This window comes from Carettochelys insculpta, chromosome 1, assembly GCF_033958435.1.
Source record: "Carettochelys insculpta isolate YL-2023 chromosome 1, ASM3395843v1, whole genome shotgun sequence".
Taxonomy (NCBI): Eukaryota; Metazoa; Chordata; order Testudines; family Carettochelyidae; genus Carettochelys; species Carettochelys insculpta.
In genome coordinates, this window is record NC_134137.1 from 34,990,011 (window position 1) to 35,062,099 (window position 72,089).

Below are 72,089 nucleotides of genomic sequence, written 5' to 3' on the forward strand. Positions count from 1 at the left end.
TGTACAGTAACCCCTAGAATGGTACTGCAGATTACTGCCCCCTCTTGCACATCTAGAGTAATAATTCTGATTCAGTTAAGGAGAATGTCTCCAGATGATCCCCTGAGAAAATGCTACTACACATCAACACTTACATGGTCTATGCGTCAAATGCACAATCCAGCCCTTGATATTGCAAAAACACTTGAATTCTGACTTTGAAATAGTCAGATTGACTGCACAAAATTCTGTATTCCCATGATGTATGTGGTTTTGGAAATGGGTCTTCCTGCACATACGTTCTGCCATGTGACCTCCATGTGTAAAGAACAGGGAAGAACATTGCACATTTAAATTATCAAGGAATCAGTTCAGGCATGGTAAAATCGAGAGTTGGTTTTAAAACATGAAGGATAAAGTACGGAGTAATAGCTTATTCTAATGGCTGAATAGATTTGCTTTGAAATGATCTGCTCTTTTTTATAAATTTGTTTGCATAAGATGCAATATTTTGAATGGCAGCATTCATATGCATATGTAATGGACATTTTCAGTGCTGTGCATTATATGGTTTCTATTCTCAAACAGTTTCAAATAATGGTTGACTCTGGTATACTGGAAGTGTGCCAAGCAGATGAATACTCCTTTTATTTACCATTTGTACATATATTTTTGCATCTGCCATAATTAACCTGTCAATTTACCTTTGCTTGCTAAACAAACAGATGCTTGATGGTGTGAGTGAAGCACACTAATGAAAGCAAGAAATTTAGAGAGGAAGGATGTGATTTTGCTCACTGAACGTTTTGCCACTGAATTCAAAGGGAGCAGGCCTGAGACCTTATAGTGGTGTCCTTTCATATTTGTAGCCTAATTCTCATTAATGAAATTAAAGCAGTGTAATTTTAGTCCATTTGTCTTGTGTCATTTCTTGGCTGGACTATTCAGCCATGTAGCAGAAGGAAAAAAAAATATCCCAAAGGATCATACACTTAGTGCTAGGTCAATATGCATCTCTGATGTTACCCAAATATCACACTATTAGCCAATCCTTAGCAAACGAATTAAAGATATTTTTGAGAAGAGTGTTCTAAATGGTACATAGATCATATACAAATGATTGCAGAGTCCAAATGTCAGGTTTGTTGCAGTGATGGAATATACTAACGGTTTGCAAAAGTCTCTCTGGTAACTTCAAGAGATTGGACGGTCCTCAGTCCATAGTTCAAAAGAGTTGTAAAACCACAGTCCAGAGAAATAGAGCATAAATGAGACAAAGTGGAGACATCTTAGATGCCCTTTATCCTCTGACATATGCATGAAAAGTTACTGTCCCAAACAGAGCCCACAGCCCAGGTTTTTTGGAAAGGTATTGGCCCAAAATGGAAATCAAGGTCAAATGGGTATCGAAAGTTACTGGTAAAAAATGGAGTCTTAAGTCACATCATCCTCACTTTCTGTACATGGTTTTCTGAATCACTAGAGAAGTTGCCTGTGCCTTGCTGTCTGTCATTGACAGCAAGAGTCTACAGAATGGGATGAGTTTTTTCAATGTCCTGTTATGAGAGTGAAGTACCCTTAATGAGCCATCAACTCATAGATAGCTAGCCATAATGTAAATGTATCTGGGGATACAACATATGTTTCAGATATATAGCCAATATTAATAACTTTGGATATAAAGATAATACATTTAATATAAACAGGATAATCCCAATTAGCCATTCATAACTTTTCTATTGAAACTTTATTTTACAAACTTTATAGAAGATCTATGGTAATTGTGTAACAGTGCTGTCAACAGTGATATACATGATCACTTTTCTTTGTTACTGTTTCACACATACATCCACACAAAGCACTTAGAGAACCTAGTGTAACCATAGGCTTACCTTCGTCTCACACAATATTTGATTATTTACAGTTTACTAACAGAGATGGTGGAAAGATTTAGGGAGGCTCCTTCAGAGGGCAATCAAAAGGCTTGGCAGCTCCATCAGAATAAGTGCTTTACCATTCCTTGGATGTGCTCTTTGCACTGTGGGTGAAGCTAATTTTCTCAACAACTCCAGCAGCATGTGTGATGACATTGTTAATGGTGGACCATCAACCATTGATGAATCAGAAGTGCAAAATGGAAATCTTGATACCTGGATTTATTATGTATCCTTGGCCATTGTTCTCTCTTTAATACCTTTGCCTTAGTTTGCCCATCTGTAAAATGGAGGGTTTTTTTAAAAAAATGTGGTTTGGAATCCTCTTAAAAATATGAAACACGTGCCAAATACGGTTATATATACCCATGGAATCTTATATCTTTTGAATAAGAAGTGTCTCATTGTTTTACACTGGTATTAAAGAAGACTTCTTCCTGGCCTTCTTCTTGTCTTCCTGGTGACTTACAGAAATAGCGCATGCAGAGAGTACATTATTTAGACTCTGTAAAATAAATAGGACCCCACCCAAATTTTCTCCTTGATCCAAATTAATTTTGGTTTTGGGAGAGCAATTCATTTTGGCTTCTTTGTTTAACAATATTTGAATTCATTTTTTCATGAAGTGCCAGGTACTTTTCATATTTTGTAATCTTGCAAATTTAGTTCTAAAACCTGTTTCTGATTTTGAGAGTAATGATATCCTAGGGCTGTTCTTTTTTTTCTTCTTTTTCTTGTATGGTGTCAGGCTAATTATTGCTGTCAAAATATGATATGTTCATTCCGATTCCTTTGGCTGAAACAAGAAAATTCTTCTCCTATGGGATTCATAAACTTCTCATTCTGTAGCTTTAAGGAAATGAGTCTGTCATGGGAATGGCTGGAAATATTAACTTACATCTATGAAAACAAAAAGCAGTCAAGTAGCACTTTAAAGATGGGCAAAGTAGTTTATTAGGTGAGCTTTCGTGGGACAGACTCACTTCTTCAGACCACAGCCAGACTGACTCATGGTCATCTAATACTTGATAATAAGATTAAGAAAATAATCCAGACCAACAAGTGCAATATGGGCTCCCAATAAAATGTATGTTCTCTCTTGACAGAGTGTTCCAGTGCCCATGTTAGCTACTTCTAAGTGTTTGGTTCACACATGCTGGTACAGGAAGGCATAATCTGCACCTCTCTAGTCCAGCAGAATTCACTGTGGAATAAGGGATTCACCCAGACTGAGGCACATAGGTAGTGTACCAGAGCCAGCATTAGAAGATCCACTTCATGCATGACCCCATGCTGTTCTGAGTGAAGTGGAGGAGACTTGTAGACGACCTATGCTCCTTGCAGAGTACAAGAGTTAAATAGTAGTGATACCCAGTAAGTCAAACGTTGAGTTCTAGTTTTGTCTAGTTTATTTAATGTTTTGGGCTTTGAAGATTTTTTAATTGGAGTATAAATGTTTATAATTAGCAAATAAGTGCTCTTCAGCATCTCTAGGAAAGCCCCATCTAACTTCATTACATGTCTCCATAATTGCAATACTGACTCAGTTTTATTTTTAAACAGTATGTGTACTCTCTTTATATTTTTGAATGACATAACATACTGAAATCAATTTTCTGCTCTCAACTTCTTTGTGTATTCTACTGTACCAGTGTAAATACAGTTCAAAGTAGGTATATGACACTCAGACCACAATGAGAAGTCGACACCAACCTTTCACAAATGGTACACAAAATGTAAATAGTGGAGATAAGATGCGCCAAAATAAGGCATACTGATTCTGGTCTGAGTTCTCAAGATTTCTCAGCAAAAGTGTTTCATTTTATGTGTAGGCTGAGTCACACAATTAAAGGATACTATTTTCAGAAGCACCTTTGGAGTCTAGCTCTATGGAAAATACGTGTTTTCCATAGAAAAATGTTCACTTGGTGGGAGAAAAAAATAACTCCCCAATTATTTGAGCTGAAAACTAAATTGCAATTTGGAAATGCCCCAGCAGTGTTCATAGATGTTATAGTTCAGTCTCCTTTATAGGACAGGCTCTATGCCCCAGTCACTCCACCCATCATGGAAGATGTTTAAAGGAAATACATTATAAGATTAAGGCTGATCTAATATACACTGTGAAGGCTATGTTGAAACAGATTTCATAGTGAGGACAGCTCCATTTAGGATGTAAACTGCAGTAGCTTTTCTGAAGGCACAAATAGAACTATTCTTATTTGTGCCAGCCAGGAATCTTGCTTAGTTCCAGCTGCACAGAACATGACATAGTATTTTGTGGGATCACAATAAAACCAAACAATATTAAAGTTTAAACAAAAGCGGGTTAAGGCCATGAAAATAAAGTATTCTACCCTACATGTGACCATTTACTTTGTTCTCAGATGAGCATCTATTTGATGATTCAAAGTCTTCTAGCCTGGTTTATACAATTCATTATGGGCAAAATTCTACTATCTATTTTGCAGTGAGTGAAGTTACCACAAAAGTAGTTCCATGGAAATCAGTTCGACTTCTCCGAGTAAAATGCTGCTTTTGATGACAACACCCAGAAAAACTGGCTCTGGATTTTAGAGTGTTTCAGGAAGCTTCACAATTTATCGCGTGGCACTACTCTCTCACATGGCTCACTAACGATCAGGAACTGCAAAATACCCTGTTAGCTTCTTGAGGACTCATGATCTTCTATGTGGGTAAATTACAACTTGGAATGATTGAGAGAGATTCTCTGTGCGTGAATTTTATTAATCCATCAAAGCCTGGACCACAAATAACTTTTTCCATTGGGAGAGTGAGAGAGGGATTTTCACATGGGCTACAATGTTTCCATTGTGAGAATTGTATTTTACCAGATCTGAAGAAGTGGGTCCACACCACAAAATCTCACCACCTAAAAATGTTTATGTTAGCCTTTAAAGTGCTACAGGACTGCTTTTTTGTGTTGTGAAGATACACAGCTACCTCTCTCTGGCTGTGTCTACACTACAAAAATAACACCAAAGTTGCTTACTTCGAAGTAGAACTTCGAAGTAAGCACCTTCAAAGTTGAGCGTCTACACACACCCTACTTTGAAGTTAAACTTTGACATACAACACTATTCCATTTCTGGGAAAGGAGTAAGGAGTAAGTTTGGCTCCATACTTTGAAGTTAACTTCAAAGTAAGGGAAAATGTGTGTAGACTCTCTGCTGGCTACTTCAATGTAGCGCTTAACTTTGAAGTAATCTTCAGCGTTATTTCCTAGTATAGACACACCCTCTGTCTATTGTACCATAGTGTAACACGTCCCGTGACGCCCAGCCCCTTGGTCTAGGGCGGGCGGCAACAAAAGAGGGGGGTTAGGGCACCAGCCCGCACTCAGTTCGGGCAGTCAGCGGCTCACCGCTACCCCCGTACAGGCCCCAGCCCTCGGTCCAGGGCGGGGCAGCAGTTTACAAGAGTTACATAGTTCTGGGCCCAGCCCTCAGTCCAGGGCGGGGCAGCAGTTCACAAGAGTTAAATAGTTCTGGGCCCAGCCCTCAGTCCAGGGCGGGGCAGCAGTTCACAAGAGTTAAATAGTTCTGGGCCCAGCCCTCAGTCCAGGGCGGGGCAGCAGTTCACAAGAGTTAAATAGTTCTGGGCCCAGCCCTCAGTCCAGGGCGGGGAAGCAGTTCACAAGGGTAACCACCGGCCCAGCCCTCAGTTTGGGGCGGGGCAGCAACACAAGGGAAAACACCAGCCCAGCCCTCAGTTTGGGGCGGGGCAGCAACACAAGGGTCTACAGACAGGCTCAGCGGGGGCTGGCCCTGTCAGGGAGGGGGGTAGGGGGTCGCAGGCCTTCCCACTCCACTGCGACCCGGCCCAGGGCCCTGGGGGTCGCTCACGTGCAACCCCGGCAGTGGGGATCCAGACCGCAACACACTGCCATTGGTTCGTGAGCGACGTTCCCCGGGCCACTTCCTACCTCACCCTCTGTTGGCGGCAGGTCCCAGTCCATCTGGTCGAGGGGTCCTCCTAGGTCGGTCTCCTCTGGGTCATCCACCTGTGGGGGCTCCGGCCAGTCGTCCATGACCACGTCGTTAGGGTAGTCAGGCGGTGGCAATACAGGAGACGCAAGGCGGTCCTGGGTCTGAGTGTTGTAGGGATCCGCCGGGGCTCTGGGGCAGCCTGCTCCCGGGGCCTTTTCCACGGCAGGGGGTCTCCGCCGGCGGGAAGGTCCTGGTAGGTCCGGGAAGTCCGGGTAGTCTCCTTGGGGCATACGGACCCGGGGTTGCGTGGAGCCTCTGGGGGCCTGCTCCTCTGGCCTGGCCGGGCGGCCGCAGGCCCTCTCCCTTTGGCCCCGGGGAGCTCGTGCAGGCACGTCCTCCCTGCCCAGAGGCCCAGCACTGAATGGCTCCCAAGTCCCGCCTTTGGCTCTTCTAGCCCTTGGCCCCGCCCTCTGAGGGGCGGGCCTCTGGTCTTCTGACTCCGGCCCCGCCCACCAGGGCCTCTGCATAGCTTCCCCGGCCTCCGGGTCTGCAGGAGGCCATACTGACCCACTACACATAGTATATAGTACCCTAAATTGCGGGTGAAAATAGCAAACCATTTCTGAGATTTTGACTCTATTCCTCCTGTTGCCAAAATCACTGACATCAGTTGTTGTTTTGCCTGTGTAAGCATTCCTAGATCTAGTTCCTTGGTCTATGGCTTTTTTTTTTTTTTTTGGATAGTGATTGTGGCTGCCTGTATAGGGCTCTCATGCTTCCATCATACTCTGAGGACACCTTGTACTTCAGAGAAGTTATCCTTTGTATGTTCTATTAAGGTATTAGCATAATTTAAGCTATTGTCTTATTCTCCATAGAAATATGAATGATAAAAATACTGAACCAAAAAAACTACCATGCGATTGTTCTGCAAATTCCAGTCTATTGCTGTATTGGCTTAAAGTCTTTTGGTTTTATCAACATAATTATTGATTATTTATATCTCAGTAGTGCCTAGAAGACCCAGGTAAGGGCAAGGATTTCCTGTGCTAGACACTGTACAAACAGAAAAAAAGACACTCAACTGTCCTAAGAAGTTTCTAATTCAATGCAAGAGATGATTAGGTACAGCAGACAGAGGAGTACAAACAAACAATGAGACAGTACTGGTCAGCATGATAAGCAGTAGTCTCACCTCACCAGCTGCCTTATTGATGTCAAGGAGTTTGTAGGCATCACAATATTAAACGTTAATAAATAATTGTAAATGTACACATAGTATTAAAATCATGGGTTGTTTAGAAGAAACCCATAACTTAGAAATGAAGTGGAATATAAAATAGTAGTAGGTAGATGGCCAGGTTTTACTATTTATAACACAACATGCCCTTTGCAGACTTTCTGGCTCATCTCATTTTTATCATAGTTAGAGTTCATTCAGATTTAAGATATTCTCCCTCAGGTATTAAAAAAAAAGTTGAACTTGTCTAAAATTTCAAGGCCAAAAAATTTACTACAACATGAGAATGTTTAACTATATAGGCTCTTACAGTACATGCTATTCCAGGTACCTGAATATTCTATAATAAATAAAGTAGCTGTCTAAGTGTAATGCTATATCAAGAACTTAAAAAATAGATGAATAAAGATATTCTACAGGAGATGGGAAAGCTGGCAATAAAAACACTGACATTGTACTCCCGATGTAGTAACAAAGACTTACAGATAGGAAAATGACACTCTCAGCAACGAGCACTGGAGGCAATCTCTAACCAACTATTAAAATGCTCGATATGGTAGACATAATCTCTTGTGCTAATCTATAGAGGAGCTACATCTCCTGAAGTTCAATGATTTAACTTTATGAGATTTGACTGTAAAAAAAAGTCTGGGGAACTGAAGCATTCAAACATTACTACTTGTAAAACTGTGGGTAGCACTCTACATCCCAACCAGAAACTGTTAGAAATGTGCAAATAACTAGCTGAGTTCCTAAATGTAAATATATTACCAGGATTACAGGGAGGTGTTCACTCTCATCTGATAGTGGGGAACTACATTGTGCACACCACTAGTGTACACCTATGTCTGTACTAGACACAGCAGTCAACCACTGATATGCAATGTTAGCTGCGCCAATTGCGGAGCTAAGATTAACTAATCAGGGGGCGACTGCTATGGCTGTCCTTACAGAAGAAGGTCAACAGAAGCATTTCTCCCATCAACCTTCCTTAATCCTCACAGCTCATGAGGCATTCTGGGGTCAACACTGACCCCAGAAAGTGCCATTTTGAATATGCACAAAACCAAACCATGGAAGATCGTGTCTGAGTGTGTCGATCCTCTGCAGTAGTGTGGAAACAGGCTATGTGACAGCAGTTGTAATATTGCTATCTGGTCCTTCATCACCTCAGCCCTACCTCTTTGTTTTATTCACCTGTTTTGCCCTGACCTAAACTCAAAAGTCTGTAAAATGTAAGTTTTCAAAAGAAACTTAAATTTTTGGTACCTAACTTGAGACACATCCAAGAAGCATGATATCAGAAAGGGCTGATCACCCGCTCTTTGAAAATCAGACCCCTTTAAAACATCTCCAAGTTGGGCAATCAAAAATTGCAAAAATCAATTACCCAGTCTCTTTCAAAAATTCAGGGTTAGTATCTGAGTTGGGGCAGTCTTTTACTACTGGCTTTTACTGTACCTAGAGTAACCCACACACCTAGGTGTGGTTTCCTGACCCATGTAGTGGCACCTTGACCACATCACAGAGAAGGAATAACTGTCCATTACAGTCTAGGTCAACAGCTCCCTGGCTGTTAGCTCAAACTGTAGGGGTGTTTGTACTAAGCTCCAGAGGTCCCAGCTTTGAGCCTGTCTTGGGGCCATTACACTAGCACAATGGACCCTTGATCACAAACTGGAGTCTTTAATAATACACATAGCATACAGCATTGTACTATCTTGCACTGCCAAACAGTAAATAAACCAACCCCAGGTTTGTAATCACTACAGTGTTAGCCTGAGTTAATACCTCTTGACTGTAAGTGAAGCCATATTTTAGTTTCCTGAGAGAGTTTATAGAACTACTTTTGGCCCACATGAGGACAAAAAGCCAAAACCACTCTTTTTTGTGGAACTTTAGACATTCCAGAAATCCACAACACCTTAGTTGTGTTGAATGTAAGACTGACTTCATTTGCATCTATAAAGACTATACCTCCTTGCTCTGTGCCCTGGTGATCACTTTCCAGGACTCTGAAAAAATATTGGTCATGCTTGATTTGAGCTGACATGTGCATCATCCATTCAGTAGACAACCCCTTCCGACAGACTTCAAAAGTTGTGATATTTTCTTCCAGAAGTGGTAAAGAGCAGAGGATATATCAAATGGCAGAATATTAAATTCAAACCTTCAACAAGGTGTAATGAATTTCATTAGCAGTACAGCTTCTTCAACAGGTGGTACTTGCTAAAATTGGATCATGCATCTAATTTTGCAAAAAAGAATGTTTCCCTAAGTTTTCCAAGAGGGTGTTCAACAGAGAGGAGTACATGTTAGCCTCTAGAAACAATTTCATTGAGCTGGGCAAGTTCGCCACAGATCTAACCATTGTGAGTTGGTTTGTGGACTGGGGCCACATCTACACCCCCTTCAGTCAGGTGTTGTTTTGACAACAGCCAGCCAGTGTGCTCCTGATGATTGAGCTCAGCTTTTACCCTGGACTGCAGAGGGAAGAAAATTCTCCTAGATGTCAATAAAACAATGAATCTGCATTTGGCCCAAGTGTAATGTGGTATATTTTAGGAATCAGCTATTGGGAGAATCTAGCCTAATTGAGTGGGAGGATAGACTATTCTTTCAAAAAGGTGACCATGTTCAGTAGCCAAAATGTGAATCAAGACTCAAGTTCCCAAGTTCAGAGTGAGCCAGTGCGAAGGATTGGAACCATGGACAGAAGGTGAATACCAAGTCCAGACAGCAAGACTTGAGCTGACTGTCAGTAGTAGTAGTGGTAGCATCCTTCAGTCTACGTAGACTATGGAATGCACCCTTCGTAGTTGCATTTGGCATGCTCATTTGCAGCATCGGCTGTGACTGTGAAGACCCACATGAGAGTGACAGTCCTTGCTGCATCTGTTGCATATGTAATGGGTGTCTGGCAGGTCCTTGCTGTGCTTTCTGTGGGCTCGCTTCTCCTTTGCTAGCTGTCTGATCCTCAGCTCACCCTTCTGAAGGCCCTTGTATAGTTCCTGCCTCCATCTGCTGCAATCGTCTGCCAGCTCCTCCCAGCTGTCTGGCTTGATGTCTACTTCCCTGAGGTCTCTCTTGCAAACATCTTTGTAGTGCAGCTGAGGGCATCCGGGAGGTCTTTTGCCAGAGGCTAGCTCGCCATACAGGATGTCTTTTGGGATCCTTCTATCATTCATCCTGCGGATGTTCCCAAGCCAGCGGAGCCACCACTGCCTGAGGAGGGTGTGCATAGTTGGGATTCCAGCTTGCTAAAGGACGGTAGTGTTGGACACTCTGTCCTTCCACGATATTCCAAGGATGCACCTGAGGCAGCGCAAGTGGAAGACGTTCAGCCTCTTTTCCTGGTGGGCATACAGGGTCCAAGTCTTGCTGCCGTAAAGGAGGGTGCTAAGGATGCAGGCTCTGTAGACTTGCATTTTGGTGTGAGTGTACAGCTTGTTGTTATTCCACACTCTCTCACTGAGTCTGGACAGAGTTGTGGCTGCTTTACCAATCCTCCTATTTAGCTCAGTCTCCAATGATAGGGTGTTAGTGATGGTGGACCAGAGGTAAACGAACTCGTGGATGACCTCTAACGTATAGTTGTCAATGCTGATTGATGGAGAATCCGCAACGTCCTGAGCAAGTACATTTGTCTTCTTTAGGCTGATGGAGAGCCCAAAGTCCTTGCATGCTTTGGAGAACTGATCCAGCAGCTTCTGAAGCTGGTCTTCTGTGTGTGACACGACAGCAGTGTCATCTGCGAACAGCATATCTCTGATGAGGACTTCCCACACCTTAGATTTAGCTTTCAGCCTTGCAAGATTAAACAGTTTCCTGTCAGATCTTGTGTGCAAAAAGATGCCCTCTGTTGAAGATCCAAAGGAGTGTTTAAGAAGGAGTGAGAAGAAGATCCCGAACAATGTCAGAGCAAGGACGCATCCTTGTTTGACGCTGCTCCTGATGCTGAAAGCATCCGATAATGTGCCATTGTATTGGATGGTTCCTCTCATGTCTTCGTGGAAAGACTGGATCATCTTGAGTAACCATGGTGGACAACCTATCTTGTGGAACAGTTTGAACGGTCCATCCCTCCTGACCAAGTCAAAGGCCTTGGTTAGGTCGATGAAGGCAATAGAGCATGGCTTCCTTTGCTCCCTGCATTTCTCCTGCAGCTGCTTCAGAGAGAAGACCATGTCGATGGTAGATCTCTTTGTGAGGAATCCGCACTGTGATTCAGGATACACCCTCTCAGCAATCTTCTGGAGTCTGCCGAGGATGATGCAAGCAAACAGTTTACCAGCGATGCTTAGGAGGGAGATTCCATGGTAATTGTTGCAGTCGCTTCTGTCTCCTTTGTTCTTATACAAGGTTATGATGTTAGCGTCGCACATGTCCTGTGGAACCTCTCCCTCTCTCCAGCACAGGCACAATAGCTCATGTAGGGGTTCCAGGAGAGTGTCTGTGGCACACTTGATTACCTCTGGTGGTATACCATCCTGGCCCGGGGCCTTTCCTACTGCAATGTTGTCAATGGCTTTCCTCAGTTCATCTACAGTTGGTTCCTGGTCCAGTTCGTCCATTACTAGTAGAAGTTCGACGGCATCGAGGGCTGAGTCAACCACAATGTTCTCACGTGAGTACAGCTCAGAGTAGTGCTCGACCCAGTGCTCCATCTGTTTGGCTTTGTCAGTGATGACTTCACCAGATTTGGATTTCAGAGGTGCCATCTTGTTCTGGGTGGGTCCTAATGCCTTCTTGATGCTCTTGTACATTCCCCTGAGATTACCAAAGTCAGCACTCGTCTGGATGCTGCTGCATAGCTCGAGCCAGTAGTTGTTGGCACAGTGCCTGGCCGTCTGCTGTACTGTTTTTCTGGCTGCTCTGAGCACTTGCAGGGTATTCTGGTTTGGCGAACTTTTGTACTCCAGGAGTGCAGCGTGCTTTTTTTTTGATGGCTGGAATCCTCTCATCGGAGTTAGCTTCAAACCAGTTATTTGTGTTTCTAGCTCTTCTTCCAAACACCGACAAGGCTGTGTTGTACACTGTATCCCTCAGATGCTGCCATCTGGATGTCACATCGGCACCTCCAGGGTTTCTGCACAGATTCTCCTCGAGGGTCACTCTGAACTTTTCAGCTCTCTCTGAGTTAGCTGTCTTTCTGGCATCAATTCAGGGCCTTCCAGTTGGTTTAGAGCGGTGCAGCTTCTTGGGAATCACCTTGAGTTTGGAGCAAACTAACGAGTGATCTGTATCGCAGTCAGCACTATGATAGCTGTGTGTCAGAAGGACGTTTTTGAGGTTATCACGTCTAGCAATGACCGCGTCCAGTTGATGCCAGTGTTTTGAGCATGGGTGTCTCCATGACACTCTGTGCTGTGGCTTGGTTTGGAAAAAATGTGTCTGTGATGCACAGATTGTGGTATGTGCAAAGTTTGAGAAGACGCTGACCATTTTCATTCATTTTTCCCACACCAAAGTGGCCGAAGCAGGAAGGCCATGAGTCACGATCAGCTCCAACTCTCGCATTGAAGTCACCCACAATGTACAGTTGTTCACGAGCAGGTATTTGTGCTATGGCAGAACTAAGCATGTCATAAAACTTGTCTTTTACTTCCGGTGCAGCGTACAGGGTTGGAGCGTAAGCACTGATCAGGTGGACAGGACCGGCGCTAATTTGAAGTATGACCTGAAGGAGTCTTTCTGATCCACCCACGACTAATTCCACCATTTGTAGAAGGGTGTTTCTGATGGTGAAGCCAACACCATGCTCCCTGGGTTCTTCTCAGGCTTTACCCTGCCAGAAAAAGGTGTAGTCCTTTTCCTTTAGAGATCCCGAATCTGCGAGATGTGTCTCTTGCAGAACAGCAATGTCAACTTGGAGCCTCTTCAGTTCCTCATCGATGACAGTGGTCTTTCGGGTGTCGCTGATGTCCTGAAGATCTTCTGTCAGACCTGTCAGCATGGTCCGCACATTCCAGCAAGAGCTGACTGTCAAGGGTCAAGAGAATCAGACAATGCCAGGACATGAGTGGGACCCAAGGGAGGAAGACAGCAATGGAAACCAGGAAGATCCAGGAATGAAGGCCAGGACCAAGGGAAGTGCTGAGAGCAGGAGCAAGAAGCAGAACCTGAAGCACAGCCATGGGTTTGGAATGCTTTTGAGCTGAGGACTTTTGCTTGCTCAAATTTCACATTGAGGAATGGCATGAAACATTTACCCATTTTAATCTTTATCTTTATTGATTACTTTCATCTGAGTAGTGGTGAGGCTTCTGGAAAAGATATCCTCTGCTGTAGATTGCATTTGATAGAGAAGTGTATTATCTTTTTTCTTCTCTGACTGTAGATCTAAACCTGATGGCTGATGGAATCTCTGGAATCTACAATGGCCATCTCTTCTGAGGTGGTGCTTGGAACAAGTCTGGGCCAAATATAACTACTTCTACTCTATTAATAGATTATAAGTTTCTTTGTTTTCTCTGTGCAGAACAAGATGGCATGGCCTTCAATGGAGGTAAACAGGAGTTGCTATGGGTGAAGTACCAAGTTAATTTCAGTAACCCTTATTTTCCTGTGCTTACTGCCTGCTGTAGAGTGAGCTGAACATAGCAGTGGTCTCAGGGCTCTGAGTTTTCCACTGTCTCTTCTGCCTGCTCGGCTTCTAGCTCAAGGCAGACTTTCAGCCATTCTGGCTAGGCTGAAGGGTTTCTCTGTTTTCCCCTTCTCCCTTTCTTTGTTTTGCCAGGGTGTGCTGTGATAGGTGGGGTCTTTATCTGAGCCCACATAGATATTATAGAGATCCACCATACCACAGATGAAGTGAATGCAAGACTTACATTATTTCCCTTTTACACAGACTTTCACTTCTTTGATCCGTTCCCCATAGTGGTCACTCTAAATGCTCTGAGCTAACAACACAGTACAGAAATCCCACTACATTTTATTTTGGAAGTATCAAAAGGTGATGTTTCTGAAACAATATATGTTCCTATTTGGTGGGGAGCCACTGTGAAACTAACAGGAGTGTCAATTTCAGTCAACACTTGGCAGGGCTTCCAGAGACTCCATCTCCATGGCAGCCAGCTTGGCAGGATTTTAGGGACCCAAGGAACCAGGTAGGCATGGGTTCTTGGTAGCCTGATTTATGGGGGCAGTAGCTCCCAAATTTCAAGTCTTCTTGTTTAGTAAGCTGTAGCAAGCTAAGCAAAAGATCCAGAAGAAAGATCTAAGAAGAGATCTAGCTACAAAGCCAAGGGTTTGTCAGAGCCCTGCCCAAAGGCCATCACAAGTTTATCAAATCAAACTGTTTCTATGAAATATTTCAATTTAGACACATTGTCAAATTCTGACAAGAATTTGTTTTGTCAGAATTTTCTGATCATCTTTTGTCACATGCAAAACAGCAATCAAGTTGTATTAGCAGCGTAGAGTGGCTGAGTACCTCTTATGCTACTACAGGTTGAACTTCTCTAGTCTGGCAACCTTGGGACCTAACTGGTGCCAAAACAGAGAATTTGCCAGACTACGATATTATCTAGCACATTACCAGCACTTCCAGCATCCCAGGCGTCTGAGCAGTCCTCTTTAGGACAGCACTTCTCACCCTAGTAAGGGAGGGACCTAGAAAAGGTGACCTAAAAATTGCCTGCCTACAACAATAACTGGCCAGCAAGCCACAGCTGGCAGTTCAACCTTACTTGCGGTCGAAATCAAAAGAAAAATTTAAGAAAACTTACCATTGGTGTATGGAATGTTCGCGCTCTCATGGATCGAGAAGCTGTTGCAAGACCTGAGAGGACAGCTCTCACTGCTCGTGAACTAGCCCGCTATAACATCGATATAGCAGCAAGAAGTAAAACAAGATTGACTGGGGAAGGTTTCTTGAGTGAACCAGGAAGTGGTTATACCTTCTTCTGGAAGGGTAAGACTGAGACAGAGGATAGAATACATGGAGTCGGTCTGGCAATAAAAACCGCATTGATGAGTCAACTCCCAGACCTTCCAAGGGGTATCAATGAAAGATTACTGAAACTATGCTTCCCACTAAATGCCAAACATCATGCCACCATCATCAGTGCATATGCACCCACTCTAACATGCCCTGACAACTCAGAGGAACAATTCTATGAAGATCTCAACAGACTGATCAAGGCCACACCTGCAACAGACAAACTACGCCTACTTAGAGATTTCAATGCCCGAGTTGGGGCTGACAATGAGAACTGGAAAGGAGTAACCGGGCCACGTGGTGCAGGTAAAATGAACAACAATGGACTACTCCTTTTGAGCCTTTGTTCTGAAAACGACCTGACTATGACCAACACTCTGTTCCAACAAGCAGATAAATACAAAATGACGTGGGTGCACCCTAGGTCTAAACAGTGGCATCTGACCCAAAAGGAAGGTTTTTTTTGTTTGGGAACCAAAACATTAATTGGTCAAACAGGTCTACAAGGAACTGTATACTGCAATGGGAGTTCCATCATTTGGAATGGGCACTACATGCATACATATGCATATCCCCATGAACCTAGGCTGGGTGCAGGGTCATTCCCCTATCTTGTCCTCCTCTTGCTCCAGTGATACTCTTATAGCAATTGTTACAGTGTCAGCCACATTGCAGCTCAGTACTTCCTGTGAAGGAATTCAAAGATTCTTTAGCTCTATTCCTCATTTGCACAGGAACTGAAATTAATCTGGCCTACATTTGTATAATGAAAAAACTGTATAAGCACCCGATGCTATAGATTGAGACACACAATAAATAATCATAAAAAGGAGTACAGAAAAGTATCTGGCACAGGTGTTCTTTAGCTAAAGGTCAAACAATCTCACAGAAAACCTTACTTACCTAAAATTCGAGAATGTTTGCAGGCTTAATTAATGTTTGTAAAGTGCTTGGGTTGAAAAAACACAAAATGTGAGGATTCATTAATAAACTTTCAAGATTTTAAATGGTAATGTAAGAAGGAAATCTGCCTGCTACAGCAAGATTTCCTGTCCAATTTCTATAGATAATTGGGGACCACACAATAGTTTGGTAAACCTGAAATCAGTGTTAATTCAAAGGCAAAGCCCAGAATTAATATCTGAAAGAGAAAGTCCAAAACACGTAAAGGTTGAACCTCTCTAGCCTGGCACTCTCAGGACCTGACCTGGGATGAATAACAGAATTTGCTGGACCTCAAGAGGTTAATATTATCTAGAACCATTGGCAACGCTTCTACTGCTTAGTGGACTCTTAGGCTATGTCTACACTGTGTAGCTTTGTAGGATACATACTGGACACTTCTGGAGGCTAATACATTCAAATGAAAGACACGGCACTTCCACATTAGTATTAATTTGAAATTTAAATTAGAAATCAATATTATACCCATCTGGAAATATTGACATTTTGTTATTGGTGTTGGGGCTCACTAATTCAAGCTAATCGTACTTACAATGAAGACAGAGACATGTTAATATTGAGCTAACTCCTTTAAATTCAATTTTATCTCATAGTGTAGACTCAGGCTGCTGCTACACTACCACTCACCTGTCAGAGGTGGCATGGTAATGAGGCAACTGAAAGCAGGCTTATGAGGTGCTAACGTGCATATTCAGTGCCTTATTAGCATAATGGTAGCCGCACAAATTTCAAAATGCAGTCTTCAAATTGCAGATTGACAGTGAGGATGGGGGCAGCTTCAAAATAAGTGCCCTACTTTGACATTCCCTTACTACAGTATAGTTCTGTGGGAGTAAGGGAATGTCGAAGTGGGGCGCTTATTTCGAAGCTGACCCCATCAACACTGTCAGTCTGCAATTTGAAGTCTGTTTGCACGGCTGCAGTTATGCTAATGAGGCACTGAATATACACATTAGCGCCTCATTACTCAGCTTTGAATTGCCTCATTACCATGGCTCCTCTGACACGTGAGTGGTAGTGTAGCAGCAGCCTCAGCCTTCGACATTTAAGGTTAAATTACAGCTAAACAACAGCACAGAACACTGTGAGCCAGGACGGGAGGTTGTAAACAAACTTTTTCATGGGACCACAGGAAACTTGGTCACAGCTCATTTGGCTAACTAAAATCATGCTGGATTATGGATGTTGCTGTACAAGAGAGTGTCAGACAAGAAAGGTTCATCCTGTATTATAGTGGTCCTGCACAGAAACATATGAAATAAACAATCAGGTCTCCTAGCCTAATGAGCTAAGAAAATTATGATGAAACAGCATTTGAAAAAGAAGGTGTGTTGAATATTTGATCTCCCCCCCCAAATATGAGCATGCAAAATTTCTGTTTGAAAACTGATTTCTTTACATGTGAATTGAATTCATGTTTAAACACTAGCAGGGCTTTAATCATTTTTATCTCCAAAACATTACATTTACCTGTTAGGGAAACAAGGTCTTGAGCATATGGGCAGTATTAATTGGTGTTTTTCTATTTTGTTCTTGTATTCCTCTTATCTAGAGTGCTTGTAAAAGTAATAGGTGTGCACTCAGTCATACTCAATAATATATTTTCTTTCTGAAAAATAATTTAGTTTTAAAAAGAACATCCTCACCAGTACAGGCTTCACCGGTGACATTTTGTGGATACCATTTGGTTGACTTGTGTAGCGGCAAAGTGTATTTTTGGAGTTGGAAGGTATTTTTGGTGTAGTCATTTCTTCATATCCGTGTTCCTACTTAATTTTGTTCTGCTGTAACAACAAATTGACAATGCGTTAATTTAAGTGTCTAATTTTAAATCAGCCTGGAAATGAATATATCTAAACTGATTAAAAGAACCAATAACAGCAGGTTAAGCCCCATATGGAAGCTGACATGCTATCGGATTGAATCTAAATAGTTTGGGGACCAACATCACTCTTTGGTCTTTAGAGTGAGGTGATTGATTATTCCTTTAAAGGTCTGACTCACCTCTGTGGTGCCTCCTGCTGGTCTCAGGGAATAAGCTTGACCAGACACCAGAGCTCTCTAGCCAGTGTCTTTCCTGCTGCTGCCTCACACTTGCGTTCTTCCCTCCCTGGAAACCCTGTGCCCTCTCTACCCACCTTGTCTCAGTGACCCACTGCCAGTCTTCATTTAGCCACTCACCTCAGGGGCAAACTGCAGTCTGAAATGGCAGCTCATAATTGGCAAGGGATTGGATCTGCTGCCTTCAGCTGCCCTGGCAGCTTCTCTGCTGTGGTAGTACCCTCAGGGCTTATCTCAGGCCCTGCAGCCTGGGGCTTGTATGTCCAGAGCTCCCCTGGCTCACCCTGCCTTTCCCCAGCACTTCTCTGTCCCTGGCACCCAATTGTAGAAGGGAGCTAGGTCCTCTCCCTCCAGGGCTAGAGCAAGAATATCAGTTCATATTGGCCAGACATTTCTTTTATACAGCCTTTGTTCTCCCAATTGGCTCCTAGGACAGCCCTCTCCCATGGCTGTTTTAACCCCTTCTCCATGAGTGCAGCTCAACCACCCTCTCACACTCCTCAGTTAGTAAAAGTTGCTATCTTCTGTGCTTTCCACTTTGCCATGTATAATATGCTGCTGAAATTGCAAGGCACTCAATCAAAAAGAAGTTGCATTTTTGTTAACGCGTTGCTTTGAATCTGAATTCTTCCCATGCCAGCATATGTTGCTTAAATCACAAACCTCTGTCATCCATACGTGTCATGCTGTTTGCCAGCTGTAGCTTCATTTTTGTAAATACACTTATTGCTTAACTTTGAGGAACAGTGAACTGCTTTCTCACTTGGTACGTTTTAAAAAAAAAAATTAAATAAACAATTTAATACTATCTTCAGCAATCATTGTTGAGAAGCTTAGTTGAGGCGATTGAGTCAGAAGGTGGAATATTTCCCAGGAAATGTCTTGCTACTAATTGATGAACTAGCACTTGGCTGAGCTCTTGGGGTTTCACATGGTATTATTAATGTAGCCTCACACTCTACAAGACAATGTGCACTGAGGCAGGAGGGAAGAAACACAACAGATGCAAGGCAGTGGCTGTGAACACTTCCCTGAACAAACCAAACATAATGATGAACTCACTCTATCTTGCTGGAATCCACCACTCTTCAGGACAGTGCACAGATGGCTGCACAGTGCCAAGGGATATGTGTGTGTATAAGTGTTGGGGTAGGTGCGTGTTTGTGTGAGAGAGAGAGAGATGTATTGCCCCTTTAAGTATGTTGACTCCGCTTACATTGCCTTTTTAAGTACAGTGCTATAGACCAGCAAGTTCAGACTTGAGAATCCATAACTTTTTATAGCCTGGTTTATGGAGCTGGGGCGCTAGAGGGGCGGTCAATCAGAGAGGATGGGGGATATCCTGATATCAGCACTCCATCACCCACTGAGGCTCGCAAACAGAAGCTGGAGATTCCTGGAAGCAGCTCCAAGGCAGAGGTCAAGAGCAGCTCAGCAGTATGGGGAAGACGGTGCAAATGAACTTCAGCTGCCCAGCGGCGTAACTTCCCAGTAGACACGGGAGCTGATGAGGGGCTCCAGCCCACCCTCCTTCCAAACTCCCCACCCCCAAGGGCAGCCTGCTTTTCCAGAAAATCCTGCAAGTACTGGAGTGGACAAAGCAGGAGGCCAAACAACATTGTAAGGGAGCACTGGACAATTTTAAGCAAGCAGGTGCTCTAATAGATGAGAGGTGTAACAACATTAACTGGGCAATGTTAAGTAAGGAGTTACTGTAGGAATGATAAAATGGTTTTATAGACGTGAAAAATGAAATCTTAATAATTGGAAAAACTTCCTGGCCCAAAGCTGAATTAAGATGGGTAATTATTTCTGAAAAGAACTGACAGAAGACCCCCTGCTTTGGATTTAAAAAATAAACTACAGAAGAATATATACTGTAGGAAACAATGCTGAATTGGCAGATCCATTTTTAAACATCAGTAGCTTTTATGAGTCGGTGATAGGGCTTTCTCATGAATTGGATTGCACAGGCTGTGCTGGGATGGAAACTCTTCACTGGGATAATAATATGTTTCTGGAAGTTCTTAATAGAATATTACTGTACGCCTTTGTACTAAACCACCAGTGCAAGTCAGACGCTCAGCAGCAGCTCTGCCTTAGCTTCCCCATCACATTTTTGACTTACTCATGCCATCAATATGATTAGGAGCTCCCAGCCAGACACTTTCCAGAGTAACAGAGCTTTTGAAGCCAAAGAGTCTTTTGTTGAACTTTGTCTAGCCTAACTCAGCTCTGTACTGCTTCCTTTCAGGTGGTCCTCAGCTGCAATGCCTTCACAATGCTCACCAACAGATACTTGGGATCTGGTCAGCCCACCTATCTTCTGCAGGCCAAGCTTCCTAAAGGGAATTGGACAAGTCACAATCTTAAGACACCTTCTGGCCCTCCTCCAGCTGCTTGCCCCCAGTTAGCAGTAATTTCTTTTCCCCTGTCAGCCTTCAATTCCTAGGCTTCCTCCTCTGATGTCCAAACCGTAGCAGGGGTGTAGTAAGGCTAACCTAACATAACAGGACTGACCAGTCCCATCCCTCCCATTCTATAAAGGGTCAGCTTTCCTTGTTGCACAGCGATTAGTAATAACTAAAATGTGTAACAAGGTGAACATAGAACTGTAGGACTGGATGGGATCTGGGGAAGTCATCTTGTCCAGTCTCCTTCACTCATGGCAGGACTAAACATTATATACAACACCCTTGACAGAAAGCAGTCAAGTAGCACTTTAAAGACTAGCAAAATAGTTTATTAGGTGAGCTTTTGTGGGACAGACCCACTTCTTCAGACCATAGCCAGCCCAGTCTGAAGAAGTGGGTCTGTCCCACCAAAGCTCACCTAATAAACTATTTGGCTAGTCTTTAAGGTGCTACTTGACTGCTTTTTGTTTTGATAGTGTATAGACTAGCACGGCTTCCTCTCTGTTACTATCCACCCTTGACAGGTGTTTGTTTAACTTGCTCTTAAAAATCTCCAATTATGAAAATTCTACAACCCCTTTAGGCAATTTATTCTTGTTCTGAACCACCCCCATAGAAAGATTTTCCTAATATCCAAGCTCAACCTCCCTAGCTGAAATTTAAGCCCATTGCTTCTTGTCCTACCATCACAGGTCAAGAACAGTTTTTCTCCCTCCTCCAACCTTTTAGATACTTGAAAGCTATTATCATGTCCACTCTGTCTTCTCTTTCTCAGATTAAATAAACCAAATTTTTTCAAACTTCCTTCAAAGGTTATGCTTTCTACAGCTTTAAACACTTATGATATTCTTCCCCGGACATTCTCCAGTTTGTACACATCTTTCGTGAAATGTGGGATCCAGAACTGGATACAATATTCTCCTATTCTAGTTGAGGCCTAGTCAGTGAAGAGAAGACCAGAAGAATTACTTCTTGTATCTTCTTTATGACTCTTAGACTATGTCTACGCTACAGCAATCTGTTAACAAAAATTACTGTCGGCAGATATCTTCTGACAAAATTTCTGTCAACAGATTGCGCCAAACTGCCAAGCGGATCACTCTTTCGATCTACTGTGTTGACAGAGAATGGCCAGACAACCTTTTTGCTCTCTCAGCAAAATGGCCAATTGGAAGCACAGCAGACAGGGCTGCCCAGTGTCCCTGAAGCCCCATCTGTTTACAGAGGGCCCCCCAGAATATCCAGACTGGCTTTCTGTCAACAGATCTATGTAAACAGAACACTGTCAACAGAGATGCCACGTTCTGTCTATTTACTGTCACCAGAATGCCTTGGGAATTTTGACACTCCCTGGCTGCGTCTACACGTGCATGCTACTTCGAAGTAGTGGCACCAACTTCGAAATAGCGCCCGTTGCGTCTACATGCGTCGGGCGCTATTTTGAAGTTAACTTCAACGTTAGGCGGTGAGACGTCAAAGTCGCTAACCTCATGAGGAGATAGGAATAGCGCCCTACTTCGATGTTCAACGTCGAAGTAGGGACCGTGTAGACGATCCGCGTCCCGCAACGTCGAAATTGCTGGGTCCTCCATGGCAGCCATCAGCTGGGGGGTTGAGAGATGCTCTCTCTCCAGCCCCTGCGGGGCTCTATGGTCACCGTGGGCAGCAGCCCTTAGCCCAGGGCTTCTGGCTGCTTCTGCAGCAGCTGGGGATCTATGCTGCAGGCACAGGGTCTGCAACCAGTTGTAGGCTCTGTGTATCTTGTGTTGTTTAGTGCAACTGTGTCTGGGAGGGGCCCTTTAAGGGAGCGGCTTGCTGTTGAGTCCGCCCTGTGACCCTGTCTGCAGCTGTGCCTGGCATCCCTATTTCGATGTGTGCTACTTTGACGTGTAGACGTTCCCTCGCTGCGCCTATTTCGATGTTGGGCTGAGCAACGTCGAAGTTGAACATCGACGTTGCTGGCCCTGGAGGACGTGTAGACGTTATTCATCGAAATAGACTATTTCGATGTCGCAACATCGAAATAAGCTATTTTGATGTCGACTGTACGTGTAGACGTAGCCCCTGGGTTTTGTTGTCCAAACCCTGTAGCATAGACATAGCTTTGAGGTTGTGGACTGTTATGACCAACTAATCCCTTTCTGCAGAACTTCCTAGGGAGTCATTTCCTGTTTTTTTCCATGCAATTAATTGTCCATTCCTAAATGGAGAAGGTTGTATTTGTTTTCATTGAATTTCATCCTATGTACTTCAGGTCATTTCTCCAGTCTGTCCAGATCATTTTGGATTTTAATCCTAATTTCCAAAGCATTTACAACCCCTCAAATCTTGGTATCCCTCACAAACAATAAGTATACTCTCTACGCCACTATCTAAGCCATTGATGAAAATATTGAACAGAACTTAACTAGAACTGATCCAGGCAGGACCCTGTTTGTTGTGCCCAGAGCCATTGAATGGGTCATAGCAGCTGTCTTTGGTCCTGTGCTCTTGAGAGCTCCAGGGGACCCAGGATGGCCTGAGGGATTAGCAATGGATCCAGCACTGGAATCAGGAGTTGGGCTCGCCTCTGCACTCACCATTGGCAGTGGGAAGCAGAACAACCCATCCCGAGAGTGCCGTGCTTCCCTGAGTAACATTTTGGGAGCTGGGGATGTGGAGCAAGCTACGGTGAGGTCACTCCTCTTCCCACTGCCATGATGAGTGTTGGGGTGGGTTCGGTCACTGCTGCCTATGCCAGCCCCCAGTAGTCCCACAGGCTGTGTCATTCAGGGGAGGAGGTCTGAGGTAAGTGGTGCAATGGGAGCAGAGAGGTGGAAAAGAGTGGGCCAGCAGAGGTTGGGGAGGGGTGGAGCTTGGGGGAAGGAGTGGAGTGTGGAAGAGGAGGGTCAGGAAGAGGTAAGGTGGGAATGGAGTGGTGGTGCGGTCGGGGCAGAGAAGAGGGCAGAAGAGGTCAGATGGGAGCAGGGCATGTAACAGAGTTGGTTTTTGTTGTTGTTGTTGCTTTTTTTTTTCCAGACTCTGGACTCACCTAGGGATGGCTCTGATTAAGCCCTTGTAGCATGTTTGAGAAGCATTGATAACTACTTCCTGGGAATGTACTTGAAACCAATTTTGCACCCATTCTATAGTAGTTCCATCTGGGTTCCATTTCCCAAGCTTGTTTATCAAAAGGTAGTGTAAGATATCATTGAAAGCTTTACTGAAGTCAAGATATACCACTTCCTCCTACCCACAAGACTTTTTACCCTGTCAGTGAAAGCTATTAAGTTGGGTTGACTTGATTTGTTTTAGACGAATCCATGCTGACTGCTACTTATCACTTTGTTATCTTCCTTATATTCACAAGTTGACTTAATAATTGTTTGCTTCATTATCTTTCCAGGTGTAGAAGATAAGATGAATGGTCTGTAATTCCATGGGTAGTCCTTATTTCCCTTTTATGGAGGGACACTCTATTTCCTTATTTATTTTCCCTTTTCTGGTCTTTTGGAATCTCTCCCATCTTCCACGTCTTTTCAAAAATAATTGTTAATGGCTGAAATATTTCCTCAGTCAGATCTTTTTTCCTATTCCAGGATGCATTTTATCAGGCACTGGTGACTTGAAGACATACTTTGTCTACATAATTTTTAACTTGCTCTTCTCTTATTTTAGCTTTTGATCCTAATGCATTTTCACTGGTATTTGCTATGTTAGACATCCATTCACCAACAACATTAGTGAAAACTGAAACAAATAAGTCATTAAGAACCTCTGTCATTTCCACCTTTTTTGTTATAATTTCCTCCCTCTTGAGTGATGGTCTTCCCGTTCTTGGTCTTCCTCATTTTTCCTAATGTATTTCAAGAATGTTCTCTTGTGATCCTTTATGCCTCTAGCTAGTTTGATCTTGTTTTGTGCTTTCCTCTTTCTAATTTTGTACTCACATACTTGTATTATTTGTTTATATTCATGCCTTTATAATTTGACCTACTTTCCACTTTTTGTATGACTTTTCATTTTTAGATCATTGAAGATCTGCTCATTAAGACAAGATGGTCTCTTGCTATACTTCTTATCTTTCCTATGCAAGTTGTTTTGCAATCTCTGTGAAAGTAATTGGTGATTTCAGGTCACTGAATTAGTGAAGATTTAGTAGTAGTATTAACTTTAACTCCTAACAAGAAAGAAAAAAAAGTCAGTACAACTCTAGTAACTTGTGTCTCCTCAACTTTTCTCCAGGATTAAAGAATGCTAATTGGAGACACACATCTCCTAGAACTGGGACATCTTGTCCAGTCCCCTGCCCTTTTGGCAGAAGGAAGCACCATCCCTGATATCTATTTGCCCCAATCACTAAATGGTCTCCCCAAAGATTGGGCTCTCAACCTCAGGTTTAGTTAGGCAATGCTCAAATCACTGAGCTATCCTTCCCCTGTAAATAAGGTGCTAGGTATGTTTCTGAAGATGATTTTAAAGCTGAAAATGCACCTAGAGACATGAACAATAGGCACATTGGTCTCCAACTAGGTTTTTCTCTTCATTTAATTGTAGCTTCTCTTTCCTTGTGAAATGCTAAGGGTGGTTAAAGAAGCTGTAATTTAAAAAAAATGATAAAAATGGGAGATTTCAACTATCCACTTATTGCTTCAGTACATGTCACCTCAGGATGTGATGCAGAAATAAAGCTTCTTGATACCTTAAGTGACTGTTTCTTGCATTAGCTGGTTCTTCATTAGCATACCACTTCCAGAAGATGCGGCACATGGAGACACAGCCATAGATTGATAAATGGTTAAAATATAGGAAACAAAGGGTAGGAATAAATTTTCAGTTTTCAGACTAGAGAGATGTAACTAGTAGTTTCCATCAGGGATCCATACTGGGACCAATCCTATTCAACATATCCGTAAATTAACTGTGAAAGGGTTAAACAGTAAGGTGGCAAAATTTGCAAAGGATACAAAACTGGTCAAGATTGTTAAATCCAAAGCAGACTGTGAAGAGCTTCAAAGAGACCTCACAAAATTAGGTGACTGGGAAACAAAACAGAAGATGAAATCCAATGTTAATAAATGCAAATAAAGCATATCTGAAGACAGAAGACCAACTATACATATAAAATGACGTGGATTAAGTTAGGTGTTACCACTCTAGAGAGAGATTTTTAAGTCATTATGCATAGTTCACTGAAAACATCCACTCAACGTGCAGTGGCAGTCAAAATAGCAAACATTATTTGAAATCATTAAAACAGGGATAAAGATTGAAACAGAGAATATATTATTGCCTCTGTGTAAAACAATACTATGTGCACACTTTGAATGCTGCATGCAGATGTATCAGAGAAGTAGCCATATTAGTCTGTATCTTCGAGAACAACAAGAAGTCCTGTGGCGCCTTATAGACTAACAGATATTTTGGAGCATAAGCTTTTGTGGGCAAAGACCCACTTCATCAGATGCATGAGTGTGTGGGGGGTGTTCCAGAGGAGTATTTAAAGAGTGGTGTCCCAGTGAAAGGGAGGGCCAGAGCTGACAAGATCTATTCAGCAAGATGGAAATGGCTTATTATCAGTGGTATGTATCAAAAGATCAAAAATCAAGTCAGATCAGACAGGGGGATGAAGCCCATTGTCAGAGTCTAAGGGGGGGATATATTAACACCTAGGGTAGAGAAGCAGCTTTTGTCAGGGGCCAGCCACTCCCAGTCTCTGTTTACTCCTTGGTTGATGGATCTGCAAATTTGTAAATAAATTGCAGCTCACAGATGTCTTGCTCCTTTTGATTGTTTAATTTCTTTGTTTTAGGACTGCTACTTTTACATCTGATACTGAGTGTCGAGGGAGATTGAAGTCTTCTCCCACAGGTTTTTATATGTTACCGTTCCTGATGTCTGATTTATGTCCATTTATTCTTTTACGTAGAGACTGTCCAGTTTGGCCAATGTAAATTGTAGTGGGGCATTGCTGGCACATGATGGCATATATTATATTAGTAGATGTGCAGGTAAAGGAGCCCCTGATGGTATGGTTGGTGTTAGGTACTGTGATGATATCACTTGTGTAGATATGGGAGCAGAGTTGGCAGCGAGGTTTGTTGCAGGGATTGGTTCCAGGTTTAGACTTACTGTGTTGTGATCTATAGTTTCTGGTCGGAATTTGTTTAAGGTTGGCAGGCTGTCTGTAGGCGAGGACAGGCCTGCCTCCCAAGTTCTGTGAGAGTGAAAGATCATTGTTCAGGATGTGTATCGTCTACACATCCTCCAGGGCTGGTGCCATTGACGTTCAACATCAAAGTAGCTACAGAGAATGTCGAAAGGAGCCGCCCTGGAAGGAAATGCGGAGCATCCACACACACAAGTGCTCCCCGTCGAAATAAGGGGCGAGCAAAGCTCCAAGCCACTCCCTTAAAGGGATCCTCCCAGACACACTCGGCCTGCACAGCACAAGATTCACAGAGCTGACAACCAGTTGTAGACCCTGTGCACACAGCATGGACCCCCAGCTGCAGCAGCAGCAGCCAGAAGCCCTGGCCTAAGGGCTGCTGCACACGGTGACCATAGAGCCCCACAGGGGCTGGACAGAGCATCTCTCAACCCCTCAGCTGATGGCCACCATGGAGGACCCCGCTATTTCAATGTAGCAAGACGCGGATCATCTACACACGCCCTATTTCAATGTTGAACATCGAAGTAGGAGGCTATTCCCATCTTCTGATAGGAATAGCAATTTCGACGTCTCACTGCCTAACATCTATTTCAACGCTGAAATAGTGCACAGTGTGTGTAGACGCGATGCATACTATTTCGAAGTTGTGCCAGCTATTTTGAAGTAGCCAGCTAGTGTAGACGCCCCTGTGAGTGAAATGACAGCAGAACAGGCAGAAGCATAAGCCAGACACTGAAGTATATACCGAGGGTCTCAGGTGAGCTTATAACAGTCCATGCCGCTACGTCTTCCCTTCTATTGTAGTTCATGCTAGCTGGATCAAACTAGCACACATGCTGCAGTCACATCGCCGATTGTAGACATACACTGAAGGGTTATCTGTCTTTATTAGTAGCTAAGAGTTGACCAGATTGATGACTTCTCTGGCTGAGTTCCTGAGAACCCTGGAAAATGCCAGAAAGAGTTCAGCTGGGATGACTCATTAGCTGTGTCTACATGTGCACAAAACATCAAATAAGTGGCCCTCTTTCAAAAGAATGGGAGCAGTGTCCACAAGCATAACACCGTCTTTTGAAAGGAAATCGAAGGAATGGGGCACAGACATCAAAATCCAAACCTGAATCCTGCATCAGGAAGATCATCCCTTTTGGAAAAACTAAATTGAAAAAGAACATGTGTACACGCTCCACATTCCGCTTTTTCGAAATACAGGTCCACCATGGCGCCAATTAGCTGGAGCTTGGGGCCTCTCTGGTCGGCAGCAGCAGGGCTCTATGATACCTGCATCTGGCCACCTTAAAGCTGCACGCACTCAGGAAACCCATGGCAGGAAGCTCAGAGCTTGCTAGGAGTGGCCTCCGCACGTGCTCCAGCACCATGCGCCAGTGCCACAGCCTTGGCCAGCAGGGCTTCTTCTTGGATAGAGTGGGAGCTGCAGGACTTCCTTGGCCTGTGGAAGGAGGAGAAGGTCCTGCACAAGATGGTGGTCAATCAGTGCAGTGCCGCAGCCTTTGGTGGCCTGGCTCAGGGCCTCCTCACCAGGGGCCACCTGAAGCGTACCTTCAAACAGGTACGCTCCAAGGTGAAGGAGCTGCGGAAGGCCATGCCAGAGTCAGGGACAAGGCCTGCCGCTCTGGGGCTGCCCCAGCCACATGCCCCTACTTCTGGGAGTTCCGGGGCATTCTGGGGCCCTGGGACAGCTCCCCACCCCTGGCATTCCTGGACACATCTGCCAATGAGCAGCAGCTGGTGGCAGAGGAGCAGCCCAAACCACGGACCCCAGAGGGCAAGGGAACCACCAATTGGTCAAGTGAGGAGGGGGACCTCGCAGTCTACATCCCCTCCTGCTTATCCAGCTGGGCAGCTGGGAGCCAGGCATCCCCAGACATCATAGAGGGACCCTCCGATATGGACATGGAGTGGTGCGCACCCACTCCGTAGGGTTGGGGGGTGGGCAACACAACAGTTAGTCAGTTGCACAGAGGACCAGTGGTCCTGGGCCGCACATATGCCAGCCCACCATGGTATGCGGCACACCGTGCTGGCCCACCAGCGATGCCCAGCACCCACCCCCAGTGGACAGCGCTGCAACCCATACAAGGGGTGGCGACTGCACTGTGCTGGACAGCACCCATGGACTGCACACCTCAGGCCAGGATGGGCCACCCACATGAGAGACCCCTGGATGCACCCCCATTGGACGAGATGCCCAGCCTGTGAGGGGCGGGTTGGTGCCTTTTGTGGGGGTGGCTCAGGGCCCGTGGCGGGGCTCAGGTGGGTGGACCACAGCCAGATCCCCTTCATCCAGGGCACATTACTGACATACTGTCCTCCTCTCCATACAACCGCACCATCTGTGGGCCATTCCTCATCACTGAGAGCCCCTCAGTGGACATTGGATGTGCCCGGACACCACCCCATGTGGCGTGCCAGCAGGCCCACAGCCAGAGGGCCCCTGCTGGGTTGAGGAGGACCCAACCAGCCAGCACCAGGTTGAGGTGTCTGAGCAGCACCTGCGGCTGACCGAGGCCAAGATGGAGTGGCAGAGGGTGGCATGGAAGAGTCTGTTGAACACCCTGGAGGTCATTGGCCAGAACCTCCGGCACCATGCAGCCAATGTTGCCTGCCTGCTGGCCTCCCGGCAGCTTCCCCCATTGAGCCCACCCCCACCACCCCTGCTGAGCCTGCCCCCACTGCCCCCCACTGAACCTGACCCCACTACCCCCACCAGGCCCACTCCCTGGCCTTACCTGCCGGTGATCCCCGCACCATCTCCTTCTCACCAGGGACCCTGCACCTGGGGAGGCAGAAGCTGTGTCTACACGTGCACGCTACTTCGAAGTAGCGGCACTAACTTCAAAATAGCGCCCGTCGCGGCTACACGCGTCGGGCGCTATTTCGAAGTTAACTTCGATGTTAGGCGGCGAGACGTCGAAGTCGCTAACCTCATGAGGGCTACGTCTACACGTGCACCCAACTTCGAAATAGCTTATTTCGATGTTGCGACATCGAAATAGGCTATTTCGATGAATAACGTCTACACGTCCTCCAGGGCTGGCAACGTCGATGTTCAACTTCGACGTTGCTCAGCCCAACATCGAAATAGGCACAGCGAGGGAACGTCTACACGCCAAAGTAGCACACATCGAAATAAGGGAGCCAGGCACAGCTGCAGACAGGGTCACGGGGCGGACTCAACAGCAAGTCGCTCCCTTAAAGGGCCCCTCCCAGACACACTTTCATTAAACAGTGCAAGATACACAGAGCCAACAACTAGTTGCAGACCCTGTATATGCAGCACGGACCCCCAGCTGCAGCGGCAGCAGCCAGAAGCCCTGGGCTAAGGGCTGCTGCCCACGGTGACCACAGAGCCCCGCAAGGGCTGGAGAGAGAGTATCTCTCAACCCCCCAGCTGATGGCCGCCATGGAGGACCCCTCTATTTCGATGTTGCGGGACGCGGATCGTCTACACGTCCCTACTTCGATGTTGAACGTCGAAGTAGGGCGCTATTCCCATCCCCTCATGGGGTTAGCGACTTCGACGTCTCGCCGCCTAACGTCGATTTCAACTTCGAAATAGCGCCCAACACGTGTAGACGTGACGGGCGCTATTTCGAAGTTACTGCCGCTACTTCGAAGTAGCGTGCACGTGTAGACGCAGCTGAGGGGATCGGAATAGCGCCCTACTTCGACGTTCAACGTCGAAGTAGGGACTGTGTAGACGATCCGCGTCCCGCAACTTCGAAATTGTGGGGTCCTCCATGGCAGCCATCAGCTGGGGGGTTGAGAGACGCTGTCTCTCCAGCCCGTGCGGGGCTCTATGGTCACCGTGTGCAGCAGCCCTTAGCCCAGGGCTTCTGGCTGCTGCTGCTGCAGCGGGGGATTCATGCTGCATGCACAGGGTCTGCAACTCGTTGTCGGCTCTGTGGATCTTGTGCTGTTTAGTGCAAGTGTGTCTGGGAGGGGCCCTTTAAGGGAGCGGCTGGCTGTTGATTCCGCCCTGTGACCCTGTCTGCAGCTGTGCCTGGCACCCTTATTTCGATGTGTGCTACTTTGGCGTGTAGACGTTCCCTCACTGCGCCTATTTCGATGTGGTGCTGCGCAACGTCGATGTTGAACATCGACATTGCCAGCCCTGGAGGACGTGTAGACGTTATTCATCGAAATAGCCTACTTCGATGTAGGCTTCACGTGTAGACGTAGCCAGGGGCTCCAAGGGCCGATGGGGCTCATGACCCACCACTCCAGCCCTGGAATGAGCGCCCCACCCCCTCCATGTTAGGTGCCCCTTACCCCCTTCCAAGTTCAGAGTCCCTGTACCCTTCCACACCTCATCCCCACACCTGTACATAGTTGGCGATGCTTATTTTCTTGATAAATGTTTATTAACTATACATCACCCTGTGCTGTGTCCCTCAGGGGGATGGTGGGCGGTGGATATGTGGGTGCAGTGCTGGTGAGGGTGGCAGGGATGGGGCATGGCAGATATGCATGGGATGTGGGTGTAAATGTGGGTCAGAGGTGGCCATTGGCAAAGGCCTGCCTGAGGGCCTCCCTGATGCAGCGGCCATCCCCGTGGGCCTGGCAGATGGGGGTGGTGCCTGGCTGCTTATAGTCAGAGCCGGCTGAAGGGCCCCCCTGGGGACATAGGTGTCCCCCTTTCCCTCCACAACATTGTGGAGGACACAACAGGCGCCCATCACCTGGGGCATGTTGAGGACCTTGATCTCCAGCTGTGTGTGGAGGCACCTCCACCCCCCTTTAGGAGCCCGAAGGCCCGCTCCACAGCATTGCGGGAGTGGTTGAGGCACTGAATGAATGCCTCCCAGGTGGGGTCGAGGCATACCATGTATGGCCTCATGAGCCATGGCTTCAGGGGGTATGCCGCATCTGCCACCATGCAGAAAGGCATGGTGACGTACTTTGCCACTGGGATCTCCTGCTGGGGGATGAATGTGCTGGGCCCCATGTGCCAGCAGAGCCCGGAGTTGTGGAAGAGCCGGGCATCGTGGGTGAGGCTGGTCCAGCCCACACAGATGTTCGTGTACCGGCCCCTAGCATCCACCAAGGCTTGGAGCACCACTGAATGGTAGCACCTCCTGTTGATGTACTGGCCGGCACTATGTGGTGGGGCACGGATGGGAATGTGTGTGCCATCCAAAGAGCCGATACAGTTCGGAAAGCCCAGGTCCTGGAAGCTGGCAATGGTGTTGTCCAGATCCCCCAGGTGGACGACCCGATGAAACAGCATCGTGATGATGGCTCTGAAGACCTGCATGGGGGGGAGGAGGACACATGCTCTAGTGCAGGTGTGGCAGGCCATTTCACCCCCACCTTGGGCCCGTTCTGCCCCCCTCCCATCCTGCCCCAGCCCCATCCTGCCCCCTGCAGCAGTGGGTTCCCCTGGCCCCAGCCCCCCTCACCCATGGGGGACGCATGACCCAGCTCTACTTTACCTCCTTAATTACGGTCCCAACGGTGGCTTTCCCCACCCCAAACTGTTGTCCCACAGAATGGTAGGAGTCCTGGGTGGCCAGTTGCCAGATGGTGCTCTTGACCCGTTTCTCCAGGGTGAAGGCTGGCTACATGCAGGTGTCCTGGTGCCGGAGTGCAGAGGTGAGCCAGTGGCAGATCTCCTTGAAGGTCTGCCTCGACATGCAGAAGTTCCGCAGCCACCTTTCCTCACCCCAGTCCCCCAGTACCAGGTGCTCCCACCAGTCGGTGTTACTGGGGTGGGTCCAGAGTCACCGAGGCACCTGGGGGGCCACCCGGCAGTGCCCTGGGCAGGGGGGCTCCTTGGCCCTAGGGGTCCACGCAGCCACCTGATGACATAGGGTGCTGCTGCAGTGACAGTGCAGAGAACTGCCAGCAGGGTATCCATAATGATGGTGTCTTCCTGCAGGAGATGCTGCTGTGCCTCCATCTTGGAGTATGAGTGGGCTCTGCCAGGCTGGGAACAGCTGGGCAGCACTTGGCTCATGCAGAATGGAGAGTGGCAGGAGGGACCCTTTAAGGGAGTGGCTGGCTGTAGCCCTGGAAGGGCTTGTGAGCCACAGGACTCCGTCCGTGGTGTTTCCTGCCTCCCTTCTTTCGAGAAAGGGCTTGACGCCACGTGGACGCTCTCTTTCAAAAGACCACGACAGGACTTCAAAAGGGCGGATCGACCTGTCATTCTGATAATTGCATCTGGTCGCTCCCTTTTGACAGCTGCTATTTCAACCGCTGAACAACCCATTTTGCCCTTTTGAAAGGGTGCTCACGTGTAGATCCAGCTATTGGGTAAGAAAACAAGAGGTTCCCTCTGCAACTACCTGAAAGTGGATTTCAAAGAGCATTGAGCTAGGATGTCTCCGTGGTGGCAGATGACAGAACAAGGAGCAGAAATCTACACTTGTTAATGACTTCTACAAGACTTCTGACCTGTGTGCAAGATAAAGTTCTGGGTTAAAGAGGAAGTCATGGACATAGAGAAAAAAATTAATGTAAAATATAGATTTAGGTCTTTGAAACATTCCCAAGGAAGAAACTAGGTGGTGGCCTAAGTATGACAGAAGTAAACACAGCTAGTCCATACAGACTACAACTACGTAACCCTTGCACTATGCAGGATGCATACAGAAGGATGAGAAAATAAGTTTAAGGAGATGAAGAGACCTTTGTCGTCTGTGATATGTTGATGTATGATATTGAAGTTACCAGTGAGATGGCCCAGAGGAAGAAGATACACACAGAGGTTTAGATAATCAAGGAAGGAAACTTAGTGGGTAAGTAAGGGGAAGATATAAGGGCCATGATCCTTAGTAGGTTAAAATCAGTATTGCTCCATTTAAGTCAATTGAGCAACCCTGATTAGAATGAGTTGAGGATCTCACCAAAAGCCTTTAAATGAAACAAATGTTTAAGTAAAATGCCATAAATTTGAGTATCAGAGATTACATAATCAAAATGACCCTGCCTCATAACACTAGGCCAAAATTATAGGCTGTTACATATAAGTCCATATAGCATTGTATACTAGTGCCAGTGAGAAGGAACAAACCTCCTAGATCATAACTGCAAAATCACATCTCCTGAGTACAAATTCAGTTGTTCATTATTTGGAGCAACAATGGTAAATGCTGTGTTTCTAGGTGTGACTTCATGTTCTCCAGGGTCCAAAAAGAAATTATTCGCATTGGATGCAAAAGTCTACAGAGTTTAGTGAGACAATTCACTATCTCTGTTTGTAAATCATAGAACAGGAAAAAAAAAAACAGCCCAAAATTCTAGTGAGGCTTTTCAAAAGGAACAGCATAGGGTTTCCAGGGACCTTCCATACAAGAGACATAGTCATTGTCATGGACTGACTCTCAGTGCCAGGGACTGGGGGATGTATTTTTCATGTTAATGCCTGGCCACACATGCCACAACTGCACCTTAATGGATTGTAATCTTGGACAGACCTGGAATGTTAAAAATCAGATTCAGAAGTCATCACTGGACAAACTGACTATTTCCATCTCAACAAATGGGACAAACAGGACAGATCTCCTTGAGAAAATGAACCAGGATATCACTCTTTACTGGTAATCTTGGATTATGCTCCATAGTACCCAGAAACAATTCCCTTCTACTCAACTAATGCAAGAAGCTTTGTGACACAGCTGGTAAATTTCTGCCCCCCTTCTATATTTAATGGCACATGTAAGTGTAGTGGGCTGGGGCTGAGTGTGCCGACAGCAGTTCGTTAAGCCTTGCTAGCTCAGTGTGGGTTGGCATATGCAATCACAAAAGGCAATTATTTTCTTTCTCAGGGGTTGTTGTTAAGCATGATGCCTAAGGGTGAGATACTCCAATCACCCTAGAAATTAAATGCCTGGAGCACATCACTGTTATTAGAAAATGGAAATTGTAAGGAAAGAGTCTTACCTGCCATCCTTTTAATGCTACTGACTTGTGTGTGACATAATTGACAGACAGTTTCTGAAAGCCTCATTGTGTCAATTTCTAAGGTCAGCTCTTACTGGAAGAGATGATTTGCTATGTTACCATCTCAAACTTTACACAGCAAAGCTTTTCACACCACATATACAATTCTGTGTTTCTTTTTTACATGCAGCTTTTACATGAGCTGTTCAGTAGATAGTCATTGACAATGGGGAACTTATATCTGCATCTGTCTCCAAACTTCATGGTCTGAGCCCATTTATATCTGTAACATGGGTATGAAGCTAAGATTTCAGGAAATAGTGGTCTAATACAGTCTTTACATCCCAAAAGGAGGTTCTCTGGTCAGTGAAAACATGTTCTTTCTTCTACTGCTGCTGCTCTGACTGGTGCCAGAATAAGTCCCCATGTATTAGAGGGATAGCTGTGTTTCTTTATCTGCAAAAACAAAAAGAAGTCCTGTGGCACCTTATAGATTAAGAGAGATTTTGTAGCATAATCTTTCTTGGACAAAGACCTTGTTCTGTCAGATGCCTTCTGTGGGGAGCCACACCAGCCACTCACTCAAATATGAGTGGGTTTCCCTGTCTCATGGATAATCAAAAATCTCAGAGAAAGCCATTAGAAACTGTGACTTTTCTTCAGGATTTACACTGAATCCACGGTTTTACTCCAAATCCATAGGCAGGCCTAGAAATTCTTCAGGAGCTCTCTCTAATTCCTCTTGACCCTTATACTCTGAATTTATTATATATAATAATGTCTGAAATTGAGTAGCTTGTGTATGAAAGAATGAAAACTACTGTACTGATTAATCTTAATAAATTCACTGTCATTTTGTTTTGACTGATCCCTTGGTCCCGAACACTCCTTCCTCTTGAGGGAGGGTCATGCAGTCCTGTGTTTTCTGGAATGATTATTAGAGCTCTACCAGTTTATCAGCCATGAAAAATGTGCCACAGTCAGTGACATAATCCCTTCCCTGTGAAATCCTATCTCTCCCTTACTGCTAGGTGTGCCCCAGTTGGAGGTTATCTAGCTGCAAGTCCCAGCTGGGCTGGAGAAGGAGAGGACTTCTCATTCCCCTGCATAGCTGGTCTCATTCTCAGACACCCCTCAGATTCCCTTCCTTTACCTCAGGGAACTCCAGCCTCCGAGGTTCCTGAAGTGTGAAGATACCTGTGAAGGTAAATCCAATATCCCTCAGCTCCTGGGAGTGACTCAGCCAGGGACCTTCTAGCTGGGAGTCCCTGCTGGGCTGTGGAGGGACAGGACTTCCATGACACTTCTGGACAGGGAGGGGGATCACACCCACTTCCAGATACCTTTTGGGTTGGATCTCTTATGTTTGCAAGATTGTGAAATTTCAAGCATAAAACAAAAGGCAACATTAAATTGACCAATTTTAAAACTCTCTGTCTGTGAAGTTGATCAAAATGGGCCATGGATATGGGAGGACCCTAATACTCATACAAGGCGCTGTGGCTTTAAATAACAGAGAGCAGGATGGGAGAAAACAAAACCGGAAGCTGGAAAATGCAGCAGCAAGTAAAGGGGCAGTAATGACTGGACTTAGAGCTGCAGATAGGAAAGGGCCATGACAGAGACAAGTTATGTGATATGCCCAAAGGTATCATCCAGGCTGATGACATTTATCTGTGGCCACATATATCTGAATTTGGCGTAATTTACTTTGTCACATCATTCTAATCTTTCACTAAAGTGATCGTCACCTACTCAAAGCCAAGCCCCCGGGTCTGAAGAAAAAAGAAGGAAAGAAATTGTGAGATTGTTATGCAGAGGTTGCACAAACAGCAAACTTTCCATCTCTATCTGCTAATTATAGCTAGTCTCAGAGGACAATTCTTCATTGTTGTGTGCCCAGAGATGGCTTATTGCTATAAGTTGTGACTTGACTGTGTGATCAATTCTCCCTATAACTAATAAGTAGGATGAGGAATAGCCCTTAAGAAACAGCTTTCTAAGGACTAGTCAGAGTGATGCTCAGTAGTTCATTTGGCAGCAAAACCCTGCTCCTGAAAAACACTTAAAATGTTCTTAAGTCTGTCTCTGTTCAGCAGGACTTATGAACTGGCTTTACTTCAGGCACAAGCTTAAATCCAAATCATACTATTACAGATAGTGAAAATATGCTTTGTTTTGACTTCGGTGGCACTCGGGCATGTGTCCAGAGTTAAAAATGTGCTCAAATACTGTCTGGAATCTGGGTGCTTTTATAGGTGTGTGGCATTCAAGTGAAAAGCCTTGTCAAGATAAACTGTATTTTTGTTCACTATGCAGTCCCTTTACTTTACCAGACTGGTGTAATAGGGCCTGTGTAAATGAGAATAAAGTCCTGTGTTTTACTGTGAGAAACAAATATGGCAACTGAGATGGTCTGGGGAGTCAGTTAGAGCAACAAATTGAAAAATTCAGTGTAGATGAGCTGATGCTGCTCACTTCTGCTTCAAATCCACAAACTCCCACATCTTTATCAGATTTTCCCCAGGACCTGGCAAACATAGAGGCTGGGGCTACACTTGGGGAATAAAGACACTTTGAAGTAGTGTGAGTACTTTGAAGTGCCAGCAGTTGCACTCATGTTGGCACTTTGTAGTTTGACACTTCGAAGTTGCCGCGGGGGAGAATTAGCCTGATGAAGTGCTGCATATTCACCATAGCATTTCTTTGTAATCTCCCATCACCCTGATTAACATGCCCTCTTTGAAGTCGGGGGTAAGTGTAGACAAGCCCACAGATTTCTGTATAGCTTAGCTTCCAGGGGGTTCTGGATATCTCTTTTCCAATCTCAAAAGACTATTCAAGGACCTTTTACCACCCCCCCCAAAATGAATTTGGGGATACTGTTGCAATAAACTGCATATTTCCCCCGTCCTTCCCCAGGTAACAGTTTTCAGGGTTGTTAAGGAAAACACTAAGGATACATCTACACTAGAAGTGTCTGTCTACAAAAGTTACTGTTGGAAGAGACGTTCTGACAAAACTTCTGTCAACAGATTCCGTCTACACATAGGCTATGTCTATACTTGCATTCCTCTTTCAAAAGAGGAATGTAGATGAGGGAAATCAAAAATGCAAATAAGGCACTGTTTTACATATCTCACACCCCATTTTCATGATATCTTTTCAAAGGAGGTTAGGAATAAGAGTTCTTTCAAAAACAGGGTTTATTTTTGAAAGATCCATGTCGACACTGCTTTTTTATCTTTTGAAAGAATCTCTTCCGAAAAGAGATGATGCAAATAAAGCATGAGATATATAAATCAGTTCCTCATTTGCATTTTTGATTTTCCTCATTTTCATTCCTCTTTTGAAAGAGGAATACAAGTGTACACATAGCCGTATAAGCGGATTGATCTTTTGATTTGCTCTGTCCACAAAAGGGCTCCTCGGAGCATCTGCACAGCTTTTTTGTCAACATTTGATGTTGACAAAATGCATTTTGTGTGTCGACAGTCTATGAGTTTTTTTCTACAAATCTCCAATTATGTCTAGAAAACTTTGTATTGTAGATTGTCCTAAAGGACACAGATGCAACCTTCCGGTAAAGTAACTGATACAAGTAGTATTCTTTCCAAAGCAAAGTATCTTTCATTACTGTAACTCATAATCGCTAATACAGTGGATCCTAATTTTTCTAAACACAACACAAAATGTCTGTGACACAAATCCCTTACCTCAAGTTAAAGATAATTCAAACTACAACATTATATAACAAATTATTCGAAGCAAAGTGATTGTCACATGTCAACAATTTGAAACAAATCACTGATGTTTACAAAGTTATGGTGCAATTAATAAAATAATTTTATGCATTCTTGTAAACACGCATACTAAACCTATATACTATCCTACTATGGGTTGTTCTATAATTAAAAGAAAGACAGGCTTATTGGTTTGCCATTGGTTGCCATTTAAAAACACAGTTGCTGCTTTTTACATTTTCTTGTAATTTTCTGTAATCACTGTTGCTGTTCAGGTCCTGGTCATTTTGTTCCATTCCTTTCTGATTTTCCTTTCTTTCTAAAGTGGCTTTTCTGACTTCCTTTCCAGAGCTTTACTTTGATTCCTTTTGCTGACTTTCATCTTCACCCAATCCTCCTCCTCATCCAGTTACTTGGAGTCAGACTCTAGAACTGTCCACTGGAGCCTGGATTCTTATGCTGCATTCTGGATCTCTTCCATTATACCTTTCTATTTTTAGAAGCAATCACCTTATTTCCATATGTCCATTCGCAATCATTACTTCAGAGCTCTGAAAGACAGCTCTGTTTTAAAACAATTTGTGACCTGTGTGAGTGAGGTATGACCAGTTAGCTGCACAATTAAAAGACATCGTTGTCACCTCTTCCTGCATATGCTCAGTAGCCACCAATCTGTCACAATTGCCATTTACCTTTAATTTGCCAGTCCACATATACATGCCTGGCTGTTTTCCAAGATACTATTTGATAAGCCCTTGATTTTTAGAGAGCATATTTAAGACTTTCAGCATTCATATCAGACCAGAGGGGTTTTTAATTAAATTATTATTATTATTATTATTCAAAATAAAAGAAAAAATGTAACCTGGAGAATTCCTCTTGTAGCAGGACCACCACACAGGGTCAGTTATTCACCCATTAAGTTCTTCAAGTGCGTAGAAAGCATTTTGACTCCATAGTAGGGTAAATGGATAAGTGAGGACTGGCCTGCCTCCCAAGGTCTGAGTGGGAGGGATTATCATCTAAGATAGTTTGCAGATCCTTGATGATGTGTTAGAGAAGTTCTAGTTGTGTGCTGCAGGTACTGGCCAGTGGCTTTCTAATGCTTTCTATGCTGGATCTGTCCTTTAGTAGGTAACTTCTGGGTGCCCACCTGGCTCTATCAATTTGTTTCTTCACATCCCTGCAGAAGTGAGTTTTATAGGTGTAAGAATGATTGACAGAGCTCCTACAGATGCTTGTCTCTGTCTGAGGAATGGGAGCAAATGTTGTTCTACCTTAAGATACGCTTACCGTACAGCACTCTGTAGACAGAAGTCACTGTTGGAATTGATTTCCAGACAAAATTTGTGTTGGCAGAGCGTGGTCACACACTAACAGCCAACTGGAAGAGAGCTCAGCTCTGTTGACAGAGTAGCTAGACTGCCCTGCCGCTTTCTTGACAAAACAGGCACCCAGAAGCACAGCAGACAGAGCTGCCCATTGTCCTGGATGTCCTGTCTGTCGAGAGAAGGCACCCCTGAGCATCCACACACAGTATTTTTATCAATAGAATCTGTTGACAGCAGCATTATGCCTCATGACTGAGAGGCAGAACACTGCCAGTGAAAGTGCTGAGTTTTGTCAGCAAACTGTCAGCAAAACACATTTTGTGTGTGGACGTTCCATCAGTTTTGTCGGCAAAAATTGCCAACGTAACTGTAGCATTAGTGTTTGGCTGTAGACAATGGATCACGTGATGTGTTGTGGATGGAAAATGAAAGCATGTAAGTCAACACAGAAGTTAATAGGTTTCCAATATAAAGTGGTGGTTATGTGACCATCACTTATTTGCACTGTACTGCCCAGGAAGCAGGTCTCTTGTGTAGCATGGTCCATGCTGACACTGATGATGAGTTGGAATTTGTTGAAATATATACAATTCTCACAGCAGAATGTCTGAGCAGGTAGACTACAATTGGTTGATAGAATTGCAAAAGAATCTTGATCGGTCAATAGTTAAATCACAGCATATTTCAATATCACCTGCTGCAAAGAGTTGCAGAAAACATATTAAAAACCCTCTTGTAGCTCCACAGCCTCATTCTGACTAGCACTGATCCAGTGTTTTCTGTGGAAACTGTCCACTACCTGGGATATCCATTGCAGGGGTTTTTAGGACACTCTCTGCTCATGGAAAATTACAGAGCCACAGCAGGAGGAAAAAGATTGTTTATGGGTATTCAGGGTCTCTTCTGGGAAATGGCGATGGTCCTAGTACACTTCTTAAAGAGTTACAAAGCCAGAGCATCTCTCGCAATCCTAGATGAGGTAAAAAGAGGGCAAAGTAGGATCTAAGAGAATGCGGAGAGAGAGTCGGTCTTCCAGAACCTGTTCAAACAATAGTGAGAGATGAAGTATTCCCACAGATTAGACATGAGTGATAGGGTTAGGAGGAATCTGGGAGTTCAGCTTCAATACCATCATCCTTCAGCATTCAGGCAGTTGCAATTTCAAGGGAGAAAGGAAGGTTGCAGTACAATATGAATTGGCCATTTCGATGACTAACCAGCTACACCTACACAGAATTACAATTTGAAAGGGATATAAAGCTAGCTGCTTTGAGCTATATGACATACACTAACTACTTGGGGGTATGAAGGAAATTCCTTCATGGATATGCAGTAATTGTTCATACGATAATGTGTAAAGCAGTAGACGGTTATGGAACATTTTATGGCTCCTTTCGAAGCATCACATATACGTCATTGCCAGTGACAGGATATCAAGCTATATGGACCATTAGTGTCACAAGTTATGACAATACCTACATGCCCAGATTTTAGCAGCACTGGACCATTATCATGTGATCTTAGCACAGCTGGCTCCAACCACCCGCTAACATCTGATCTCTAACAGAAACTTATGAACAAAGTGAATGCTATGTTTAGAAAAACAATGCTGCAATTAAAAAAAAAATAAGAAACCTGTCAGCTAGTTCTACACTCACCCTCATGCCAGCAGATTGATGCAAGTGTGCAATCTCGAAAATGGAAAATGACCGCTTATTTGCATATCTGAGCAGCTCATTTCCATAGTTATGGCAGAAAACAAGCAGTGAGGACTGGGTTCTGCTGGCAAAAACCCCCTTTGTTGGCAACCCCTTGTTCCCAGAAACAATCAGGGATAAGAAGCTGACAACAAAGAGGGTATTTGTAGGCAGAACCAATCCTTCACAGCTTGTTTTCTGCTGTAAATATGCAAATAAGATGGTTGGATATGCAAATGAGTGTCTATTTTGCATTTTCAAGATTGTTCAATTGCATCAAGCTGCTGGCATGAGTAGTGAGTGTAACACTAGCCATCATATTTTTCCCAGAAATAATTAGGTCCACCAAGAGGTTAGGGAAGGAGGTGCTCAGGCTGGAAGCTGACTTGTTATAGTTTCTATTTTCATGTTAAGATTCATAAATTTATACCTAGTAAACAATACATTTTGTTCTGTTTTTTACTATGAATATGCTAGAACTTTCTTGAATGTGTTAATTAATTTTCATGAGGAAAATTAAATTACACTCAGGGCACATTCTATTATATTAAAATGTTGGAAATCATAAATTATCTAAGGAAATACATTTTCACACATCGTATGAGTAAACCATAGAACTTGTTACCTCAGAATATCATTGAAACCAAGACTTTAACATGATCCCAAAAAGGACAAGACCATTATATGAATATAAAAATATCCTGAGTTATCCTAATTAATGACAATAAACAGTTGTGACAAAGTCAGTCCAATTCCTGGACCTTCTCTCTTGATCTTGTAGAAGCTCCCACTCTCTCCTTGTGATCTCTAGTGTTCCTGTTGTTCTCTGCTCGTCTCAAACCTGTGCGCGTGTGCTCACTCGCTCGCGCTCGCTCTCGCTCTCGCTCTCGCTCTCTCCATTCTCCTCTCACTTTCTCCCCCCTGCCCTTCCCACTGTGGAGGGTTTGAAAGGCCTCTCATTGGCCCAATCCTTGGGACCAGCTGGCTTTAATTAGGCTGAGCTGTCTCCCACCCAGCTGCCTCCGATTGCCCTTTAGGTTCTTCTGCTAGTTTAGGCTTCCTTCACCCTGGCTCTGCCACACAATTCAGAATGGAAATTAAGCTTGTGCTTCATGAATTAACGCAGCCTTTAGCTATCAGAGCACAGTGAGACCTGATGAGAGGGCACTGGGGAGACATGATTATTCCACATCTGCCTGCTGCGAGGTATTTATGCTTACCTCTAATACTGGCCACTGCTGAAGACAGTATATTGGACTAGACAGCCCTTTGTTTTAATCCACAGTGGCAATACCTGTGTTCCTGGGATTTTGTAAAGAATTCAGTAATTCTTATTCTGAGCAAAATTTGTGTGCAGTGCTGACAGATCAGGTGACAACTCATACCAAGACCCCCACCCTCACTGAATGCTGACAAATGCACAGCTGGAACCGAGTCTGACTTTCCTGATGGCTGATGTGGTTAAAATAGACACAGGTGTTATGAGAAAGTCCTTAGTGTTCAGACTTTAAACAGTGCTCGTAGGATGCTGTTGCTATTTGTCTGAACCCAGTGGCATACATTTATATTTTGAGTGTTTGCATTGTAACTCACCAAATAGAAAAAAGAAAAAGTATCAAAGTACTTTTCCTGCACACAGGATGAGGAATGTGTAGCACTGAAGGACAGAGACCTTGTCAGTTGCATTCCTTATTTCTGCAAAGATAGAGATCCATGTACATGAACTCATCCCATCAACGTATATAATGGTGTAAAGGGGATAAAAAGCCCTTACGGGGATTGTTATGCTGTCTGGACTATCAGGAGCAAAGATTGCTGAATCTAGGCAAGAGATCCCCATTGCTTATTAGAAAAACTTATTTTATCTTTTCAACACTGAGATTGAACTTGTGTGGGTATGCTTCCTGTTTTAACCAGGTTAAATAACTCATTTATTTTCTTGGTTAATAAATCGTCAGTTAAATGGCTACATAATTAGCTATAGGTAGTTTGGGTTTGAGATCTGAGTACAAATGACTTGGGGAAAGTGACTGGTTCTCTGGAACAGGGGGTAACCTGAGTACTGTGATTTTAGGGGTAAAGTGACCCCTCTCTCACACAGTCCAACTTACCTGGGTGGCAAGATAGACTAGAATGCCCAAGGAGACTGTATGTGTGACTCCATGTTAAGATTGTAATAGTGCCTTAGGAGTTCAAAGTTGTTGCTGAGTTGCGAAGTCTAATTGTAGAACTTACAATTTACAACTTGCAGTTTCCACCTTCTTTTTTGACAGACTGCCCTAAGAATGGCACTACAGAGATCCTTCATAAGAACTTCTTCCAGAAGAGCTTTTCTAAACAAACTTGTTTGGAAAGATTGAGTCCATACACAAAAAAAGGGATCAAAAGATTGATCCACTCTTTCAACAGAGAGCATCCACACAGCTCCTGCTCTTTTGAAAGAACAGGCCACTGCCTGAAAAATCTGGCATCATGAGAACTGCTCTTTCAAAAGAAGGGCCCCTGGAGGCTGCGTCTACAGTAGCATGTTCTTTTGAAATAGTTTTTGAAAGGAGGGCCCCTTTTGAAAGATCCCACAAAGTGTCCACACACAAATTGTGTTCTTTCAAAAATTATTTCAAAAGAACATGGCAATCTTTTCAAAACTGTACTTCCTTTCCTGTTTCAGGAAGACCCCCTTCATTCAAAATCTCCTTTCAAAAGAAGGCTTGTGTAGATGCTTCCTGGGCCACTCTTTTGAAAGAGCAGTCCTCCATGGCACCAGCCAGCTGGTGTGTGGAGATGTACCTGCCAGCACAAGTGGGGCTTTATGGTCAGTGAATCCAATTGTGTTTAAAGATGCAGGGGCCTAGAAACCTCATGGCAGGAACTGAGAGTATGCTGGCTACAGGAACCCCATGAGCCTCCAGCAGCATGTTTGTCTGCAAAGCCAGAGCCCAGCAAGGCACCCTGCTGGCCCCATGGTCAGTGCACAGGACCCCCATACCCCCAGAAACCCCTGACCAACCCACCATAGGGAGTCCAGGAGGTCAGCCATAAGCTGAAGAAGTGGGGCCCCTCTTGCAGTGAGGGGGAGATAAAAGACTGCACCCTGTCCCACTGCACCTGATGGCATGGGGCATAGGCTGGCTCTTCATATCAGGCCACAGCATCAGCAGACCACCCTGCACAAATTGCTTGTTCCTACTCTCCACAATATTGTGGAGGGTGCAGCTTGCCCTCACCACTGTGGACATATTCCGGAGGCTGACCTCCAGCCACATCATGAGGTGCCAAAAGCACCCCTTCAAGCAACCAAAGGTGTGCTCCACTGTGCTCCAGGCCTGGTTCAGGTTCTCATTGAACTTGGTCCTGCGTGGGGTTGTTTGTTCTGTCTAGGGCCTCATGAGCCATGGCTGCAAGGGGTATGTGGCATTGGTCACAATGCAGGGGGGCATGGCGGTATCCCCAACAAGGAGCTTCTGTGGGGGGACTTAGGTCCCCTCCTGCATCCTGTGACTGAGCCAGGAGTTCTAGAAAACCTGGGCATCATGGGCTTACACATACCAGCCCACACAGACATCCATGAACCAGCTCTGGGCATCCATGAGGACCTGGAGTGTCTCAGTCTTTTGAAAGGATGGATTGGAAGGTTGATCCAGTTTTGAGTGTATACACACTCTTTTAAAACCCGATCTTTTGAAAGCTGCCTTCCGGAAGATCACCTTTCAAAAGCACACTGTAGTGTAGCTTGAGCTGGGGCATTTACACACATTTTTTTGAAAGAATCTTTCAGAAAAAGGGACTCTTCCTCATCTAGGAGAAGAAGAAGCCTGCCAGAAAAAGTGCAATGTGCTTTCAATTTCAGATGGAAAGAGCGCATTTTGTGTGTAGAGGCTTCATGCATTATTATTATTATTATTGTTATTATTATTATTATTATTATTTGAAAAAGGCCTGGCAATTCTGAAAAAAAACTTAGTAGTGTAGATGCAGCCATGGTTGTGAACCGTGGCAGACAGCATGACACTGCTGGTTTTCACCATTTTGATATCATTTCACTTTATTTTTAATTTATCTATGATATTTGCTGTAACCAATCAACTTGGTTGATGATCTGACTACATGATCAGCCAGATTAATGAAAAGGAAAATCTTGTGGATGGATGCCTAATGCTTCTTTATTTGACTTGGTAATTAATTTAGTGGTATTTAATTTGGGGTAAAATTTAAAGTATTGCATCTCCTGTTTTCTGTGTTGTCAAAATGCACTCTATTTCTCATAGTACATTATTTTATCAAAATTGTGAGTTTTTAAAAGTTTCTCTTCACTGTGTTTACGGTACAATGAATATACCAAGTGATTCAATAGGATGTTAATAAGCTCATACTACTTTGCTAATTTTAAAGAAAAACATTTTAATTTTGCGCTAGAATAAATAAAAAGCCAATCGACAAATTCTGAGTGTCATTCATTTAAAATAACACAAAACAAAGACAATATAATTACCTCTCCCTTTTACCAAACTAGCACCTAGTATTACTTTCATACATCAGGTTATACCTCTATCCACTTCACCCTCTTGAAAGAGCAGGTGAATGCAAATTACATTATTTGGCCAGATCTTCTGCAGCTGTTAATGAGATGTGGATTTAATGGAGATCTTACCCATTGTTCTTCATTTGTGAACTTGTTTGTCTTCCACATTTATGAACTGACGTATTGGAAATAAAACAACCATCTAAAATTATCTTACTGTCTAGGAGAAGATTATAATGACTTCTTGGAAAATTGCAATGGAAGAAACGAATTATTGAATTGAATCATCTTCCTTCCATTGCCAGATTGTTTCTTGTGGTACACATTCGGTCTCATGGTAGCTGTCCAATGGAAAGAGCATTTATTCCTTCTTTTCAGGTGAGATTTTAAAGCTTAATACATCTCACTAGCAAAAATATCTCAACTTTATGAATTTTATTCCAAAACATGTGAGTACAGTTAGGTGTAAGCACAAGACGTGCAAGTTTGTCCAAATATATCTGACATTGTGGTTGCCATTACTGCATGCAATATTTCACTTATGTTAATATCAACTCCCTTCTCAGTGATGTCTCTGTGCAGGTCATGTCACATGTCGACGTACTCATAGATCCTCAGATTAATAATGCTATAGAGGAGGGAAATCCAATTAAATATACATTCATATGTGTTGTGGATTTGGGAGTGCCTTGACACTCTGCTATTAATTGAGATGCTTACGTACGTATGGCCCAATTCTTCAGCCATGCTCCTCTGTACCCTTATGCATTGGCAAAAGGTAGGTCCACACTTAACGTGTTCCATCAGCACAGTTGCACTGATGCAGCTAAGCCCCTATAGTGCTTAGGTGAAGATCCTCCTATAGATATTCCACCTGCTTGACAGGAGGTAGCTATTTCAAAGGGAGAAGCTCTCCCACCATTATAACACTGTCTTCATGGGGAGTGAAAGGAGTTTAGGTCTATAACAGAGTCACTCAGGGGTCTGGAATTTTCACAACCCTGGGAGATGTAATTATAGAGGTACTGTAGACTTAGCCTAAGTTTACACACTGAAATCAAGGGGTTTGTGCTTGGGATTACAGTTACTGACCTGTGAAAATACTTGGACAAAAAGTCCTATTGAAATCAATAGGAGTTCAAAGTGAGGTATAGAGAGAAAGCTGTGCTAGTCTATATACTATTAAAACAAAAAAGCAGTAAAGTAGAACTTTAAAGATGAACAAAGTAATTTGTTAAGTGAGCCTTCATGGGACAGACCCACTTCTTCAGACCATAGCCAGACCAGAACAGACTCAATATTTAAGTCATAGAGAACCAAAAATAGTAATCAAGGTTGACAAATCAGAAAAAAATGATCAGGGTGAGTAAACCAGAGAGCAGGGGGTGAGGGGGAGGAAGTCAATAATTAAATTAAGGCAAGTATGCAAAAGAGCCCCTATAGTGTCCCAGAAAATGTGCATCCCAGTTCAAACCATGTGTTAATGGAGTGAGCCATTCTGTTGATGACTTAAGAGTTTGCATCTTATTGAAGAAGAATTTTCACACTGCTTTGGAAAGAGAGGCTGCTGAACTCTCTTTCATATTCAAATTCAACACATTAACACATAGTTTGAACTGGGATGCACATTTTCTGGGACACTATAGGGGCTTTTTTGCATACTTGGCTTAATCTAGTTCTTGACTTCCCCCTTCCCCCCCCCCGCCCCTCTGCTCTCTGATTTGCTCACCTTGATAATTTTTTTTTCTGATTTGTCAACCTTGATTACTATTTTTGGTTCTCTGTGTCTTAAATATTGAGTCTGTTCTGGTATAGCTATGGTCTGAAGAAGTGGGTCTGTCCTACAAAAGTTCATCACTTAAATTATTTTGTTAGTCTTTAAAGTGCTACTTTACTGCTTTTTTGGTTTGAAAGTGAGGTGTGTCTCAGTGACCACAAGGTTGGCAGAAAGAAGCCTTCTGGATTAGTCTAGAAGGGTAGCCATGTTACTCTGTGTCTGCAAAATAATGACAAGGAGTCCTGTGGTACCTTAAAGGCTAACAGGTTTATTTGGGCATCGGCTTTGGTGAGTAAAAAACACTTTGTCAGATGCAACTGATGAAATGGTTTGCACTTAGAAGGCTTATCTATAAATAATTATGTAACTTTGTAAGTTGTCACAAGTCTCCTTGCTCCTTTTGGATTGGTTAAACATGTTAATAGGCTATTCCTTTTCCACGGATATTACAAGATAGTTCTGGGGATCTCTTGCTGATAAGAGAGCACCCTTGATTTTCCCATACTTCTTCAATATGTTTTACTCACTAAGGATTGTAATCAGACTATTAAATGTGTTTTGCTTTTGCTTTTATTCAGAGTCTGTTCCACACCAGCAGAATCCTTCGCACCCCCCAGCCCCCACCCAGCCCACATGCAACATTCCTCCCTGCTCCCTTGCTTAACTCCTTAACCTCTAGTGTTTTAATACCAAGAAAAGTATTTTTGAAAGTTGTAAATTGACTTCTGATGTTAGCACTTGGCTAAATTCCCATGCTGATATCACTGTATGAAAATCAATTCATCTGTGTCATTTTAGATTCCTTTGTCATTTACTTTCTAAAATTAGATATTACTTCCAAAGTATCTAATCCCAAGATCATTTTAATGATTCCTTGCTTATCTATTTGTAACATAGGCATATTTTGTCAAATGGTTTGGAATCTCTTAGATGAAAAAACTGGGGGGATTTTTTTTTCATTTTGTTTAGTATTCTGAAAGAACATGTGAAAACAAACAGTGGAAGATGCCTGACAGATGTGCTAAGGAAAGTCTGCCTCAAGAAAGTGGAAGGATGTTTTTACTCCTGCAGCTCAACTTCTCCCCTCTCTGTCTCTCAGTGATCAATCAATAACGAGTAGGATGTGTTCATGTCACCCTCCTATTTTTGATTGTGTTGATGGCTGAACAGCCTGATTCTGGAGCTGCATTTCTTATTTCAGAAAGGGCAGGTGTTGGTATCTGGTGGAGGAGCGCAGGGCAGTTTTTGACCCTCTTTTCTTCTTCTCTTCCTCTCCTCATCTGCACTGTGGTAAGACCTCTCAGATTGTGCCACCCCCTCATGGATTACCATTCTCCACTGGGGATGGGCTTGGGCAAAGTTGTCCCAAGTGTCAACACTGATGCTGCATCTTTTCCTTGTATGCCTTCAGCAAATCCTTATATTGCTTCTGCCGACCTCTCCAAACTCTCCTCTGTCCTTCCTACAACTTGGAAAACAGAATGGCCGTTTCTACACAGTTCACTTCCTTCAGAAGTGGCATGCTAATACAGCGAATGAAAGATGCTAACAAGGCATGGATGCAAATTCCCTGTGCCTCATTAACATAACTTCACATGATTTGGAGTCAGGAAGACCATTCTTCCAGACTCCAAACACCATGTAGAAGCGTGGCCACTGGGGGGGGTTCCAGAACAAAGTCCTTCTTCCAGAGGCCCCCCACCACCACCAGTGCTGTGCTTCTGAAGGAAGTGGTCTGTGTGGAAATGGCCGATCTGTTTTGGGACGCACTGATCAGACATCTGAACCACTTGACCAGTCCAATGAAGTTACTGATGAATGATAATGGCTTCAATGCTACTCAGGTTTGCTTCATCCAGGATGCTAGAGTTCGTGCATCTATCTTCCCATGAGATATTTTGGATTCTTCTGAGGCAGCATCGATGATATTGTTCAGGTGCCTTCAAATGACATTTGAATGTTGTCCAGGTTTCACATGCATACAGTAGCATTGGAACAACCACTGCACGCTATATAAGATTTGTCTTGAGATATCTGTCATGGTTCCCAAAGACGCTTTGTCTCAGGCAGGTGAAAGCAAAGCTTGCATTGTGCAGATGATGCTGGATTTCCACATCAATGTCGACTTTAGTGGAACGATGACTTCCAAGGAATGGGAAAAGCTCCACATTTTGCAGCAGTTCTCCTCTGACTTCAAAAGAAGGCACATAAGATTGTCCTATTGGTGAAGGCTGGTGGAGCACTTTTGTCTTTTTGATGCTCAGCATGAAACCAAGAACTCTGAAAAAATAGCAGTAGACTGAGAAGGTGCAAGAACACCAGCATATTGCAGACATCAATGACACAAGAGTTTTCTTCAATGCTACCAAAGCTGCGTATGGACTGAGAAACCATGGAATAAATATCCTGAGATCAAAGGGTGGTACCCAACTCTTGAAAGATAATGAAGACCTTACTTCTCACTGGGTGGAGCACTATAATGAGCTTTTGAACTGCCCCTCCATCGTGGACCTAGAATACCTCGGCCAAATCCCTCAGAAATCACCTAGTGATGATTTTGCAACACTTTCTTCTGCTTCTCCCTACCCACTCAGCATACATAACCTTTGGCAAAGCAGCTGCGTTGACTGCTTACCCTCACATGGGGATCTGGCCCCATGAATCGTCCAGGAATCTATTGGAGTATAACCCAAGTAGGACACCAAATTCCAGAAACTTCTGCCTATTGAATGCTAAATCTGCTTAGCGACAATTATATAGATGCAAATCACTCCTGACCTTCCCTCCCCACCACGCTCGCCCCACCACCAATAGGACAAATAGGCTGTGTCTGCACTTGCATTCCTCTTTTGAAAAAGGCAAGCAAATGAGGGAAATTGAAAATGCAAATCAGGTGCAGATTTACATAGCTGGTGCCTCATTTGCATATTCTTCTTTTGAAAGACTAAAAGCAGTGTAGACACGGCTCTTTTGAAAGTAAACTCCATCTTCAAAAGAACCCTTCTTCCCTTTTTTTATGGGAAGAAGGGTTCCTTCGATGATGGGATTTACTTTTGAAACAGTCACATCTACACTGATTTTATTCTTTCAAAAAGAAGCTCCTTCAAAAGAAAAATATGTAAATGAGGCACTAGACATGTAAATCTGCACCTCATTTGCATTTTCAATTTCTCTCATTTGCATGCCTCTTTTGAAAGAGGAATGCAAGTAGAGACGCAGCCATAGGCTATATCTACACAGCAGCCCTATGTTGAAAAAAGTTATTCCAGAATAGCTATTCCAAAATAACTATTTTGAAATAATGACGCTACACATGAAATGTATTTCAAAATAGCACTTAACTACTTTAAAATACATTGCCTAAAGCTGTGTCCACATTAGAGAGTTTTGTCAACAGAAGGGGCATAACATAACTCTGGGAGCCTTTCCACACATAGGCCACGTCTACACTAGCACGCTACATCGAAGTAGCCTATTTCGAAGTAAGAACATCGAAATAGGCTATTTCGACACATATCATCTACACATCCTCCTGGGCTGGTGCCATCAACGTTCAACGCCGAAGTAGCAATGGGCAACGTTGAAAGGAGCCACCCCAGAAGGAAATGCAGAGCGTCCACACACACGAGCTCTCTCCATCGAAATAAGAGGCCAGCAAAGCCTGCAGACTGGGTCACAGGCTGGACTAGCCCTTCTGGGGCAAGAGCAAGCCACTCCCTTAAAAGGCCTCTCCCAGACACACTTGGCCTGCACAGCACAAGGTCCACAGAGCCAACAACCGGTTGCAGACCCTGTGCATACAGCATGGACTCCCAGCTGCAGCAGCAGCAGCAGCCAAAAGCCTGGGCTAAGGGCTGCTGCACGCGGTGACCATAAAGCCCTGCAGGGGCTGGACAGAGTGTCTCTCAACCCCTCAGCTGATGGCTGCCATGGAGGATCCCACTATTTTGATGTAGCGGGACGTGGATCGTCTACACACACCCTACTTCAACATTGAACGTCAAAGTAGGGCACTATTCCCATCTCTGGATAGGAACAGAGATTTCGAGTTCTCACCGCCTAATCTTGATTTCAACGTCGAAATAGCACATGGCGTGTGTAGACACAATGGCTACATCTACACGTGAAGCCTACATCGAAGTAGCTTATTTCGATGTAGCGACATCGAAATAGGCTATTTCAATGAATAACATCTACACGTCCTCCAGGGCTGGCAACGTCAACGTTCAACATCGACGTTGCGCAGCACCACATCGAAATAGGCACTGTGAGGGAACGTCTACACGCCAAAGTAGCACACATCGAAATAAGGGTGCCAGGCACAGCTGCAGACAGGGTCACAGGGCGGACTCAACAGCAAGCCGCTCCCTTAAAGGGCCCCTCCCAGACACAGTTGCACTAAAAAACACAAGATACACAGAGCCTACAACTGGTTGCAGACCCTGTGCCTGCAGCACGGATCCCCAGCTGCAGCAGCAGCAGCCAGAAGGCCTGGGCTAAGGGCTGCTGCCCACGGTGACCATAGAGCCCCGCAGGGGCTGGAGAGAGAGCATCTCTCAACCCCTCAGCTGATGGCCGCCATGGTGGACCCTGCTATTTTGATGTTGCGGGATGCGGATCATCTACACGTGCCCTACTTCGATGTTCAATTTCGAAGTAGGGTGCTATTCCCATCCCCTCATGGGGTTAGCGTCTTCGACATCTCTCTGCCTAACATCGATGTTAACATCGAAATAGCGCCCAACACGTGTAGCCGTGACGGGCGCTATTTCGAAGTTAGTGCCGCTACTTCGAAGTAGCGTGCATGTGTAGACACGGCTGATTTGTGCTATTTCAACATTGTGCTGGGTACTTCGAAGTAGCCGGCTAGTGTAGACGCACCTCTAAAGTGTTCTGTCAAGAGAGTCTTGACAGAACTCTGCTTTTGTCTCAACAGTATTATCCCTTGCAAATTTGAGGAATAATGTTTCTGTCAATAGAATTCTGTCACCAGGGCTATGTCTACACTAGATCCTGCCTTTTGAAATGGGAATGCTAATGAGGTGTTGCCGTGAATGTGCAGTGCCTCATTAGCATAATGGTGGCTGCGGCGATTCAAAAGTGCCACTTTAGAATCACGCACCACCCGTGGAGATGGGGGCCTTTTGAAAGGACCCCCCCCCAGTCTTCAAAAGCCCCTTATTCCTAAAACCAAATAGGAAAAAGGGTCTTTCGAAGATTGGGGGTCCTTTCGAAAGGCCCCCATCTACACGGGCAGTGCGTGATTTTAAAGCGTCACTTTTGAATTGCTGCAGCTGCCATCATGCTAAGAGGCACTGCATATTCATGGAAGTGCCTTATTAGCATAGCCCAAAGTGTCTCATTATCATCCCCCTTTTGAAAGGTGGGGTTAGCGTAGACTTAGCCCAGAAATGCAGTGTAAACACTTCTGTCAACAAAGAGGCTTCCAGTTCACCTGGCAGCCCTTCTTGCACAGCTTCCAGTCATCCGTTCTGTCAACAGAGGGCAAGGCAGTCTGGCTGCTCTCTGCTGACAGAGTGGATTGCTCTGTCAATCTGCTTTTGTGTGTAGATGCACTCTGGCAAAAGAGTTTCAACTGACACGAGTGTCTTGTAGATGTAGCCAGAGGCTGTATCTACACTTGCATTCCTCTTTAGTAAAATAAGAAAAAAATAGGAAGAAGGGTTCTTTCGAAGATGGGGTTTTCTTTCAAAAGAGCCATGTCCACACTGCTTTTTTTCTTGTGAAAGAGGCTCTTTGTATGTAAATCTACATCTCATTTGCATTTTTGATTTCCCACATTTGCATGCCTCTTTCAAAAGAGGAATGGAAGTGTAGCTGCAGCCTAAAGGTATAGTGCTTATTTCAAAATAACACCTATTTCAAAATAAGCACTATCCCATGTCTTAACAGCAACTATTTTGAAATAAAAAGCAGTCAAGTAGCACTTTAAAGACTAGCAAAATAGTTTATTAGGTGCGCTTTCATGGGATAGACCCACTTCTTCAGACCACGTGGGTCTGTCCCACGAAAGCTCACCTAATAAACCATTTTGCTAGTCTTTAAAGTGCTACTTGACTGCTTTTTGTTTTGATAGTGTATAGACTAGCACGGCTTCCTCTCTGTTACTATTTTGAAATAACTATTTCTAAATAGGTGCTATTGCTCCTGCAATGAGGCTTACAGGTTTCGACATAACACACACACTGTTTTGAATTTATTTCAAAATAGCGTGTGTGCAGCATAGACAACAACAAACTTATTTTGGAATAACTGCAGTGTAGATGTGGCCATAGAGATCTCCCTATTAGGTAAGCGGATCATACTCACATTACCTTGGAAGCACAGGTTGTGTGCAGAACAAAGCAGAATCCAGAGCTGTAGGAGAAATTTTACCTGACAAAAATTACCCTGAGGCCAGGTGGAGCACACCAACTGATACATCCCTCTAGGAAGTGCTACATACTGCTCCTGCTTGTTATGTCAGCTCCATTGCCAAGAGCATATTGCAGAGTGAAGCTACGGATCCAGTTTCTCGTGGGCTCACTGCAAGGCTTCACATGACTAGGCAAATGGCAGAGGGCAATTGTTTTAGCTGCAGTTACTGAATGGAGGAGGGGTGTGTGATGACGCAAACAAGAGGCCAGCAAAGAGGTGGCTGCAATAAATACAGCAATGATATTTAGCAGACCCAGTAAGTTAGCTGTCAACCTGAAACATGTTGTTTGCCTTTATTAAAACAAGAAAGAAAATAATAATCGAATGATTCATGGAGACTTTCTGCCATGCACATATCTGGGTAATTGCTGATGAAAGGTTTATAACTCACGTAGTTGTGGTCAGTCTTATGCAAGCTTTTTATTCAGTGGTTGGTGAACTACTTCTAGACAGCCTGGATGCCGTAGGAATTAATGATTCTTGATAGAAATGGTTTAAATCTCATTTGATAGATAGGAAATCTATTCTGACTAGGAACTTGCATTCAAATAATCTGTCACACATATTAGAAGATTGCCTTAATTTAAGTGCTAGAATTACTACTGTACTCCTTCTTCTGTGGCACACTACATGTAACTAACCAGATGGGTAGGTAGAGTCACTTTTCTTCTTGACAGTGAATCTTAATTGCAACATTTCTTTTGCAAAAACATTTTTAGGAATTTGTGATCCAAATGTAAAAGATAATTCAGATAGCTAAATTAAATCTCTCTTTCAAACTGGTGTGCCATCTAAGACCTTCTTTTCATCACCAAAGCGATGTCTAGATTGCCGAAAATTGCCAGCAAAAAATATGCCTATTGCACAATGCATTTGTGTACCTCCTGCCAACAGTTCTGTCAGGACAAGCTTTCCGGACATTTGGCTTCTCCACATGGGGCCAAATGTTGGAACCACACCCCACTGACATATCCCTTCTCCTTGTGGAACGAGGATGACCACAATGTTGACAGAATGCTTCCGGAGTGGCAGACTTGTATCGAGAGATGTCTGGGCTCCACACAGAAGCCTACAATCTAGACAGCCTCTAAGAGCACAATGAAGTAAAACAGGTGCTTCTGGCATTCCCTCCTACAAACATATGCTTTCCTCAGGTACCTGGGTGTAGCTGAGTACTAGGGGGATTAGGTGAATCCAAATACATTGGCATTTGTTTGACCCTTTACATTATTCTTAGCTTTATTGAATCTCTCTGGGAGCCACCCCTGGTACCAAAAGTGTGACAAACCATTGGTAAAATTGTCTTGTGCCTTTTAAAAAGTAAATTGAATTTTGGATTCTAAGTAATTTTTGGAAATGGGATTTAAGCTCAAGTCATACAGGCATTTTTAACAATTTTCCTTTTATCCTTTCACAGCTCACCACCATCCTGGCACAGAAGTGTTGTTAGGACCAGCCCTTCTGTGATTTCCACCTGATAAATGACTGGTGAGGCATAAGAAAAGCTGATGAAGCATTTAGTAAAAATAGTAATCTCTCTTTACACGGCATCTTTCACTGAAGGAACTCAAAATGGTTTACATTCATTAAGATTTGGGGCTCATAGTGACAATTATGTCAATTTTATTCTATTCTACAGAGGTCTTTATCCTGAACTCCTCCTATAGAACATAAACCAACATGCCTAATGTCTATACTGTGCATGCCCTCTCACCTCCTCCCTAAAATGTGTGCAGGAGATCCAGTGCTTTTTTCGTGCCAGTCCTTGCTGGTACTGAATACCGGTACCTTGGCAGTCCCAGCCATGGGAATCAGAATGGGGCGGGGGGGTGGGAAGCTGTCTGAGTACTGGCTTCTCTTATTTTTATGAAAAAAAAAAAAAAAAAAAAAAAAAAAAAGAGAAGATCATTCTACCACATTAAGTCAGCCCCTAAGAAAGTTTTCTGTCCTGCATGGATAAGCATTACCCCTACAGTACAAAGTGCCATTTACCATAGGAAACTGTTGATGATAATCTGCTCCCTGAAGTTTAGGTAATTTTTAGATGCAAGGTTCAACCCATTTCGCAGATTGGAAAACCGAGTAGTTAAGTGTCTGATTAAAGTAACCCAAGACATCAATAGTAAAAGAAGGAGAACCTGGTTCTCTTGATTTTCATTCTGATGTGGTAACAACTGTGCCACACTCCCACTTCAACAATTCTCATAAAATTAAGTGCTTGAAACACAAATACCTGTACTCAATGTCACATATACACTGAATGAAAACTTTTATGTCAGTTGTGGCACCCATTTATTGATTACAAATACAATTCTCAATGGCCGCATCTCCACTAGCTGTCTACTTTGAAGTATTCGGCACAGCTTTGAAATAACGCACCTCACATCTACACACACCAAGCGCTACTTCAAAGTTGAAATCAACGTTAGGCGGTGAGACATCAAAATTGCTATTCCCAACAGAAGATGGGAATAGCACTCTACTTTGAAATTAAACATCAAAGTAGGGCATGTGCAGATGATCCGGGTCCCACTACTTGGAAATAGCAGGGTCCTTCATGCTGGCAACCATCTGAGAGGTTGAGATGTGCTGTCCATCCCCTGTGGGGCTCTATGGTCACCACACACAGCAGACCTTAAAGCACCATGGACCCAGATTTCTTGTGGCAGGAAGCTGAGAGCGTGCCAGCCCTGCACACTCTTCAGAGGCCCCGAACTGCCCAACCAGAACCCATTGCAGGCAGCCAGTCCCCTGAGCACCCCTAGGCAGCCAGATGGGGCAGCCAAGAAGTGGCGAGGCCCTTTCTGGATGGAGGCTGAGCTCAGAGACCTGCTCCAGCTCCGGGGTGAGGAGGAGGTGCTCCAAGTAATGGGGAGCAAACAGTGGAAAGCAGAAGTGTTTGACTGGCTGGCCGAGGGCCTGGGGTCATCCTGCCTGCACTCCGGATCACATCCAGAGCAAGGTGAAGGAGTTGCAGCAGGGTTACACCCAGGCCCAGGACTCGGTCAGCCGGTCTGGGGCCACCCCCACCTCTTGCCCCTTTTACAGGGAGCTCAGGGCCATTCTGAGCCCCCGGAACACCCGCTCCCCACCAGTCATCCTTGACTCCATGGCCAAGGAGCCCCAGCAGGCCTCAGAGCCAGAGTCCAGCCCAGATGCCAGCCACGCACCCTGGGACCCACCGGAGAAACCAGCCCTCGGGACCGCTGAGGAGGGGTCCATCAGTAAGAAGCGGGGGGTTCCTCATCAACCTCCCATTCGAGAGCTCCAGCCAGGAGTCTGGCCGATGGGCATCCCCTGACCATGGCAGTGGATGGTCAGGTACATACCCCACAAGGCACACACCCACACACCCCCAGGCCATGGGGCAGGGGCACCAGATGCAACTGGGGGCCCCCCACACTCCCAGCAGACCCTGGCCTGCAACAGCCCAGCCACAGCACAGTCCTGGGACAGTAGCATGACCATCAGCACCCGCTCCCATGGACAGCACTGTGACCTAATCCCAGGGCAGAGGGCAACAACGCAATGGGGCTACCCACAGGCACACCATGCCCACGGATGGGGCATAGGGGACAGGGACCCAGCACCCAAGGCGGGTGGGGAGGGCATGACCCACAGGCCAGAGCACAGTTCTAACAGCCTTCCTCTCCCTCCTTCCCTGTGTCCGCAGCAGCACCATCAGAGAGAAAGCCTGTCAGAGACCAGGGACCAGAAAGCCTGCCAGAGGCCAGGGACGACCAGCACCTAGGGGCACCGTCAGCACCTGAACAGGCATGCCCCTGCCAGACCTACGGGACAGCCAATGTCGACTCCCAGTTCCTGCCAACTCTCTGGTGGCAGGTGGAGGTGGCTGAGGAGAGGCTCCGATGTGACCAGGAGTTTGCCTGGCACCGGGCAGCATGGCAGGACTTTACGGAGGTGTTCCGGGACATAGCCAGGTCATTCCAGGAGGCCATGGCCCGGTTCCCACACCCTGCTGCCCCCCCGCCACCTTCTATGTTCCCTTACCCATCAACCCTCTTGCTGCCCCACCTGCCACCCAACCTGCTGCCCGACCTGCCGCCCTACCTGCCAGCTCCCCAGGACTGGAGTCTGCTGGGGCTGAAGACTGGCTGGGGGAGGCATCCTGGCCTTACCTGCCAGTCCTCCGGGCTCTCAGCCTGCCACACCAGGGACTGCATACAAGAGGGGGACCCTTGACATGAACCTGTTGGGGGTTGCGCCCATCCACCCCCACCCCAGAGTGATGGGCCAATGGCCAACCCATCCTCTGGCCCCACCAATGTGTATAGTTATCCCCCCATTTGCATTTAGTTGTTGCCCCATGTAAATAATTTCCTTTTTTGGTCACAACTCACACTACACAGTTGGCAGTTATTCAATAATCCAATTTTATTTTCCAAACGATCGTGTGAGACATGCTTGTTGGTGGGGAAGGTGTGCACGTGGTGGGGGTGGCTTGCGGGTGTTGTGCGGGTGGTGGGGCTGTTGTGTGGGTGGTGCAGATGTAGTGCAGGTGGTGGGGGTGTTGTGTGGGTGGTAGGGGTTGTAAGTGGGAGGCCCATCAGGGAGGTGCTCAGTGGGCCCCCTGATCAAAATGGGTCTGCAGGACCTCTCAGACCAGGACCCCACTGCTGGTGGGCCTGGAGAGTGAGGGAAGACTGTGCCGGCATCAACTGCCCACCCCTGGACAAAGGCCTCCCCCTTGCTCTCAATGATGCTGTGGAGCGTGCAGCATGTGCCCAAAACCTGGGGGTTGTTCTGGAGGCTGATGTCTAGGTGGGCAAGGAGACACCACCACCAGCCCTTCAAGCGGTCAAAGGTCCTCTCTACCACCTGGCGGGTGTGGTTCAGGCAGCCGTTGAACAACTCCTGGCTGGCATTGAGGTGATGGGTGTACGGGTGCTTGAGCCAGGGCTGGAAGGGGTAGGCCGCATCCACCATGAGGCAGAGGGGCATAGGTCGTGTCCCCCACAGGGAGATCCCTCTGGGGGATGTAGGTCCCCACCTCCAGCTGGCAGCACAAGCCCGAGTTCTGAAACACATGGGTGTCATGGGTACAGCCGGGCCAGCCCACATAGTCTTCCTGGAAGCAGCCCTGGCTGTCCGCCATGGCCTGCAGGACCACCAAGTGGTAGCCCCTCCAGTTTATATAACGTCTGCTGCTGTGGTCCGGAGTGTGGATGAGGATATGGGTACTATCTAGGGCCCCAAAGCAGTTCAGAAACCCCATGGCAGAGAATCCTGCAATGGCTGCATCCAGGTCTCTGACTCAGATGACCCTCTGGAGCAGCAAGGCATTGAGAGCACAGACCATCTGTGAGGAGTAGACATGAGCACCCATGAGGGTATACAGGGTGCCCCCAGCCCCTCCTGGGTGGCCTCCACCCTCTCTAGGCCCCCACTTTCCCCCTTCCTCCCCAGCCCCGCCCCCGGCCTCCCACCCCTCATTGTCTGCATGCCCAGGCCTCCTTACTTCTATGAAGACAGCCCTGACAGTGTCCTTTCCCACTCCAAACTGGTGGCCCACGTAGCGGTAGCTGTCTGGAATGGCCAGCTTCCAGACAGCTATTGCGACCCTCTTCTCGATGGGGAGGGTGCACCGTATCCAGGTGCCCTGGTGCCTCAGTGCGAGGGTGAGCCACTGGCAGAGCTCCAGGAAGGTCTGCCAGCGCATGCAGAAGTTCCGCAGCCAACTGTTGTCATCCTACTTCCCCATTACCAGGTGCTCCCACCACTCTGAGCTAGTGGGGTAGCTCCAGAGGCGGCGAGGGGTAGGGGAGAACAGGGGAGGCCAACGGTCAAGGGCATCCCCATCTGCCCCTGGGGAGGGCTCCCCTGCCAGAAGCTGCTGGGTAGTCTCCCATGCAGCACCTAGCAGGGTGCTTGCTCCCTGGGTGACAGCCTGGAAGGCTTCCAGCTTCTGCTGCTCCTGCTGCTGCTGCTGCTGCTGCTGCTGCTGCTGCTGCTGAGGGTCCATGCCTGCTGTGCCTCGGGTTGCGAGAGTGTGGCTAGCGCTCTGCAGACCTCATGCTGTGCAGGCCAGCTGTGTCTGGGAGGGGCCCTTTAAGGGAGCGGCTTGCTGTTGCCCCAGAAGGGCTAGTGCGCCCTGTGACCCCATCCGCAGGCTTTCCTGGCCACTTATTTTGAAAGGGGGCACTTGTGTGTGTAGACGCTCTCATTTTCTGACTGGGATGGCCCCTTTTGACGTTTCTCGCCGCTACTTCGACGTTGAACATCGACGGCACCAGCCCCAGACGATGTGTGTACAATAAGCGTCGAAGTAGCCTATTGCGATGTCGTTGCTTTGAAATAGGCTTCTTCAATGTAGTGTGCTAGTGTAGATATAACCTATGTGTATTTATTGATTTGTTCTGAATTTATTTAATTTTACAGAGAGAATATCCCTGCTTCTTGTGGTAAGGTTTAAGCTCCTCTGGGAAGTCTCAAATGTTGATTATCTTGTGAGGAATACAGCAACATTGCAGCTGATGCAAATTTGACAGAGGCTGGCCCTGTAGGAGTGAGTATAGTTGAGACCATAGAAAATGTCTGCATTTGTTCATGTTCATTCACAGTTCAGGTTCTCTGTCTACTTTCTTTCTGTTCCTGCAAATGCTTACTTGTGTGTTGTCCCATTGCCTTCTGCAGGGCTATGCGCATGAACCAGAGCTACTTGCACGACTGAAAGGCTTTGCTTAACACACCACACCCCATCATGAATTTTGATAGGCGTTCTGCATCAACAAGGCACAGCATCTATTACCACTCCTTGGAACATATGTTGTTTCACAGGACACTCTCCTGATATTGGGGTATAGCCCTTCTTTCAATCTAGCCTCATCTCCTTCCCCCTCTGCCATGCTCTATTTGGGCAGCTGTGCATCAGAGGTGGGACATGGGTCAGTGCTACAGATATGACCAGCTCACAATCTGGGGATGTGACTCAGAAATGGGTTTCTTTACCCCCTTGAATGCCAGTGCCGGCCTCAGCCACAGTTTAGCAGGTGGCAGAGTTGGACCTTTGACAACATCCTTACTGCAGACTTTTGGAAATAAATGGAGTCTGATAAGTGCATTGGAAAATCAGTTGTGAAATTATAAATAGCAGGGAAGGAATGAACACTTTCTGCAATGACAAATTGTGCCTCATCCTGTTAAAAATAACGCATCTAAGATGAAGCCCTTGACTATACATTGCAAATAACTTCTTGCAAATTATTCAAACAGAATGCTGAGCTTCTCACTTGCTTTTCACCAGTTATGCTGTTTTTTTTTAAAAAAAAACATGCTGCATTTCTTTCTCCATGCTCCTGTGAACATAACGTGGTTAGTGAACTTTTTGATCATCAGCCCTTTCAACCTTCTTCAGTATCATGCTCTTTAGTGCCACCCAGTCTGGTGCTGTTGGTTTCCAACAGCCTTCAGTGCAAACCCTGTCATCAGCTAAATCAACACACAGAAGTCAAAAGTAGCATACAAAACCCTCCAGAGGAGGAGGGCATTGTTGATAAAACAGCTCACCACGGAAGGGCAAATGTGGATGGTGCACATATAGTGCAGATCCTCTGAGCAACTGAACCATTTAGGAAGTGTGCAATAGGCCCTGCCCACTGCTGCAATGATTGGTTAAAGTATCACATGCAATAGGTGTCTGAGGGTAAGGAGTTTCTGTCTCTAGATCAGAATATAGTTGCCGCAAGCCACGTTTTTTACTTCGGCTTTGCACATGAGTCAAGTTTTGGTCATTACTCGCTATGACCAAGGCAACAGAAGTTACTTCTGAGAATTAATGTAATCAGATCAAATTTCAGAGGACCAAACTGAAATTCCAGACTCCAGGACAAAAAGAAAAGTGATTTATATGGGCAAATAACAAAGTATTTTAAAAAATTAAACTGTTTCAAAGAGGGAAGTATCATGAATATAGGCAGCACCTAACTGCAAGTTAACTGCTAATGTTCTTAATTTGGAATTAAAGGTGAATTTTATAACTTTTCCCCAAAGTTTAGCACTAATTTATTACTCATCAAACACTTCTGAAATACCACAAAGTCAGTTTGCAAAGGTGATTCAATTTCATGCAGTGTTGGGCCAAAACTATTATATGGTGTCATCTGCATATAGATGGCATCTGGTATACTGCTTGGAACTACCCTTGTTAATATCACAGGCATAAAATGTGAAAAAACATTGGACCCCTAACTGAGCCCAACAGAAGATCCTTTTAGATAATTCCTGATTTTCCGTTCCCATGGTAAATCAGCTGAAGTCTATTTGATGGCTAATGTAATTGACTATTCACTTCCTAGCACATTCTTTCAAGCCCATGGACATCAGTTAATAATGAATATAGAACAATTATGGACTAAAATGCCCTTTTAAAAAATCTGCAAGGATCATTCTACTATTCATGCAGAACTAATAAGAGTTGGTTTCTGAAACATTTGAATGCAGGCCAATCAAGCTTTCTACAAGTATCCGAGCCCTGGCCTCTGCTCACCCATGTGACTCATATTCAACTTGAAGGATTCTAGGCTCAAAAGAAACTGATTTTTTCCAAGGTCATAACTTCTGGTGCTGTGTTCTGTGAGCTAATGTAAATAAAAGACTCCCCAAGAGCCACTGGTGAAACTGAAGTGTGGGATTGTTGGAAGAATGGGGGAGGGCAGAAGGGTGCATAGCAGCTGGCTCTTAAGGACCACAGCTGAAGAGAAAGAAAACAAAATAAAGCACATGGCAGTGGAGACTCAACAGCTAAAAAGACAGAAATGAATTTTGAAGAGATGAGAGCACTGAGATGCTCAGTTCTCTCTTTAACTGAAACAGAAACATTCTGCTTCTTTCTCAGAACATCTCCAAGGCTCATAACTTTCTTTCATATGTTAACTCTCCAAGGGTAGGTCTACACAGCTTACTTGTTTCAAAATAACAACTGTAAAAGTTAACCGTTGTTATTTTGAAATAATTAACCTAGCATCTAGACCACGCAACTGCTATTTTGAAATAAATTCAAAAAAGTGGGTGTCTTATTTTGAAATGGGTAAACCTTGTTTCACGAGGAATAACACCTATTTTGAAATGAGTTATTTCAAAATAGGTCAAAATAGGTATTGTTAAGATAAGGAATAGCGGCTATTTCAAAATAAGCTGTAATGCAGCCAATGGCTCTTTCAAAATAAGCTCTTTGTATGTAGCAGATGTATTTGAAAATAGCTAAGTGTTATTTTGAAATGCATTTTTGTGCGAAACAGTGTTATTTCATAATAAGCTGTTTTGGAATAGCTATTCCAAATTATGGGTGGCAGCCTAGCCTGCAATGGTCATGAGATGGTAGATTTCACGATCCTGAGAAAAGGAGGAAAGGAGAGAAGCAAAATACACACCCTAGACTTCAGAGCAGCAGACATTGATGCCCTGAGAGAACTGATGGCCAGGATCCCCATGGGAAGCTAATATGAAGGGGAAAGGAATCCAGGAGAACTGGCAGTATTTTAAAGAATCCTTATTGAAGGCACAGGAACAAGCCATCCTGATTGCACAGTAAGAAAAGCAAATATGGAAGGCAACCAGCTTGGCTTACCAGAGAAATTCTCGGCAAGCTTAAATACAAAAAGGATGCATATAAGAAGAGACATCTTGGACAGCTAAGGATGAGTACAAATGTATTGCTAAAGAATGCAGGGGAGTAATGAGGAAGATGAAAGTAAAATTGAAATTGCAGCTAGCAAGGGATGTGAAGGCTAACAAGAAAGGTTTCTGCAGGCATGTTAACAATAAAAGGGTGGTCATGGGGGTTGTGAGGCCCTTACTGGATGAGGGAAGTAACTTAGTGACAGATGATGTGGGAAAAGCTGAAGTACTCAATGCTTTTTTGTCTGTTTCTTCACAGACTAGCTCAACCCCCAGACTACTGCACAAGGCAATACAGTGTGGGAAGGAGGTGGGAAGCCCTTGTTAGTGAAGAACAGGTTAAGAGCTATTTAGAAAAGCTAGACTTGGGTCCAGATTTAATTTATCCAAGGGTACTGAGGGAGTTGGAAAACCTTATTGTAGAGACTTTGGCCATTATCTCGGAAAGCTCGTTTAGGTTGGGAGAGGTCCCAGATGATTGGAAAAGGGCAAATATAGGGCACATCTCTAAAGAGGAAAGGACAGTCCAGGAAATTATAGAGTAGTCAGTCTTACCTCAAAGCCTGGACAAATCATTGAGGGGACCCTCAAGGAATCCATTTTAAAGCACTTAGAAGAGGGGAAAATGATCAGGAATAATCAGCATGGATTCACCAAGGGCAAGTCATGCCTGAGCAATCTAATTAGCTTCTATGATAGGGTAACTGGCTCTGTGAACATTGGGAAGTCAAGGGATGTGATATACCTTGACTTTAGCAAAGCTTTTGATACAGTCTCCCACAACAATCTTGCCCATAAGTTAAGGAGGCCTGGATTGTATAAATGGACTATAGAGTGGATAGAAAGCTGAATAGATGGTCAGGCCCGATGGATAGTGATCAATGGCTTGATGTCTGATTGGCGGTTGGTTTCAAGTAGAGTGATCCAAGAATTTGTTCTAGAGCCAGCATTGTTCAACATTTTTATTAATGATCTGGATAAGGGGATGGATTGCACCCTCAGCATATTTGTGGATGACAGCTACAGAGAGAAGTAGATATGTTGGAGGGTAGAGATAGGGTTCCTAAACAAATTGGAGGATTGGGCCAAAAGTAATCTGACTAGGTTCAACAAGGACAAGTGCAGAGTCCTGTACTTGGGATGGAAGAATCCCAAGCATTGTTATAGGCTGGCGACTGACTGACGAAATAGCAGTGCAGCAGAAAAGGATCTGGGGATTACAGTGGAAGAGAAGCTGGGTATGAATCAATAATGTTCCTTTGCAGCCAAGAAGGCTAATGGCTTATTGTGGTGCATTAGGAGGAGCATGTCCATCAAATCTATTGTTCTTTATTTGGCACTGGTGAGGCCACATCTGGAATATTGTGTCCAGTTCTCGGGCCCCCAGTATGGAAAGGATTTGGATATATTGGAGAGGGTCCAGCAGAGCGCAACCTAAATGATTAGGGAGCTGAAGTATATGACCTATGAGGAGAGGCTGAGGGATGTGGGTTTATTTGGATTGCAGAGGAGAATGAGGGGTCAGTTGATAACAGCCTTCAACTTCCTGATGGGGGGTTCTAGACAGGATGGAGAGAGTCTGTTCTCGGTAGTGAGGGATAGCAGAACAAAGAGCAACAGTCTCAAGTTACAGCGGGGGTGGTCTAAATTGGATACTAGCAAAAATGATTTCACTAGTAGGGTAGTGAAGCACTGAAATGCTTTGACCTAGAGCTGTGATGGAATCTCCATCCCTAGACGTTTTTAAGTCCTGGCTTGACACAGTCCTGGCTGGAATGATTTAATTAAAGTTGATCCTGCTTTGGGCAGGGGGCTGGACTCAATGACCTCCTGAGGTATTTTTCAGCCCTAGGATTCTATGACTCTGTGAAATAAGGCTGCTCTGTAGATACACTCTGAGGCTGTTTCTGCACAGGCAAGAACTTCTAGAAGAATGGTGCCTTCTTCCAGAAGATCTGAGGAGCGTCTACACATGCAAGACGCTCTTTTGGATTTCTTCTGGAAGAAGGTGCCCCCTTTTCTGCATTCTGTATTCCGCTTCAGAATCAGGAATAGGACCTTCTTCTGGAAGAAGGCACGTTTAGATGTTCCCGGAGTGCTTCTTCTGGTGGAACACCCCAGCATTTGCCCACCTCGCCCAGGGCCTAGCTGCCCGTGGCCATCCCTCCTGGACACCAGAACAAGTGAGGTGCAAAGTGAAAGAGCTGCAGCAGGGGTACATATGGGCCTGGGATAGCACCCACAGATCCGGACGTGCCCCTGCCAGCTGCCCCTTCTACCAGGAGTTGCAGGACCTGCTGGTTATGAACAACGCCTCCCCTCCCTGCATCACCATGGAAACAGCCGCAACTGAGCCCCCTGCCACACTGGAGGGTGAGGATGAGGGACCCACCACTGTGGACATCCCATCTGATGGGGAGTTCACAGACGGATCCCTCATCATCATAGTGCCCTCCACCGCCAGCAGCCAGATCCCCTCCAGTTGGGCATCACCCAACATATACGAGGCCACCTCGGGTAAGTGCGCACAGTGGAAAAGCACAGTGTGGGGAGGGGGAGACCCAGGCCCCAGCCCTGGACCCTGAAGCCCTAAAGCCCATCCCTGGTCAGGGCCCAGGGCACACCTATACCTGCGAGCAGCACCTGGTGCCCTCTCACATGGAGCACCCATCGAGCATGGTGAGGCCCCCTCCAGGCAGCAGAGCCGCATCCAGAAACCCCCCATGTCTGAGACCCCCCCCCCCACAGCCCACAAGCCTTTTGCTAGTGTGCGCCACCGTGGATAGTGCTTTGGCTCTGGCATCATGCCCCAGTGGCTGCCGTGGCGAGTGCAGGCAAGCCCACACAGTGGCCTCCCCTGGCACATGCCCATCCTGTGGGTCCGTGGAGGGGGTAACCAGCTGGGGAGACTGGGGCCATGCCACCCAGGTCCCAGAAGTGGCACTGACTTCCCCTTCTACCTCCACCCTCTTTCTCTTAACAGCAGTACCATCCAAGGACTGGGGCATCTGGGCGACGAGCCTGGGGCATGCCAGCCCCAGCTAGGCCAGAGGACCCAGCAGCCCACCAGCTGGACCTGCACCAGCCCCTGCTGAGTGGCAGCCATGGGTGCGCTAGACCCAACACAGCCACTGCGAGGAAGAGGTCATGGCCTACACAGCAGCTCTCTGCCAGCAGAACGCCCTGCATCCATGTCTCCGATGCTCATCAGCTACCTCACCAGCATGTGGCTGATGGCTCTCATGACCTGCAGGGGAAGGGGTGCACTTGTTGGCATATGTGGAGGGGTCCCTGCCCTGCTCCCCTTACACCCCTCCCTCCCCCCCTGGGCCTCCCCTGCTGAGGGACCCCTCCAGCAGTGGCCATGTGGTATCATTTCTGGGCTAGGCCTGCCTGCCCGCCCCCCCGGCCCTGCTCCCTCCCAACTGGTGTCTGGGGTCCCCCGAAACTGCCGGCCCCTCCCTCCCTCCAGCTGGTGGGGCAGGGTCTGGGGCAGGGCTTACCTGGAGGACGACGGCCCTAACAGTGGATGTGCCCACCCCCAACTCCTGCCCGATCGGTAGCTGTCCAGGTTGGCCAATTTCCAGATGGCAACAGTCATGTGACTCTCCAGGGAGAGGGCTGGCCTCATCTCAGTATCCTGGCGTTGTACCATGGAGGTGAGCCAGCTGCAGATCTCAAGGGAAGTCTTTTTGCCTTTCTTCATCTGCAAGTTCTGCAGCCAGTGATCGTTGTCCCATTCCCCCATGACAACCCTGTCCCACCAGTCCATGCCAGTGGTGTGGGTCCAGATGCACTGGTCTGGTTGGAGGGGGCTCAGCAGGGGCAGTGGGGGTGCAGAACCCACGGGAGGCTGAGGAGGGTGGCCAAGAGGATGGCTTGTGAGTGGGTGAGGGCAAGCCTGCTTTCCTGAGGCTGCTGGGGGTCCATGCCTGCTGGTCGGTGGGTGCTGGACAGGGACCTGGGTCTGACTTGCTGGGCATAGACTTGGCTGGCCTTGGCAGTGTTTGCAGGGGGAGGCTGTTTGGGTGGGACCCTTTAATGGGCCATGTGGCCAGCGATCCTGGAAGGGCTCCCTGTCTGTGCAACCCCATCCGTGCTGTTTCCTGCCCTTTTCTTCCAGAAGAGTGCCATTGCATGTGTAGATGTAGTCTTCCAGAAGAAGGGATGGCTCTTTCAAGGTCCTGTTTGATGTGTAGATGCACTCTTCTGGAAGAGGATGTTCCAGAAAATGTGACATGTGTAGAAACAGTCTGAGGGTGCATCTACACTTGCATTCCTCTTTCAAAACAGGTATGCAAATGAGGTAAATTAAAAGGCAAATGAGGTATAATTTTGCACATTGGGCACCTCATTTGCATATTCTATTCCCATAAGAGCTTCTTTCGAAAGATGAAAGTCAGTGTAGACACTGCTTTTTTGAAAGTAAACCCCATCTTCAAAAGAATCCTTCCTCCCATGAAATAAAGAGAAGAAGGGTTTACTTTCAAAAGAGAAGCGTCTACACTGGTGTGCTTCTTTCGAAGAAAGCTCTTTTGAAATTAGAATATGCAAATGAGGTGTCAAATAGGTAAATTTATACCTTATTTGCATTTTCAATTTACCTCATATTCATACCTCTTTCAAAAGTGGAATGCAAGTGTAGATGTCCCCTGAGAGAATCACTAGTCAGTTGAGACCCACCTTTCAAGTCCCAAAAGTCAATGCATACTCAAAATAAGGACTATGGAACTTTCACAGCCATCCAGAAGCTGTCTTTTGGCTTCTCTGTAGCTTTATGTTCATGGCATGGACTGACAATGATCACAGGGCTTATGTGAGTTAGAATTATTCCAGTTCAGAGACACAAGACTAGCTGCAATTAACCCTCCGCAAAAAAAAAAAAAAAAAAAAAAACAGCTTTAAAAACTCAACAGAAAGATTTCATGTCATGCTTAGGAGATTTCTGTGACTGTTTATCTATGCTTTACATATAATCCAAATTAATATGAAAATGAGATCTGATATTTGTTTTTCAGGAAAGTTGTTGCTTAGACATACAAGGTTTGAAGAATTTGGGTACTAAATAATCTTTTTCTTCTAACTAAGTACACCTGGAATGAACAGTGGGGAGTGACATTCTGGCTCAATGTTAACAGAGCAAAATCTCCTACTGACTTAAGTGTAGCCTGGAATTCGCAAAAGATCGAAAATAATTTCTTAATTATACACTTGCTTTCACTTGGCAATCCAGCTCCATGTTTATAAATCAACCTAACAGCTTTTCCTTTAACACCTTGTTAAGAATGGAAAAACATTGCCAGTTAAATGATCAGCAGTTTTGTACTTTATTTTTGCAGTGAAAGCTAACATTTCAAAAGTGGGTGTCACATGTTTCAGTCACTAACAGGCCTGGAGTCCTTAGTTGATTGATAGCAATTAACTTTCAGTGAAAAAATGTGACAGTAACTCGGAGGTAATCAAGGATTTTGCTTCCTCTTAACTCAATCTCCCTAGAAGGCATATTTTTATCATGGAAGCACCAAAAATGCTGTTCCAAAATATATTAATAAATGTAGGATCAAGTTAGTTTCTACTCTGATGTATAATACATCTTATCAACCCATGCCAAATGCTCAAGGATCAAAGCATTTAAAATCCAGATATGTTTGTTATTGTTCTACTTCTTTTTAAAACAATTTGGCTAGGAGAAAATATTGGAAAGAGCTAGTTTATTTTTGAAGACAATTTATGAAAATACAATCAAATCAGCATCACAAGCACAGGCACATTCTTATGTTCCTCTTCTAACATCATATATGCCATCATGTGCCAGCAATGCCCACATACTTTGTACATAGGCCAAACGCTAAACACTCTTTGACAAAGAATGAACACAAAACCAATATTAGAAAGCTCCTAACTCATAAACCTGTCAGCGAGCACTTTAATGGAGTGGGCCATTCCGTTAATGACCTGAAAGTCTGTGTTTTACTGAAAAGGAACTTTAAGGATCACCTATAGTGTGGAACTCTCTTTTATATTCAAATTCGACAAATTAACACATGGTTTGAACCTGGACAGCAATTACCCGGCCCATTATGAGGACTCCTTTACATACTTTGTTTTATCTGACTGTTGACTTCCCCCACTCCTACTGCCCCTCTTCTCTTCTGTTTTGCCCACCTTGATTACAATTTTTCCCATTTGTCAACCTTGATGACTATTTTTGGTTCTCTGTGCTACGTCTACACTGGCCCCAAACTTCGAAATGGCCGCGCAAATGGCCATTTCGAAGTTTACTACTGAAGTGCTGAAATGCATATTCAGCACCTCATTAGCATGCAGGCGGCCGCAGCGCTTCGAAATTGACGTGGCTCGCCACCGCGCAGCTCGTCCCAACGGGGCTCCTTTTCGAAAGGACCCTGCCTACTTCGAAGTCCCCTTATTCCCATGAGCAGGAAGCCATGCTAGTGTACACACTACAAAGCAAAAAGCAGTCAAGTAGCACTTTAAAGACTAGCAAAATAGTTTATTAGGTTAGCTTTTGTGGGACAGACCCACATCTTCAGACCATAGCCAGACCAGAACAGACTCAAGATTTAAGGCACAGAGAACCAAAAACAGTAAGCAAGGAGGACAAATCAGAAAAAGATAAACAAGGTGAACAAATCAGAGAATGGAGGGGTGCGGGGGGGAGGTCAAGAATTAGATTAAGCCAAGTATGCAGACGAGCGCCTATAGTGACTCAGAAAGTTCCCGTCCTGGTTTAAACCATGTGTTAATGTGCCGAATTTGAATATAAAAGCCAGCTCAGCTGCTTACCTTTGAAGAACGGTGCAAAAGTCCTTTTTCAGTAACACACATACTTTTAGGTCATTAATAGAATGCCCCATTCCATTAAAATGGTGACTAACTGGTTTGTGGATATGGAGTGTTTTGATGTGTGTTTTGTTCCCATTAACCCTTTGCCTAAGGGAGTTAGAAGTCTGTTAGAACTTTCTGAGTCACTATAGGGGCTCGTCTGCATACGGCTTAATCTAATTCTTGAGTCCAGAGTGACCCAGACAAATTGGAGGATTGAGCCTGAAGAAATCTGATAAGGTTTAACAGGGACAGATTCATAGTCCTGTACTTGGGACAGAAGAACCCCATACACTGCTACTAGTTGGGGATTGACTGGCTAAGCAGCAGTTCCGCAGAAAATGACCTGGGGATTGTAGGAGACAAGAAGTTGGATATGAGTCAACAGTGTGCCCTTGTTGCCAAGAAGGCTAACCCTCATTTGGCTGCATTACAGGTTGAACCTCCAAAACTTGGCATTTCCTGGTCCAGCCACATCCCTCATCCAGCAGGATGAGGGATAGTCCTGGACCAGAGGGATGGGGTAGGAGGGCAGCCCAAGATGGCCTTCTGGCAGCCCTACAGTGGGTAGCAGACCAGGTCTAGAGGTGACATCCCCCAGCAGCTCCTCAGGGGGCCAGGACTGTGACACTGGCATCTCTAGGCAGCTCTGCAGGGGGCTAGGGCACCAGCAGTCCCAAGCAGCCCCATGCAGAGCCAGAGCCAGTACACTGGTGTTCTCCAGCAGCCTGGGTGGAGCCAGGGCTGAGGAGCTGGTGTCACCAGGCAGCCCCACATGAAGCTAATACATCATTGTCCCTGGGCATGCCCACGTGGGGCCTGAGAGCCTGCTGTGGCAGAACAGCAAAGGCACCCACAGACAAGGGAACATTCACCACCCCTGGTCCAGCAAAATCCCTTGTCCATGACCAGTAAGGTCCCGAGTGTGCCAGACCAGAGAGGTGCAACATGCAGTAAAAACATTGCCAGCAGATGGAGGGAAGTGATTATTTCACTGTATTGGGCACTAGTGAGGCGACATCTGGAGTACTGCATGCAGTTTCGGGGCCCCTGCCACAGAAAGTGTATGGAGAAATTGGAGATACTTCAGTGGAAGGCAATGAAAATTATTAGGGGGCTGAGAAGATGACCCTCAAAGTCAGCTATCTTCAGCAGGTCAGAATATTCTGCTCAAATTCCTCCCAGCAGTTAGCCCTTTGGCTATTCCACTGCGTAAACATCCATTCCACAAGAAGGAGAAAGAGGAGGACTGGATCATCATTTCAGTCCTCCCTGATTTCTATCTGGTTTTCCAAAGAACAACAATTAGGGACAATGTGACTCAGAACTGTGACTGGCTGGTGTGTGAAGACTGAAGAAATTACCAAGAAAACACATCAAAGTTACTTCTAGAATGGTTCCCAGAGATGCACAGGATCCTATCATACCACTACTTAACTTGGTGAAGAATAGCAGCAGCAGTATGGAGGAGGCAGGTGTGCATCCATCTATAGCATCATATCCGTGGCCAGCACAACATATGTTGATTCACCATGGGTATGGAGAGCATCCTGTTAAATATGC